The sequence below is a fragment of the Actinia tenebrosa genome, unplaced genomic scaffold, assembly GCF_029948245.1.
Source record: "Actinia tenebrosa isolate PJP-AT-01 unplaced genomic scaffold, QUT_ActTen_1.0 PGA_scaffold6__47_contigs__length_16458017, whole genome shotgun sequence".
In the NCBI taxonomy this organism is placed as follows: Eukaryota; Metazoa; Cnidaria; class Anthozoa; order Actiniaria; family Actiniidae; genus Actinia; species Actinia tenebrosa.
Genome location: NW_028292583.1, coordinates 9815978 through 9879883, shown reverse-complemented (window position 1 = coordinate 9879883; position 63906 = coordinate 9815978). Strand labels below are relative to the sequence as shown.

The 63906-nt window shown below is 38.1% G+C and overlaps 6 protein-coding genes and 1 long non-coding RNA gene across 9 annotated transcripts in view; 5 read left to right on the top strand and 2 right to left on the bottom strand.

Annotated features, from left to right (window-relative positions):
• Nucleotides 1–3554: 3554 nt before the first annotated feature.
• On the bottom strand, nt 3555–5552 carry LOC148906019 (lactadherin-like). Its single transcript, XM_089039528.1, has 5 exons — nt 5412–5552; nt 5068–5143; nt 4852–4954; nt 4145–4297; nt 3555–3725 (listed from the first exon to the last, which is right to left on the bottom strand). Exons 1-5 carry the CDS (start codon nt 5467–5469, stop codon nt 3645–3647), a joined length of 471 nt encoding a protein of 156 aa, XP_088895654.1. The 5' UTR covers nt 5470–5552; the 3' UTR covers nt 3555–3644.
• A 1874-nt stretch (nt 5553–7426) lies between these two features.
• Nucleotides 7427–24435, top strand: LOC148906018 (uncharacterized). Its single transcript, XM_089039491.1, has 21 exons — nt 7427–7580; nt 8218–8504; nt 8764–8872; nt 9648–9833; nt 10099–10221; nt 10925–11047; nt 11582–11704; nt 12133–12252; nt 12337–12471; nt 12698–12895; nt 13577–13777; nt 14454–14696; nt 15204–15320; nt 16103–16222; nt 16443–16622; nt 17740–17832; nt 22055–22207; nt 22507–22686; nt 23269–23400; nt 23538–23720; nt 24308–24435. The coding sequence occupies exons 1-21, from the start codon at nt 7520–7522 to the stop codon at nt 24322–24324; spliced, it is 3084 nt and encodes a 1027-aa protein (XP_088895617.1). The 5' UTR covers nt 7427–7519; the 3' UTR covers nt 24325–24435.
• Nucleotides 24436–25989: 1554 nt separating this feature from the next.
• Nucleotides 25990–59886, bottom strand: LOC116291847 (uncharacterized). Its single transcript, XR_004196615.2, has 3 exons — nt 59214–59886; nt 36795–36837; nt 25990–26147 (listed from the first exon to the last, which is right to left on the bottom strand). It is a non-coding gene; the product is annotated as an uncharacterized LOC116291847 (long non-coding RNA).
• Nucleotides 30904–49855, top strand: LOC116291845 (sushi, von Willebrand factor type A, EGF and pentraxin domain-containing protein 1). The gene is given in 18 exon segments (XM_031699058.2): nt 30904–31053; nt 36931–37063; nt 37591–37693; nt 41840–41924; nt 42567–42614; nt 42836–42955; nt 43466–43600; nt 43992–44051; nt 44054–44188; nt 44736–44936; nt 45131–45373; nt 46095–46334; nt 46543–46719; nt 46847–46927; nt 47180–47332; nt 47964–48131; nt 48612–48743; nt 49543–49855. Coding segments are annotated over 18 exon segments (2463 nt in total). The 5' UTR covers nt 30904–30989; the 3' UTR covers nt 49728–49855.
• On the top strand, nt 52392–53890 carry LOC116291846 (uncharacterized). 2 transcript variants are annotated; one of them, XM_089039492.1, is made up of 4 exons: nt 52393–52595; nt 52858–53163; nt 53240–53449; nt 53527–53890. In XM_089039492.1, the coding sequence occupies exons 1-4, from the start codon at nt 52476–52478 to the stop codon at nt 53785–53787; spliced, it is 897 nt and encodes a 298-aa protein (XP_088895618.1). In that variant the 5' UTR covers nt 52393–52475; the 3' UTR covers nt 53788–53890. The 2 variants fall into 2 exon arrangements, with proteins under 2 accessions (XP_088895619.1, XP_088895618.1); XM_089039493.1 differs by lacking the exon at nt 52858–53163 and having other exon boundaries at nt 52392–52595.
• Nucleotides 56604–58288, top strand: LOC116291848 (uncharacterized). Its single transcript, XM_031699063.2, has 4 exons — nt 56604–56772; nt 57227–57301; nt 57403–57483; nt 57878–58288. Exons 1-4 carry the CDS (start codon nt 56734–56736, stop codon nt 58082–58084), a joined length of 402 nt encoding a protein of 133 aa, XP_031554923.2. The 5' UTR covers nt 56604–56733; the 3' UTR covers nt 58085–58288.
• Nucleotides 59887–62213: 2327 nt separating the features above from the next.
• LOC116291857 (cell adhesion molecule Dscam1) overlaps nt 62214–63906 on the top strand; it is a 7346-nt gene continuing 5653 nt past the window's right edge. For both annotated transcript variants that reach the window (XM_031699074.2, XM_031699071.2), the window contains exon 1: nt 62214–62381. In XM_031699074.2, the coding sequence (XP_031554934.2) occupies nt 62318–62381 (64 nt within the window). In that variant the 5' untranslated portion in view covers nt 62214–62317. The remainder of the gene's footprint in view (nt 62382–63906) is intronic.

Sequence of the window (63906 nt, the reverse complement as noted above, 5' to 3'; positions counted from 1 at the left end):
TGTGCGCATAGGGATTTAAAAGAGCGTGAATATATATATATACACTGAAGACACGAAAACCACATAGAACTTACAGGGCAGCTTGTAAGCATTTGCAGCCGTTCATATGAGGCGTTCGCCTTGTACCCACCCTTGCAGTTACATTTGATATCGACCAGGCAAGGCAAATTGACCACACTCTGTTGATGGAAGACTCGCAAAGGGAGTCACCTTGTTGCATTGTTTTTATCTGTTAATTGGGCAATCAGAGCCATAATCACATATATCCTGACCATTTTTGCATTTACAGTGGCAAAACATATCAAGAACATTTTAGAAGAAAATGATAAACTTTTAAGGGAAAGCAACTACTGTAATGACATGTATTCAAAGAAATAAAGGTAAAAATTGTTTGATTTTGCTTTCACGTGTGAATGAAAGCATTAAAAAATCTTTATATTAATTTCCTAGATTCAATCTGACATGACGTCATTTTGTTGTCCCTTACCGATACATGAAAACTGATCTTGCCTTTCGATCCACTTAAGCATACGCTTGTAGCTGCCAATGTTGTTGGTTGCAAGTAGTTGAGGAGGATTAACACGGACCTCTCTGATTTGCGATCCGGACACTCGGACATTCATTGATATCTAAGACAGAAAAATAAAATATTGATAGGGAGAAAGTAACGAAGCCAATAGAACATGCCAAGCATGGGAACAAAACGATGGAATTTTGTTCATAAGAAGGAAAAGAAGCCTATTGTTTTATCCCCCCAGAAACAAATTTCTCTAGGAAAACAATGCAACAGGGGTTCTTTAGTGTGGGTCTTCTCATGTACAAACTAGCGCAACCGTGAATTAAAAAAGAAATGATACACTAGTGAATGACACATGGTCTGAAATAGGAAAAATAAAGACCAGACATGAGGCGGGTCTATTAATGTATATGAAATAAGAAAATAATAATTTTTCAAGATGGATGTTTTAAATATAGTCGTACGCTGCAACTATGGCGGTCAGCATCTTAGCGACAAACTCCTATTCTGCAAGAGCATGAATAGCTTCCGTCGTTATTGTTACAAATCTGACTGCAAGTAGATTTGTCTCCGTACATTCATTGATATCTGCAAATGAGCACAGTATAATGTTACTATAGATATGAAGACTGCACTCAGGAAGTAAAATCTTTCATTGCCGTTTATAAACCATCTTGTTCGCTCGCAATATACTATATAGCCACTATATCCTCTGTTCTTGTATGCAACAAGTTGCTATTATTTAAACTAATTCGCTAAACGGTGAATCAAATCAAGTTTTACTCACCTAAGCAACTGTATTTGTCCATCTGATTTGTTTTGAATCCGGTTTACATTTGCAGGAGTAACCGCCATCTTTATTGACCACACGTAGTACTTGGTCTTATGACAAATCGCGGATCCATCATTGCACTCGTTAATATCTTAACCAGAAAAAAATAATCCAATTTACTACACAGCTTTTTATGAAGATCGATAAAGATACTTTTGGGCGTCTTTTGCCGCTTTCTTTAACATACAGTCAATGTCATTAACGTTGTCCACCGAAAAAAGACATTTACACATTTACACATTTATACACATTTACACATTTAGACTAAAAGATATATCACGTGTTTCATTATGTATTCTTTGCCTCGTGTGCATCAGCCTGAACTTTTAAACGGTTAAAATTCAACTCGTGAATCGAAAATCCAGAATGCCCCCCGACCATTTTAGTGAGGATTTAAGATGGTGAATGGTATTTTAGTATTTGTTTTATGCCAGAACCTCGAGGAAACCACGTGATATTTTCTTTTTAGTCTAAATGTGTAAATGTCTAAATGTCTAAATGCATGTGGTAAATGTCTTTTTTTGGTGGACAACGTTAATGACATTGACTGTATGTTGCTGTTATTTTTATTAATCATTCAGCATGTTAATAATTCTTTCAAATACTTCACGGCTTGTGTATCCTAGTCATGCCAAATTTATAAATATTTTTAGCTACACAAGTCTAGGATTAATCGAAAACTGTTTCATATAATACACATTTTAACTAAGAAAAATTGCGCGCCACTTTAATATTTCAACGAAAAGAATAGTGAGCTCTAAAGACAAACGCGTATATAAGCGCTATTATCAATGTTTATCGCGCGCATGCTCCCTCGATGTTTCCGTGAAGTTCAACACCACTACTCAAGGCAAATTTTGGTGTTCTGAAAGAAAAGCAATTTATGCACTACAGTACTTGTTTTACCAATGCTTCGTGACATTGTAGCCACCTTTGATTAAAAATTTAAAAAACATGTTTCAGGAAACATTTTCTCCTTTAGCCAGGTCTTCACTGATGAAGCATTTTAGTTCTATTGTGTCTTACCTACGCCATGTAACGTTGTCAGAGGCAAACTTGAATCCTTGTGACACGCTACAAAAATCCACAAATGAGTTTGATTAATCTAAGTGAGACTTCTAGTTAAACTGTATTATCAAGGAAGCCCATAGGGGACATTGCTGCTAATAAAATGAGTTGCCTGCAAATTGAGAACTGCAAATTGAAAACTACCGGGAATTTTAAAATCTGTGACCGGCAAACTGTAATCATGACAAAGTGCACGAAGATTCTGTATTCTGTGCCGTATTCTGTGACGAGGGAAAGATAAATGACTACAAGCTCCTCTAGAACTGAGTCCCAATCGTTCAAACGGCTTATTGTTTGACATGCAGCAACACGTCTAACATGCAAGCAGTAACTTGTCTAACATGCAGCAACTTTTTTCATATTTGTAGCAACTCGTCGTCTACATTACTGCATCTTGCTTATGGTCCACGGTATGCTAAACATGCAACAACTGGTTTCTTATGGGCCAAAGTACATTATTACCAACCTGGTTCGTTGGTCGTAGGGGGACGTGTTGTTTGTACGTATACTGAATTCCAAAAACATCAAAGAATCGTTAGTCAAAGTTCTGACTCTGTCTGTTAAAACGTTTTCGTCCGAACACTTGATTGGAAAAAACAGTTACCTCCCGCGCTGTGGTTGGTTTTAAAGGATATTTTCAATTCCCGTGAGATAATGAATTCACATTTATGCCAATTCCACTCTAAAACATGACTACGATCTATAAATTATTGGTGTAGATTGCGAAAGTGAATCTGGACGTAGTGCAACTTCCCATTCTGATTTAATGTTCTCAATTGCACGAATGATGGGCATCATCTTTTGTCATCTTCTTTGCCACGATTTTTCTCACATCAATATAAAATGTCCGCCTATAAAAAGCTATTTGTTATATGTGAATTATAACCAAATAGACAATACGAACTAAGTCTTTATTTGGCTACTAGCAGGGGGTATCCAGCCAAAAATATAAGGGGGCTTGACTGAATTTAGGAACTTCTCATTTTACTTTAAATTCATTGCTTTGACCAAATAAAACTATTATGACTGAAGGGGGCTGTCCCTCCCTGGATCAGCCCCTGACTAAGAGTAAGTAAAACCATAACTGTAACTAAAATAAAAAATAAATGATCAACTTCCCTGGTTTTCAATGTAGTTAATAGTTTATATTACTTACAAAAGCATTCCAGTAGCTCAAACCTCATACATGGGTTTGCATAGTAGCTTGTTGGGTAAATACGAATGTACCTAGCGTTTATAGGATATGATGGATATGAAACGAAGGTCTGTCTTAACGATGCTATTCATGTCTGTGTTTCCACGGAACAGCTTCGTGCAAAAGAAATAAAATTATAAGCTGATATAGCTGATGAATGCTGGATAAATTGTGTGAATTTTTGGATTAAAGAGGGGGACAACGGAAATCCAAGGTACAGAGTACGAGCACTGTAAATATAGACGGGATAGGTGATAATGGAGAAAAGAAAGAGAAGAGAAGTGAGAAGATTATCAGAAGTTAAGGACTGAGTGGAAAGATAGATAAACGAATGAATAAAAGAAAATGGGATGAGAAGAGGGAAGTAGAGCATAACACGAAATAAGGAAGAATAAGATGTGGCTGAATGCAATGGGATAGGATGGAAGCTGGATGGGATGACTAAAATTAGGATAGGAATAATTATAAGTTTTGATATGGGATTGTCGAATTATACAAATAAAAACATAGCGGTTTTTCAGATCAAAGTTACCTTTGGTGTTGAAGTTCCTGGTTCTCTTACGGGAATAAAAATATTGGCACGTGTGCTGTAATACACCTTGAACTCTTTGACATACTGACTATGGGTAGTATTACGACCTTGGGTCAGGATGTAAGCAATTTTACGAACACTTCCCAAGTCAACCTAATAAAAATTGCAAGAAAACCAGGTATAAAATTCCCAATACCCAACTTAATTTCTGTTTTGTTTTGTTGTTGTTGTTGTTTGTTTGTTTGTTTGTTTGTTTGTTTTGTTTTGTTTTGTTTTTTTTTTTTTGCTTTTGCTTTGTTTTGTTTTGTTTTGTTTTTTTTATTTTATTCATCAAAATACTCCAGGTCTTGCCTTTTCTGCATTCTATTGGAGAATAACTCCAACTTCCTCGACCGTATTATCAAAATAAACTAATTTTGAATTTAAATTTCACACAATTGTTATATTATTACCATATTTTCCTCTACTAAGTGCTTTGGGAGTGGGTGTTTATTAGAAAAAGGTGGGGGAGAGGGGAGGGGGTTTGGGACCTGAAGGCTGGCAATAATTCATGGTCTTTGGAAACTTATAATTTTTATAATCATAATCTCGACAGGTGAAATGAGTTTCCAAGGCCCTTCAAGAGAAGGGACCACAACTCCCCTTAGGGGTGGGGGCTAGGGGCTTAGTAGAGGGTATACGGAAAATAACTTTGAATATTTTCTAACCTGCAAATTTGGATTTAGGACATCCTTTCTTGGGCACCATGCCCCAACTCCGCCAGTCTTGCCTTGATAATTATTCAAACGAGCCTCTTTAGCGGACTGGAAACTACCATTAATCAAGAAAAATCTCAATTATCAAATCCTTAATTTTTAATATTAATTGATATTAATTGATTAATTTTTAATATTAATTGATATTATTAATAAAGCTCAACGTACCGACTATATTGTGATGAGGCATTGAAGCTCTGATCAGGGATTCGCCCGTCTTCAATCCCGACGGGTTGGTCACAAACTGAAGATTAAGAATAAAAGATACAATAACCTTTAAGTCGCGTTAAAGATTTCCTAAAGAAATAAAACCTTAATATGAAGGAAATGTGTGCGTGGACAAGATAATTCAGAGAAAAATCTCTGAGACCAGATGAAAATTGAAACCACGACCTTCGGCTCAAGTCGGTCAAAACCTTAGTTTTAATTTTTATTGAAAAGACGTGTGACTAGTACTCACTTTCTATTGAAAATTTTAAAGTTTTAAGACAATTAACGCAATTCTGACTCACCTAAGGCACTGTGAGTAAAAGGAACCAAACATAACGCTATCAAAACCGTCCAATTCATCCTCACTCAGTCTTCAAGCTCTTGGGCCCTGTAACGTTTGGTGTTATCACTGATTGAATATAGCATATGAGTAAATACCAAGACGTTACAGTATTTGATTATCTTTAGCTTTTACTTGCGGTGAAATGCCTTCGACGTTGATATTTTTTCAGGAGATACAGCTGGATAAAGAAGACATGCAATGAAGACATGCAATGAACAAAAAATTCCAAACCCTCCCCTCTCTTCCTTCTTTTCAACGTCAAAATATTAATGTTGATTAATAAACTGATTTCAATTTTCTTTAATAGTATTTTTTTTATATATAATAACAATATAACCAAGGAAACTCTACTGAACTAAACTGAATTACACTAAAACAGCTAAAAAAAACCGTAGTGTATCCCAAGAAAATAAAGTGTTCATCCTCTAGATATGAAAGTACGTTACAATGATTGAGTGAATCTAATGATCTTCTGATATCTCGGAAGAAATCGACGCATGCATTAAAAAAAGGCATAAATGGGTGTGCTCGCGCGCCGTATTATTCTAATCGGGGTCATTTCTAAGCCTTCCTCGCTGTATTTCCCCTTTTGTTTGTCAATTGCTATTTTTTCGTAAAAACTTCTTGTAGGTGCAAGATGCAAAGTATATCTATTATATTTATGCACGGGATTTTGTTTTATTTTGCCTCATTACCTTTCGTTTTCAGTTTTCTAAGTCTCTTTGTTTCATTATTTTTCATTGTTTTTTCCATTTCATTGATTATTCAAATTTCCAGTATAAATTCACTAGAACTAATTACGTTTTTGTAGTCAGTCCAAGTCAAGTTTGGACCAGTTTGTTTTGTAAGTATTTTTCTAGTTTATTTCGCCAGTTCTTGAGTTTTTGATTTACTTTAGTTATTCTCTATATTTGACGTATATATTTATTTGTTGTAGAAACCGTATTTAAGGTATTAAAACTCCTGGTCACAACCCAATGTGTAATAGGTTTATGGCTGCGCCCACACTTCTTTTTTTATGATTGTATTTTTATCTGTGCAGTGAAAAAGATTAAATTTAATTAAATTTAAATTGAAGGTGGTACTGACTCCTTACTGTGTTCTATCAACTTATCCAAGTTAGAAAATGACGAGAATAAAAGACGGAATTTCTTCTCAGTGTTTACCTCCATGATTCGCTAATAATAATTAATAATAATTCGGTAATAGTAAGATTGGTTGGTTTTGTTGAAGGGTGTTTGGATCACAAAATTGGAAGCTATTTGATAAACCCTGAGGTGTTATATGGCTTGGGATTTAGTTAAAAGCAAATCTAAACTAATCTTATCATGCTCGAAACAACAAAATCCATTTCTAGCTAATGATTAATCGTATTTTACTGAGAAATAAGCTTTAAAACAATCAAGTTGTCGTTCTTCAGAACCTTATTTATTTGGCGGGAAATGAATTTCTTTTTTTTTTATTGGTTGTTTTTTTTTTTTATAATTTAACTATTTTATTGTGTATTTAAGTTCAGTAGTTTGTTGGTTAATGAGTTAACAATTCAGTTCTGAATTATTACAAAATTTCTCTCGTTAAAAGCGAATCAAATGCTTCAAATGTGCTTCATGTGTTGTGAGACATGATTACACGACTATGAGGGCTTAATCACATATTCTAGCCATTAGGTTCCTGATATACTAGGTTCTTAAAAGCGGCTTTTTAAGATTAATACACTCTAAGAATCGTATTAGCCAAGTATCTGAAGTACTGTACTGTATTCAACTCAACGTAGAAAAGATAGAGCCTAGTTATTTTGAGGCACCTTTTGATAAAGTCACACAAAGGTACATCAAGCGCTGTCATGTTTGACCAGCTTGACGAGCTGAACAAATTCTTTCATCATAACCCCAAACGTTTGTTGCTCATTTATTATACCGAATCAATATATGTATATCTTCGATGTTACAGCTGTCTCTGGGTCGTAATGAGCAATATCCTAGCTATTTTGTGTTCCACTTTCCTATAGCATTCAGGCTTTGTCATCAACCATTAAAAAGAATCTTCAAGAAAATCTTTTAAATCGGGATGTTGTGGTTTGCCTTAACTGCTGTGGTTCTGCTACAGTCGGGCGTACTGGGAGATAAAGGTATGTTATCTTAAATCTAACTTTAAAAAACTATTGCGGCTACCTTTGAAAAAATTTGAATAACGCTTAGCTTAGTTAACTCTTAACACATATCAGAGTTACGCTCTGTTGCCTTCAAACAATTGTTTCAAGTCGAGGCATTTGGGTCAATACATGCAATACGTGTAGAGAAACTGACCCAAATGCAACAATCGTTTGAAAGGAACTTCGTTAAATCATCAACAGCAGAAAAAAAATAGAAATAGATATCTGACTTCTTTTGCGAAATAATAGAACAAGATCAAAAGCAAAAAATCGGAAAACGATGCTTTTAAATGGTCATAACAATAAGTAGCTTGGTTTAACAAGTGGGACTGCCATTTTTTTTACTTAGTGAATCCCAATAAAATAAATTAACACACCGCCATTCTTTCTTAATGTTGCTGTTTGTACTTGCCTAATTCATAGAGGTATGCTTCTGCAGCCCGCTCTCCCAGGTCTAATTTCACTTGTTGTTTGGCGTACAACACATACCCTTTCCGCTCCCCCCTTGGACCATCTTCCTTATCACTAATTCTGTCTTACATACCCCATCCCACCCCACCTAAAGTAAAATTTAAAGTTAAAGTTAAACTTTTTCGATGTTCATCTTTATTAGATTGTAACCAGTCTCTCCTGACTAACAACGCCGTGACGTCATCATCTCAACTATCGGCCAACTTTTCTGCAAGTCATGCGCAAATGAGCTCAAAATCTGCCTGGTGCCCAACTCAGAATTTTTCAAGCAGCGAGTATTTGCAGATTGTCTTTTCGTCGTTTAAACGCATCACCAGGATCAAAATAGATGGGGAGGCAAACCCTGGTGTCAATCAGACGGCTCGACGCGTGACCAAGTACCTCCTTCAAGTTAGCAGCGATGGTGTTCAGTTCCAAAACTTTAAACAGGTTATATGCTTAGTATCTTTACCTCTTTTTTGTTGGATTTGTGGGAAGGGAATGCAATATATATTCTTGCAATACCGCATCTTCTATCGTAGGAGAGAGAGGGTAACTCAAAAATCACGAGTGAATAAATTATTTTTTATGTATTTTATATCTGATATTAGAATTTTATCATTGGCATGATTTATATTGTTTTTCTCGTTAATTATTGTGTTGGATAACGTTTATATGGCGTATACGAGTATTTTTATTTTTTCAACAGATATCACATTCAGACGTTGTTGTTCAATTGAATGCCTTTGCAGTTCGTCTAGTGCCTCGTTCTTTCAATGCATTTCCTTGTATGAGGGTCGAGATTTACGGATGTGAAGGTTAGCATTCATTCATTCATTCTTTCGAGGAGTACCACCACCATTCCTCCTTGCACATCTTTAAATTTAATCGTATTTTCGTGCGAAGGATGCATTCAAATGAGAAACCGTATCAGCTACGTTTTATAGGTTAATCTCTAATGCCAAGCTTTCGGCCATATTGGCCATTTCTTTCTTCATATTGCATTTATTTGATGAACCAAATGAAAAGATCTAGAACGCTAGGGTCTTTCTTTATAATGCATTTTTGTCATGTTTTGTTGTTTTTTCTTGGGAGTTTTCACATAGGGATAACCTCATAACTTCCTTTCAAGTCGCCTATTATTGTGCTTTGTTGTCTTATTTGTATCGCTTTTTGCTAGCCTCTGCTCTTACTTGTATTTTACTATTTGTCAATAATTTATTTGCGATTTGAATAAACTATGTATGTATGTATAATGGAAAAGATATTAAATGTGGAGGGCATAGTTTTGATGTAATCTATCCAGTTGGTTAACGATGATAGTATTTATAGTACCTAGATATAGCAGCTATGGTACCGTAGATATAGCAGCTATGGTACCTAAATATAGTATAGAGTTTGTATTCATCTAAAAGGTGTAGTCCAGCAATGCACACTAACTCTAAAACCATAGCTCGAAAATACTTCTTCAGGTTTCGAGCTTTTCTCACGACCAGTTTGAAAGGGACATGTTTTGACATCCGTTGTTCTTATCTGTTCAGCTTTGTCTGCACCCATCACAAAGCATCTTTTTGTTGTTGTTCCTTTTTCCAGCTCCAGCACCAGAGATATGCAAAGAGAAAAACGGCACCTGTTCACAGATCTGCAAAGATAATGAAAGGTATTGCTTCATGGGTGTGTGTTTCTTCAGATGTGTGACGGACTGGATGTGTACTAAGTACATCACCTGTAAATGCCATCCTGGGTACAAGTTGTTGAATGACAAACGAACATGCAAAGGTACACGATTTTACTCATGCTGTAGCTTTAATAAGTAGGCCATTCCCCAGTGTAAACCACTCGTATGTATTACGCCTTATAGTCTCTGGAAAACTCTTTACTCTTCTGTGTATTAAGTGAATAAAATCGTCCTTGCTTTACTGGCAAGGGTAGCATTTATACCCTGAGTCGTTAAACCCAAGTTATTAACTAATAACTAAGCATCATTTGAGCACAATATTTGAGAGCATCAGTTATATTTACATTGATTTCGCTCAAAATGTAGATATCAATGAATGTAAACGATACAATGGCGGGTGCGATGACTTTTGTGAGAACACCGTCGGTAGCTACATATGCTCTTGTAAAAGTGGATACAAGCTTGAAAGAGACAGACACGGGTGTAGCGGTAAGTGAAATTGAGAAAGAGGACATCGAACCAAAAAATGTGAACTATTGCATGGGAAGAACCTGGGAAGTTATATATTTTTTCGTAACTGAGCGAAGATGATATACTACACTTGTGTTGCTAGCAGAATTATACTATACTGCGTGGTAATTGTAGGGACTCACCGTGGAAAGTCACGGAAGCCATTTGTAATAAACTACTTGCCATACATCGGTTCATTGGCCAATGCATTCAACTAAGGCTGCAAAGTTTAATTTTTTGATCCTTTGAAATGAAAGTACTTTGCAGCTTGGTCTAATAAGCAGCAAATGTAACAGTATAGAGGCTTTGCACCATCACGTGATGGCAGCCATGACAGGAGGCAGGAACATTTGAATCTGTCTAATCTGATTTACATAAGAAAGAATTCAATTTCTCGGGGGAGGAAGACTCTATCTTTGTGCCTCCTGTCAAAGCCTCTACTTCAAGGAATGAAATGACACTTTTAATTAAAAAAAAGTTCTACGTTTCCCACGTCGAGCTTGTAAATGTATACTGAAAGATGACGTGGGAAACGTAGAAAGATGTTTATTATAAAAGTGTCATTTCATTCCTTTAAAAAACCTTGCTGCCTTTATTTAAGGTTTTATGTGTGACCAGTGAGCCGATGTATGGCAAAGAGTGAAGGTAGCTTCACTGATGGTGTGTTCTCATTTATATTCAGACATCAATGAATGTGATATCAATGATGGAGGTTGTAACCAAATTTGCGAAAATAATCAAGGAAGTTATAAGTGCAAGTGTTGGACTGGTTACAAAATGTCTGCTGACAACCATACATGCATTGGTAAGCGGTAAACTCTTTAAAACTCTTATCACATAAATTGGGGCGGCCTTGGTTGGCCGTTTACCTAGTTTCGATCCAACCAAGATATTTAATCTAGGATTTAGCAGAAACCCAGCAATAGTATTTAGGCATTCGTTAGGTAGACACGATGTCATATATATCCTCCATGCTCAGATGACTGCTACAATTTTTGTCCTTACATCGTCGTAGGAATTAAGGGATGATGCAAGCAACTTATTTCATTCGTGGTTGTTGGGGAGGGGAGGGGAGAGCAGCTATGTTGGTGTGGTTTTCGAGTGATTTCATTAAAAAATCTAAATGTCCTTTTTACATAATCTATTTTTTATATGACTACCTACCTACATTCACCTATTCGAACGTCACAGAGTGAAGGCTCATAGCTTGCACTCATTAACTGAATTTAATCTTTTTGAACAAAAGAAACTGAGAAAATATTGAATTTAACGAACAGAATACTACGAAGAAGTAACATAACACATACAAAGATGCAATCTTATGTTTTCGCTTTGTTAGATATCGATGAGTGTAAAGTTGACAACGGAGGCTGCAGTCATACGTGCATTAACCTGGCAGGAGGACGCAGATGCGCATGCCCAGTAGGATTTCAAGTCGATGCCTCGGGAAAGAATTGCGTCGGTAAGACTAAGGTCAAGCGTCGAACCTCAGATGAGCCGAACCTAAAGACATTAAAGAAGACCGCCTTTTTATCCATTGTTTCAATTAGGTTTGGCTCATGTGTCGTTTGACGTGGGCCTAAGAAGTTCATTAATATATATATAATGATACAGTTGTGATCAACATTATATCGTTATTATAAAATAGAAAGCTAAAGCAATAATCAATTTCTCTTGAAACAATGGATATAATGAAACCATGTAAGAAGTATAGGAATAATTTGTATAGGAGTAGATTTCGTTTGACTGTAGAAAAAAACATGTAAAGATGTCACTGTAAAAAATCGATGTTCGTGACATACGATTGTCATAGTCATACAAAAATCTGCCCCTAACTTTTATAAATTCGTTTTAAAACTTGAGTTACGACATTCTTTATGTCATCTGCAGATACCAATGAATGCTATTTGGCAAACGGTGGCTGCGAAACATTCTGTCATAACAACAATGGCAGCTACACTTGCAGTTGCCGCAGTGGCTTTGAGTTGTACGACAAGCTGAAATGTCGAGGTAGGAAAGACAAGTTTGCCTCACTTAAAATCGTAATGTATTCAGGAATGGTCATGTAACTGACTTTGCTCTATGTATTTTTAGATATTGATGAGTGCGCACGTAAAACAGACGACTGTGATGATCAATCTACAACCTGCTTTAACTATCAGGGAAGCTATGAATGTCGTTGCAAGAAAGGATTCAAATACATACCCAACAACAAAAGGCAGTGTGAACGTAAGTGGACTCGTTACTCCATGAATAAAGTCACCATTTTTATTTTATAGATATAGTCCCTTCGAAGTGTACTAGCTAGTCGTAAGTCAGAGGTTGTCGGTAGGCGAATATGATAGCGGCGACCATGAAAGGAGGTTTTTTCAGTCGCACCCTTGAACTTCGTGAACTCGTGTACATTATCAATACTATTCATCGATACTATTCAACTTTTTAAAATGTATTGCAGGCATGACATGCCCCCCATTAGTCGAGTCGCAAGGTACCTCGGTAAGTCCCAGTGAATGCTTGGTAAAAAATGGACGAAAAGTTGGAGACAAATGTACATTTAGCTGTAAGGCAGGTTACAACCTGCCAGATCCAAGCAAGAATACCATGACGTGTTTGGATACTACCAGCTGGGATATGCCCATCATAAGCTGTAGACGTGAGTACCGTCAGTATTGTTATATAGAAGTTGTACAAATCAATCCAAGGCTTACAAAAAACACCGTGGCACCTTAACTCTATCTTTACTTTCATATCCTTTATAGAAAACAATTGTCAAATCAGAATTGAGAAAGGGTGGGGATAGATCTCTCAATTTAGGTTGGGCTTGATGTTTGGGTTGTATCCATATTCATGCCTCTTCTCATGCGCAACAAACAAATATAGTGCTCTAGGAAATGACACCTTAAACCCTTCTCGAAATCATCTCGCTAACAGGAAAATACAGAAGAAGTGGCACAAATTCCATTGAGAAAAATCGTGTTTGCTTTTGAATATATTTTACTGTAAGTCTAGCTATACTCTACGTGTATCCAAACACAAAATGTTCAGGCTACTGTAAGTTCCACTCCCAACATAATTTTGAAAGGAATTTCATATTCATATATCATGCTGCTTGTAACATGAGTTGTAATTATCAAATTCAAGATTCAGAAATTTCATTCAGAAATTAACTAAGCAAAATTATTAAGTTTTCAAACTCTTAACCTACCTGAGGAGAATTGCCGGACAATCCCCTGTGTCCATGTTAAAGACAAGTTCGTCTTGTGCAGCGTACTAAGTCTCTTGGCCAGAGAACTCAAAGGACTCAATATCCTTCGTATTTTAAATATATTTACAGCAATACGATGTCCAAGTCTTACCCCGCCAGCCAATGGATACGTCTATCCACCTTTCTGTAGCACAACTGGTAACACGTTTGGACAATCTTGCTATTATCGGTGCAACAAAGGCTATTCCCTGAAAAATGGTCAGAATCCTAAGAGGGATTGTACAAACAGTGGTGCTTGGGACATCAGCACCCCAGCGACTTGTGCCAAAGGTTAGTAAAATTAGGTACCACACTTTGATATTTCCTACTTTAAGTGATAAAAAAAGGCCTTGAACATTGTTTTGAGGAGGAAAGAGTTGTATTTTTGTCTATTTTACCTGGGTCCCCGAGAAATGAAAAGGATTAGCCATCTCAAGATAGCAACGCCTTTCACCTAACCTATAGACATCCGAAAAAAAATATTTTTCAATAACGGGAAAGCGCTGATGGTGTAACTGTGAGAGAGCTCGCCTCCGTGTGACTCGTGTTCAATAGACCATTTCACGGATCCCGTTACTCAACCTCAGCCTCGTCAGCGTGTAATATATTCTTTAGAAATTGCCTACAACCTGTGAAATTTTTAAGTGTTTCAATTGTTTGTTGATGTGTAAATTCCTTTCATTACTGCGGACTGTAGTCAAATTCTAAAAAATAATTACACGCTGACGAGGCTGAGGTTGAGTTACGGGATCCGTGAAATGGCCTATTCCTATACTCAGTGTTGCATGTGAGTAGAGTTGTATGTTGGTTCTCTCCTGTGCTTCGAGGGTTTTTCTTGGGTCTTCTCCTTCTTTTGCAAAATTTGACTGTAAATTTCCATTGACGTTTAGTTGAAGAAGAGCCATTCTGTGGAAACACGGTTAAGGCCACTGTTATTATTAATTGTTTGACATCTTATTTCTTTCAGTATTTATTAAACCTTGGATCAACTGTCCACCTGACGTAGTCATGTCCCTGGACCCGAATGGTAACCAAGCTGACGTCACAGCCTTGCTTTTAAAGCCAAAGAGCAATGTTGGAGATGTTAAAATGTTCCCAGAAAAATACCGAACGAGCCTTGTGTTCCCAGCTGGTACAACTACGCTGACCTACAAAGCTACCAACAAAAATGGTGATGTTGCACAGTGCACTACAGATGTCATCATTGAAGGTATATGCTTCATAGCTCATCCCTCAAAAACGTATTCTGCACATCCATAAAATACGGTTTGCTAAAATGAAGTAAAATGAATAACTCGTAATAAGTACGAGAACGATGCGAGGTACTGGCATGGAACTATGACAAAAAGTAATGGCTAAGTTAAATTTTACTAAAGTAAAAGCCATCCTAGACTATGTTCGTTCAAACAAAACCTAGTTCGTATGGACCGAAAAGGCCAACTAACTTTTGTAGCAATTTGATGTCTCTAAGAAACGTTTTGTAACTACTCTATGTGCATATTTATTTGGTAAAATGGCTCCCCTATTGAGCTATGTTTAGCGACAAAAATCTTATTACGGTTAGCTTTTTTTTGCTAACTTCAAGTTTAAACTTACATTGAATGTGGAAAGTGTCTTAGCTGCTTTCTTATTTAGATTATAATGTCCATTTTAGTACATGTACTGTACATTACCAAACGGCATGATTATTAACCAATTACATTGTGTCCATCTTCAGACAAGACACCTCCGCGTGTTGTGTACTGCCCTAACAACATCTACGAGAGCTCCCCCGGAATAGATAAAGTGATCATATGGCGCGATCCTGAATTTGCAGACAACGTCAACGTCACAAGTATGAATCGACGACGATAGTTATCTTATTATTTTAAACTATGTATTACTATAAGGGCTTTCACGTGGCGATGCGTTCCTTAACAGTGATAGAGTAGAATTTCGCAAAAGCATGGTTACGACACGGGATTTACGACCTTTTCTGCATGCGTTGCATCAAGAGAATATGAACTAAGAGAAGGAATCCTACCCATATAGCCTTGTAACCATCATGTGCACAGTTTGATGCTATTTCTAGCTTGGAGACATTTTAAACGAAGAACCTGATTGGTTGATTTCTTGAGAGTAGGCGGCTTCCAGTCTTGTAGTAAACAAAGCCTGTGTTTTTGCCGCGGACGTAGCGAAATATGGCGCTTTTCGTGTCCTAAAACGAGGCATTAAAGGGAAGCATGATTATCGCGCGGGCATGGTAACGAGTTAAAAATAGCGTCAATGATTATAAAAATAGTATTGAAGTGTGCACATGATGGGACACGGGGATTCCTTCTCTTAGTTCATTTTCTCTTGGTTGCATATGATACATGATATATTTCACGGTCATACGATGTGGGATGTTTTTATACAGTGCACAGTTTACACTTTATAGCAAATGTTAATCCAATAATGAAGAGATGGAAAACACGTCCATTTGCTTTGCGTTCTCATAACGTGCGCGTGCGCAACCCAATTAGAAAGTAAGATTTATAACAGTTGTTCCTCGCCAGCCGATAGTGAGCAGCCGATAATAAGAACGTTGTAAGGATGAAGTCATTTATTGATTGCTCGCTTTAATTCTTCAATCAGGTGTCACCTCCGACAAGAAGCCCAATCAAAAGTTTGGCCTTGGGGAAACGTTGGTATTGTATGTTGCAAAAGACGCTGCAGGAAACACGGCTCAATGTAGCTTTTCAGTCACTGTTAAGAGTGAGTACTGATTAGAATCCAGTTTTGTTGACTGCGTTCCCCGAAAGGGAATATGGGTCAAATATTTTTGGTTAGCATTTTCCGAGCACGGACTGAATACAATATAGATTCAGCTGATGAACATTCCGCATCAGACAATGCAGGAAGTGTAACAAAGCAATAGGGTTATTCGGCTTTATCGACAATTGCTTTACAGTAAAGTCTTTCTTCATTTTTTTAGGATTGCAATGTCCCGTTGCTGAAGACCCTGACAATGGAAAACTAACGAACTGCATGAATTATGGCTCGACAAAATACTGTCGCATTACGTGTAACACAGGAAAACAAACCTTTATGTTCACATATGGAGCCACTTGTCAGCTACCTGAGGCTACATGGAATGAAATTCCAGCATGTGTTGGTAAGGAATGAGGGTCCCCCCTACGCTTACAAGTATTCAGTTTTGTCCAATAACAACTTATTCCTATAATTCTTATTCCAACATGTGTCGGTAAGGAATGAGATTCCCCCTACGCTTACAAGTATTCAGTTTTGTCCAATAACAACTTATTCCTATAATTCTTATTCCAACATGTGTTGGTAAGGAATGAGGGTCCCCCCTACGCTTACAAGTATTCAGTTTTGTCCAATAACAACTTATTCCTATAATTCTTATTCCAACATGTGTCGGTAAGGAATGAGATTCCCCCTACGCTTACAAGTATTTTTGTCCAATAACAACTTATTCCTATAATTCTTATTCCAACATGTGTCGGTAAGGAATGAGATTCCCCCTACGCTTAAAAGTATTTTTGTCCAATAACAACTTATTCCTATAATTCTTATTTCAACATGTGTTGGTAAGGAATGAGGGTCCCCCCTACGCTTACAAGTATTCAGTTTTGTCCAATAACAACTTATTCCTATAATTCTTATTCCAACATGTGTCGGTAAGGAATGAGATTCCCCCTACGCTTACAAGTATTTTTGTCCAATAACAACTTATTCCTATAATTCTTATTCCAACATGTGTCGGTAAGGAATGAGATTCCCCCCTACGCTTACAAGTATTCAGTTTTGTCCAATAACAACTTATTCCTATAATTCTTATTCCAACATGTGTCGGTAAGGAATGAGATTCCCCCTACGCTTACAAGTATTTTTGTCCAATAAAAACTTATTCCTATAATTCTTATTCCAACATGTGTCGGTTAGGAATAAGGGTCACCCTACTTTTACAAGTACTTTTTTATCCAATGATAACTCATAAATATAATTCTCAGTTAATACAGCATGTATTTTTGTCCGGCAGCGACAACTTATTTCTATAATTTCATTCAAGCATATTTTATCTTGAATCAATTTTTATTATTCAATACTTTAATTGCTACAAATTTCAATGAAGTAACTGCTTTTGTCCAGACGTAGCCATAGAAATCATAATCATAAAGATATAGTCCACTTACAGGAAATAAGTAAGGTCGAAGTTTTAAAAAAGAACTTCTCAAATGAAGATTTATTTTCTCATGTTATTTCAGATGCAACAAGAATTAACGCTAGTGATTCATGTCCTTCTGGCCAGATACATCAAAAGAGTTTAACTGGTTATCCAAACTTCATTAAATATTGTGGTATGTGGAACTTACATTCATTTCTATATGATTACATAACAAATCTAGCCATCAACTGTTTACGCACTGTTGTAGGTTTGTAATTTGAAATCCTTCTTCCTGATATGATGTGGCAATTTAACGTCTCCCTGACGTGTGGCATCCTTCTCCCTGACGTGTGGCATCCTTCTCCCTTAAGTGTGTCATCCTTCTCCCTGACGTGTGTCATCCTTCTCCCTGACGTGTGATATCCTTCTCCCTGAGGTGTGTCATCCTTCTCCCTGAGGTGTATCATCCTTCTCCCTGACGTGTGATATCCTTCTCCCTGAGGTGTGTCATCCTTCTCCCTGACGTGTGATATCCTTCTCCCTGAGGTGTGTCATCCTTCTCCCTGACGTGTGTCATCCTTCTCCCTGACGTGTGTCATCCTTCTCCCTGAGGTGTGTCACCCTTCTCCCTGAGGTGTGTCATCCTTCTCCCTGAGGTGTGTCACCCTTCTCCCTGAGGTGTGTCAACCTTCTCCCTGAGGTGTGTCACCCTTCTCCCTGAGGTGTGTCATCCTTCTCCCTGAGGTGTGTCATCCTTCTCCCTGAGGTGTGTCATCCTTCTCCCTGAGGTGTGTCATCCTTCTCCCTGATGTGTGTCACCCTTCTCCCTGAGGTGTGTCATCCTTCTCCCTGAGGTGTGTCATCCTTCTCCCTGAGGTGTGTCATCCTTCTCCCTTAGGTGTGTCATCCTTATCCTTGAGGTGTGTCACCCTTCTCCCTCAGGTGTGTCACCCTTCTCCCTCAGGTGTGTCACCCTTCTCCCTCAGGTGTGTCATCCTTCTCCCTGAGGTGTGTCACCCTTCTCCCAAAGGTGTGTCATCCTTCTCCCTGAGGTGTGCCATCCTTCTCCCTGAGGTGTGTCATCCTTCTCCCTGAGGTGTGTCATCCTTCTCCCTGACGTGTGTCATCCTTCTCCCTGACGTGTGTCATCCTTCTCCCTGAGGTGTGTCATCCTTCTCCCTGAGGTGTGTCACCCTTCTCCCTGAGGTGTGTCATCCTTCTCCCTGAGGTGTGTCATCCTTCTCCCTGAGGTGTGTCACCCTTCTCCCAAAGGTGTGTCATCCTTCTCCCTGAGGTGTGCCATCCTTCTCCCTGAGGTGTGTCACCCTTCTCCCTGAGGTGTGCCATCCTTCTCCCTGACGTGTGTCATCCTTCTCCCTGACGTGTGTCATCCTTCTCCCTGAGGTGTGTCACCCTTCTCCCTGAGGTGTGTCACCCTTCTCCCTGAGGTGTGTCATCCTTCTCCCTGAGGTGTGTCACCCTTCTCCCTGAGGTGTGTCACCCTTCTCCCTGAGGTGTGTCACCCTTCTCCCTGAGGTGTGTCATCCTTCTCCCTGAGGTGTGTCATCCTTCTCCCTGAGGTGTGTCATCCTTCTCCCTGAGGTGTGTCACCCTTCTCCCTGAGGTGTGTCGTCCTTCTCCCTGAGGTGTGTCATCCTTCTCCCTGAGGTGTGTCAGCCTTCTCCCTGAGGTGTGTCACCCTTCTCCCTGAGGTGTGTCACCCTTCTCCCTGAGGTGTGTCGTCCTTCTCCCTGAGGTGTGTCGTCCTTCTCCCCGAGGTGTGTCACCCTTCTCCCTGAGGTGTGTCATCCTTCTCCCTGAGGTGTGTCATCCTTCTCCCAAAGGTGTGTCATCCTTCTCCCTGAGGTGTGTCATCCTTCTCCCTGAGGTGTGTCATCCTTCTCCCTGACGTGTGATATCCTTCTCCCAAAGGTGTGTCATCCTTCTCCCTGAGGTGTGGCATCCTTCTCCCTGAGGTGTGTCGTCCTTCTCCCTGAGGTGTGTCACCCTTCTCACTGAGGTGTGTCATCCTTCTCCCTGAGGTGTGTCATCCTTCTCCCTGAGGTGTGTCATCCTTCTCCCTGACGTGTGATATCCTTCTCCCTGAGGTGTGTCATCCTTCTCCCTGACGTGTGATATCCTTCTCCCAAAGGTGTGGCATCCTTCTCCCTTAGGTGTGTCGTCCTTATCCTTGAGGTGTGTCACCCTTCTCCCTCAGGTGTGTCACCCTTCTCCCTCAGGTGTGTCATCCTTCTCCCTGAGGTGTGTCATCCTTCTCCCTGAGGTGTGTCACCCTTCTCCCAAAGGTGTGTCATCCTTCTCCCTGAGGTGTGCCATCCTTCTCCCTGAGGTGTGTCACCCTTCTCCCTGAGGTGTGCCATCCTTCTCCCTGACGTGTGTCATCCTTCTCCCTGACGTGTGTCATCCTTCTCCCTGAGGTGTGTCACCCTTCTCCCTGAGGTGTGTCACCCTTCTCCCTGAGGTGTGTCATCCTTCTCCCTGAGGTGTGTCACCCTTCTCCCTGAGGTGTGTCACCCTTCTCCCTGAGGTGTGTCACCCTTCTCCCTGAGGTGTGTCATCCTTCTCCCTGAGGTGTGTCATCCTTCTCCCTGAGGTGTGTCATCCTTCTCCCTGAGGTGTGTCACCCTTCTCCCTGAGGTGTGTCATCCTTCTCCCTGAGGTGTGTCGTCCTTCTCCCTGAGGTGTGTCACCCTTCTCCCTGAGGTGTGTCACCCTTCTCCCTGAGGTGTGTCATCCTTCTCCCTGAGGTGTGTCATCCTTCTCCCAAAGGTGTGTCATCCTTCTCCCTGAGGTGTGTCATCCTTCTCCCTGAGGTGTGTCATCCTTCTCCCTGACGTGTGATATCCTTCTCCCAAAGGTGTGTCATCCTTCTCCCTGAGGTGTGCCATCCTTCTCCCTGAGGTGTGTCGTCCTTCTCCCTGAGGTGTGTCACCCTTCTCACTGAGGTGTGTCACCCTTCTCCCTGAGGTGTGTCGTCCTTCTCCATGAGGTGTGTCACCCTTCTCCCTGAGGTGTGTCACCCTTCTCCCTGAGGTGTGTCATCCTTCTCCCTGAGGTGTGTCATCCTTCTCCCAAAGGTGTGTCATCCTTCTCCCTGAGGTGTGTCATCCTTCTCCCTGAGGTGTGTCATCCTTCTCCCTGACGTGTGATATCCTTCTCCCAAAGGTGTCTCATCCTTCTCCCTGAGGTTTGGCATCCTTCTCCCTGAGGTGTGTCGTCCTTCTCCCTGAGGTGTGTCACCCTTCTCACTGAGGTGTGTCATCCTTCTCCCTGAGGTGTGTCATCCTTCTCCCTGAGGTATGTCATCCTTCTCCCTGACGTGCGATATCCTTCTCCCAAAGGTGTGGCATCCTTCTCCCTGACGTGTGATATCCTTCTCCCAAAGGTGTGGCATCCTTCTCCCTGACGTGCGAAAATCGTTCTCCCTGACGTGTGGCATCCTTCTCCCTGACGTGTGTCATCCTTCTCCCTTAGGTGTGTCATCCTTCTCCCTGAGGTGTGTCATCCTTCTCCCTGAGGTGTGTCACCCTTCTCCCTGAGGTGTGTCACCCTTCTCCCTGAGGTGTGTCGTCCTTCTTCCTGAGGTGTGTCACCCTTCTCCCTGAGGTGTGTCACCCTTCTCCCTGAGGTGTGTCGTCCTTCTCCCTGAGGTGTGTCGTCCTTCTCCCTGAGGTGTGTCGTCCTTCTCCCTGAGGTGTGTCACCCTTCTCCCTGAGGTGTGTCATCCTTCTCCCTGAGGTGTGTCATCCTTCTCCCAAAGGTGTGGCATCCTTCTCCCTGAGGTGTGTCATCCTTCTCCCTGAGGTGTGTCATCCTTCTCCCTGACGTGTGATATCCTTATCCCAAAGGTGTGTCATCCTTCTCCCTGAGGTGTGTCATCCTTCTCCCTGAGGTGTGTCGTCCTTCTCCCTGAGGTGTGTCACCCTTCTCACTGAGGTGTGTCATCCTTCTCCCTGAGGTGTGTCATCCTTCTCCCTGAGGTGTGTCATCCTTCTCCCTGACGTGTGATATCCTTCTCCCAAAGGTGTGGCATCCTTCTCCCTGACGTGTGATATCCTTCTCCCAAAGGTGTGGCATCCTTCTCCCTGACGTGCGAAAATCGTTCTCCCTGACGTGTGGCATCCTTCTCCCTGACGTGTGGCATTCTTCTCCCTGACGTGTGGCATCCTTCTCCCTGACGTATGGCATTCTTCTCCCTGACGTGTGGCATCCTTCTCCCTGACGTGCGAAAATCCTTCTCCCTGAAGTGATATGCTTCTCCCTGAGGTGTGACAATCCTTCTCAGTCCCTGTTACAGCCCTTCTTCCCGGGTGCGGCTTTCTTTCTCCCTGGGTAGTGGTGTGTGTATGTGTAGAATTCCCTCCAAATTTATTTTGATGTTTCTATTTCTTCAGTAAGTTGTCCACGCGGATACAAGTATGATTCTAGCGCTAAAGACTGTATCAAGTGCCCTGTAGGATACACAAGTCTTGCAGAATCTAGTGCTCAGTGTACAAAATGCCCAGCAGGAAAGTCCACGGTGAAAGCGGGATCCAAAGATTGCATCGGTAAGATTTCTTCACATTTTGTCTTCAGGCATAAAAAGCTAGAGCAACGACTCACGTTAAGAAGTCGAAGCAACATCTTTAAATTATTCCTAGAACTAAAAAAACTGCCACTTCATACCTCAAATCCAAGATTCTTTTCAAGAGATGTCTGTTAGGTTGAGTAAATGGGTAAAAGTTGAGAGCCAAATTTTCTTGGAAAAAAGAAACCTATTTTAAAGGCCTTATATTAACGTTGTACTACAAGCCATAGGTTTCTAATCTTAGACAAAGTCTGAGATATTTTTGAATCTCCTTTATAGATCAATGTAAACCTGGCACATCGTCTGAGGATGGTTTTGACTTGCCTCTGAACCCCAATGGATGCTCGCAATGCTCGATGGGATACTACTCGGATATCTATGGAGCCAGCCAATGCAAGCAGTGTCCAGATAAACTAATGACCAAATTCAAGGGATCCAATTCAAAGGATGACTGTGGAAGTAAGAATGAATAGAGTTACATTCTCCCATAGGAAATCTAGAAATATTTCAATATCCGTATTATTCTTATCTCTACTAAGATATTAAAGTAAATACAAATAAATGTTTTCAGTGACTAAACAGACAAAACAAATGACTTCAATTAAAATGTGGAATCTACCTAGGTCAAGACATAGTATCGACTACGATGACATACTAACATACATTAAAGTATGAAATATTTGACAATTTATTCTCAAATGCATTACTAATACATATGCTTCAACAGCGAGTCAGAACATCGCGTATCAAACACTGATTTAGACTCAGTGATCAAGACCCGAATGATAGGCAATCAAAGTCCAGAGGAATATCCATGTGAAAATTTCGTATTTTCATTACACATATACCTTAAGATAACAGACTTGATTGATAATGATTTTTAATTTTAAAATTGTTGATAATTAATTAAAATTTTTAATAATTTGGTCACACGCTACTTTTAGCTAAAAACATACTCAACAAGGGGTCATAACCTTATGACCCCGGGTGCGTGGCACGATTGAATATTTGCTAATCATGTCGCCATGTCGTTGCTTCTAGTTGCGCCCACCGTAACCGAGTTTGGCCCAATGAATATCAATGTCGATGAGAACGATCGAGTAGAGTTCGTCTGCAAAGCAGGTGGTCCACCAACACCATCAATAAAAATAGTCAAAGCCAGACCTACACCCGGTAAGAAATTGATACCTTGATTTTTAGGATTCTATAAGCACCCAAGTAAGTTATTTAGCTACTCGACATGGCTCGTTTGAACGCTGTAATGAATTGAGCGTACATGGACCATCTAATATAACTTTTTATTTCTGTAGATGGCTTTGGCGGCCCGGTTAAGATTGAGTCTATAGTAGAAGGTGGCAAACAGATTGGTATTCGTTACATTATTCAAAAAGCATCAGAACACGACCAAGGCCTGTACTCCTGTGTGGCTACCAATGTTTTTGGAAAGAACACCAAGTTCCTGAACTTACAGGTTAACATCAACCTGGGATCAGGTACGACTATGTAGTATCAATTAGTAGGAATGGTTAGCTGATGGAATAGAGTGATCTTCATAAACCCGTGAAATAAATGTTAGTGTAATAATCATTAATACAAACTAGTAGGAGTTATTACCCATTAGACTTTAAACAACGAAGTAATAAAATACAGTCAATAAACTTTCACTGCAATACTTAGCTGTCTCATTAATAACCACTATTACACATTAATATGCGTTAATAGAGGTTAATAGCTAAATTATGAAAATCACTCTTATATTAAAGATTATATCTTTAATAGCATCTAAGAAATAATAAAAATGGAAACTACCTTTTCATTTCACAATTTTCTTTTCTTATTTCTTTCTTATTTTTACGTGTCACTTTCTTTGCTCATTTATTTACTTCATTCTTCGCTTCTTCCTTACTATTTTCTTTTCTTCCCTCTATCTTTTCCCTTTCTCTTTCTCTTCCTTTTTTTTATTTTTACCCTCTATTTTTTTTCTTCTAACAATCCTTGAGGATTTTGGTATTGTAAAAGTTGAAATATATTTAAAATGATAAACAGTAATATGCTAATATCTTTCCCTTTTAAATTTCAGGCCAAAGTGGAGTTTAAGCCAAGAAAATTTCAGAGTGATTATAAAATTAGATTACTGTTACTAAGCATCTGTAATGATATTGCTTGTGCTATAAATCAATAAAAATAAGGATATCATGTTCAGGATAATTTTGCAATATGCAAGTTTTAATTCCAAGCAAACTGCAATTATACCCTTGGGATTGGGGGCATTTCCACGCATTTTTCGAAAAAGGGTTAACATTTTGTCAAAAAAGCTTTATAAAAAGGACGAGGAACGCCTGGTCAATATCTTGATTTTTACACCAGCTCAAAATGTTTAATTTGGAGCTTAATCCGTTGGTGTAAAAGTGATGAAAATCACCAGGCGTTCCTCGCTCTCATTTGCATGACGGGTTTTGGTTTTCTCGGGTTTTTCGAAAGTTTTCCAAGTAAAACCTGTCATTGATAAGTTTCCCACGCTTTGGGGAGTTCCATGGGCTATACCCTTGGGATTGGGGGCGTTTCCACGCATTTTTCGAAAAAGGGTTAACATTTTGTCAAAAAAGCTTATATAAAAAGGACGAGGAACGCCTGGTCAATATCTTGATTTTTACACCAGCTCAAAATGTTTAATTTGGAGCTTAATCCGTTGGTGTAAAAGTGATGAAAATCACCAGGCGTTCCTCGCTCTCATTTGCATGACGGGTCTTGGTTTTTTCGAAAGTTTTCCAAGTAAAACCTGTCATTGATAAGTTTCCCACGCTTTGGGGAGTTCCATGGGCTATACCCTTGGGATTGGGGGCGTTTCCACGCATTTTTCGAAAAAGGGTTAACATTTTGTCAAAAAAGCTTATATAAAAAGGACGAGGAACGCCTGGTCAATATCTTGATTTTTACACCAGCTCAAAATGTTTAATTTGGAGCTTAATCCGTTGGTGTAAAAGTGATGAAAATCACCAGGCGTTCCTCGCTCTCATTTGCATGACGGGTTTTGGTTTTTTCGTGTTTTTCAAAAGTTTTCCAAGTAAAACCTGTCATTGATAAGTTTCCCACGCTTTGGGGAGTTCCATGGGCTATACCCTTGGGATTGGGGGCATTTCCACGCATTTTTCGAAAAAGGGTTAACATTTTGTCAAAAAAGCTTTATAAAAAGGACGAGGAACACCTGGTCAATATCTTGATTTTTACACCAGCTCAAAATGTTTAATTTGGAGCTTAATCCGTTGGTGTAAAAGTGATGAAAATCACCAGGCGTTCCTCGCTCTCATTTGCATGACGGGTTTTGGTTTTCTCGGGTTTTTCGAAAGTTTTCCAAGTAAAACCTGTCATTGATAAGTTTCCCACGCTTTGGGGAGTTCCATGGGCTATACCCTTGGGATTGGGGGTATTTCCAGGTGTGAAATCTTTCATCTATTTTATTTTTTCATACTTTGATCTTTTGGGGATTTCCATGGATTATGGCTTATATTTTTTGATGAGATGATATTCCTCCAAATCATTTTTATCGTTTTTCCCGCCTGTTTGAAACTTTTTGTTTTTTGCTGAAAAAAGATTTTTTCATTACTATGGTCAATCTATAAATAAAATCTTGTTTGGCCAGCTTCCAAATTGAAGTCCCCACAAGTAAAGTTATTGACAGAAATTCAAAATACCCCTTTCCAGCACCGCTGTTTAAACATAAGAAAGAGAAAGTCTTTTTTTTTTTTTTTTTTTTTTGTTGAAGCAAATTGAGAATTAGAAAACATATAAAAACGTTGCTACTAGACGGCATTTCTATACCAGCTTCAAGCTTTAGGCAGAGAAATTAAAGAAGATAGAAAGCTGGAGACATCATGAAGTTCTTGTTGGTAGCTGTTCTGGTACTGGCCTCTGTGGCTCACCTTAAAGCAGAAAAAGAAGATGAGAAATTACTGAGCATAATAGAAATGGACTAAGATGATGTTGATCATGAAATTGTTAAGTCATAACTAATTGTTAGTAATATAATACCTAGTCGTATGTAGATAACTATTTCTGAATTCCTGTATTGTTTGATATCTTTTTGATTGATTAACTTAACTGTTGTGGAAGTGTTTATACAACGTTATTTTGTGACCGATTGCGTTTAGTGTGCCTTTGGATCAAACTTCCTCCTAGTTTTTCTATTTTTCGTGGACTTTTTGCTAGTTTTTTTCTTTGCACTCCAGCCGAAACACATTTACACTTCTTGACATGATATGTTGTATAATTATCACCACGACCTGCGTCACCTCGTTTACGAAAAAACTGTGTGCGATTCAAGAACTACCCCTTCCGTTCACACTAACTAACCTTGTTTTGTTATAAATTTCTTTATCCTTCCTTGTTTGGCCGTCTTCTTTAAACAGAAGTAAAACTAGCTTTCTGAGGTAGTTTTGTTAAACAAGTTAGTTTAGTTATCAGTTTTCGAATTTCAATTATGAAAATGTTTTTTCTTCTTTGATTTTGCAGTCCTGCTTCCCATTTATGTGTAATACTTATATTACATAATGCTATATTTTAGCAGTAACTTGCACACTATATGTATAACTAAAACTGGCATGTTTCCATTCAATAGATGATGGTGGATGCTCATGATGCCTTACTATCACGCCCATCTGGAAGACCACACCCATCTGGAGGACCTCATCCAACTTCAATTTTGGTATGTAAGATATATTTATTGGAGATAATTTTATGTTCGACAACTGGTATACATTGTACTGAATCTCACTCGATCGATGAAAATGAAAATTAAAAGCATTAGAAATAGGTGTTAGCTTTTGATTCACATAAAAGGTGACACCACTAAACAAAACTGAACAAGATGACAAGGTTTTTTATATCCTTGCAGGGAAAGTGCCTTGAGGAGGCCGTCAAGTGTTTTCGCAATGCTGGAAAAGATAAAGAGGCAAGACGCCAATGTTACAGAGAATTTCAGAAACGTAAAAGACCGGACAGACCATCTCGACAACCGAAGGAAGAAGATGCAAGAAGACCACGCCTGTCTGGTAAACCACGTCCATCTGGCAGACCACATCCGTCCCGAAGACCACGTCCATCCAGGAGACCCCATCCATCCAGGAGACCCCATCCATCCAGGAGACCCCATCCATCCAGGATATCACGTCCATCCAGAAGACCACGTCCATCCAGGAGACCCGGTTCATCCAGGAGACCCCATCCATCCAGGAGACCACGTCCATCCCGTAGACCACGTCCATCCAGGAGACCCCGTCCATCCAGGAGACTACGTCCATCTAGGACACCACGTCCATCCAGGAGACCACGTCCATCCAGGAGACCACGTCCATCCCGTGGACCACGTCCATCAAGGAGGCCCAAACCAACTGAAGAACCACAGTAACAGACAAAAAATAAAGCGGGAACAGCAGGAAATAAAACTGACCAGTTACATCCGTTAGAGTACAGTACTTCCGTCAAGCTAGTAGATAAGAACTCTGCGTGTCAAAATTATAGACCCTAGTAAATATTGAATCCCACGATGCCTCATTTTCCGTGTTTGACGTCAAATTTATTTTTTTGAAATTTGTCTCTTTTTTAATGAAAATAAAAAGAATATATTAGAAAAATAAAGCATATCTAAGAGTCTAGGAAAGAAAAATCTTAAAAGCGAAAGGAGACAGCTAGAGAAGGATACAGCTCAAGTGCTTGACCAGCGACCAGAATGTTGAAACTATATCGGCTGTTTCCAATCACATCGAAACCTGCCGTATTTGTAATACCAACATTACCAGTATCCGTGAGGCAAGGGGGAAAAATTTTTGTCAGAATCAACAGATCAAAGAACCGACATCCAGTGAAAGGACCTTTGAAGCTAAGATCACATCCAGTAAAAGGACCTTTGAAGCTAAGATCACATCCAGTGAAAGGACCTTTGAAGCTAAGATCGCATCCAGTGAAAGGACCTTTCAAGCTAAGATCACATCCAGTGAAAGGACCTTTGGAAGCTTAGATCACATCCAGTGAAAGGACCTTTCAAGCTAAGATCACATCCAGTGAAAGGACCTTTCAAGCTAAGATCACATCCAGTGAAAGGACCTTTCAAGGTAAGATACCAGGGTCGTGACGAGGAATGTTTTTTTTTTGATTATTCCCAAATTCGTACACAAAATGTCGATCCATGATCCTCAAAACTCACGTATTTGGATCCCTAATCCCATGAATAATCCCTTGATCCCTGAATTTATATAAAAGGATACCAATCCCCAGCCCCAACCCTCTTCTGTGATCCCTGATTCGCTGATGTGATTCCTGATTCCACTTCGCTCGTCACGACCCTGAAGACCTGTATTTCGCATTTTTAACGAAGACACCTCCTTTTTATCCAATCGATTTAAAAAAATCTAGAGTGAGTGAGAACGAGCCAGTTATCTTATAAAAAGTATCGAAGAAAATCTTTTTAAATGGTCAGCCGTTGTTTTCGGAGAGAAACGTGTGAAACTATACTTACTTGGCACATTTCGAAACTTTTGGTGTCATTAATGAGGCGTTGAAATACGACGAAAGACACGTGTTTAAATATCAAATCCACAATACTGTCTAAAAGGCTTTAGAAAACTCATTAATAATTCATGACGAAAACACAATAGAAATCATGACCATGAAGGTGATTTTATATCGGATATAGATTCGTCTTCATTTGCATAAACTTTAACTTGGATTTTCTCTATCAAACTTGGTTCATTTCGTAAAGTATTCTGTACAATATGAAAACATACATCATCAGTTTTCTAAGTCGTTTAATAAACTCGCAGATCGTGTCTTATCGGGTCTAAAACCACTCGGCTACGCCTCGTGTTTTATACCCGATAAAACACTCTTGCTCGTTTATTAAACATTACATAGAAATACTGTGAAACTAACAATCTCTTTGAATGACACCTTGTGATAGACGTCTATGAATAGATTATAGTATTGAATTGACATTTTTTTTCCCCCAGGCTAACAAGGGTTATTATTTAACCACATGTCATGTTGTTACAAATTCTCAAAATCCTTCAAGCAAGGGCGCTAGGATTCTTTAGTTCAGTTAAGAGACTACAGATTATCCTTCATCAGTTGAATATGTGTGCGGTTATAAACGAAATCGTTTGAAACCCTGTACGCTACGAATTGTCAAATTGTACTTTCCGTATCATTGAATTTCGTCGTCGCTCCGTTATTTGAAGTAACTTCTTCCCTACTCGTCATTCCAGGGTTCATAAGTTGCTCACGGCTACGCCTCGAGTTTGTAAAATGTATACAACACGGTCACCCATGCTGTACATATTACTTAGAGAACTGAGCAAGTGTTTTTAGGACTAAAAAACGTGTTTTATATTTATTCAATAGAAAAAGTAAAAAAAAAAGTTAAGATCGATATTACAAACGTTAATTAATTAAGTGTGCAGTAAGTGGTTTAAGTAGTTTAAACTTTAATTTTTGGGTCGATATCAGTGTGATGTTAATCACCAACTGAAACACGAGAGCAAGACAATAAAAGTAAAATTACAAAAAAAGTAAAATTATTTTGTAGTCATGTCATCCTAATGATCGTATATTCTTTCTTGGGAAATCTACAGTTGACTTGAGGGTTTAATTTTGTTCATTCTGGCTTCAGTTTCATAAAATATTATCTTTGTATGAAAGAGAATTGTTTTTTTAAAAAAATTTCGTTGAGGATACTTGTCAGACTTTGATTTTCGTTCATGAGTATACACTAGTCAATATTGAAACCCTCTCTCCGAACTCCGAGACTGTGCTGGGACTTAAGATTCACATAGTAATCAATTTAGCACTTTCCCCCTCCGGTCTCCGGAGAAAAAATTGCTGTTAAAATTGTAAAATGCTAACGTTGAAAAATTATAATTCTGCCTGGCTTGATAAATGTAAAGCGTCTTTGATTATATCCGTATAGAAAGGACGCTATATAACCATAAATCATTATAAATCATCGTTATTTTTATACGACCCGAACAGCGTCTAAACATCTGGGTTTTAATTTTCCTCATAGTGTCATGTTGCAGGCGGGCATTAACGGCTATGAAAATAGATATTTAATCACCTTGGTAACCAGAAAAGAAAAAAGCAACAAGCGAACAAAGTAACGTTTATTAGTAGACGGCTAAAGTTCTTCAAATCTATAAAGATCTATATAAATTGATACAACTTTGCCAAGTGGCTGTTGAATATATACCTAGCGGTGTAGGGGAGAAGTCGCGATAATAGAGTTTTAGATTTACGTTCACGGCAAACGTGAAACGTCAGTTGACCATTTAAAAATTATTTTAAATAGCTTAAAAAGAATCGCAAAAAAGTCCAAGTAGTAGAAAAACAAAAGAATATTTGTCTTTGGTGAGAAGGTTTGTAAAAGGTAAAGTAAAATACAGGAAAACTATGAAAACATGGTCACGTTTGCCGTTTGCGGGGAGAAAAAAAGTCAATCTAAAACTCTCTAATGTGGACCTTCGAAACTAAAGTACTAAAACTTTAATAGGAAAGCTGTTAAAAAAACTGTTAGTCATTAACTTTTTTACTAATAATACCTTATTATTTACTAATAATACCTTATTGTTACGTAATCCCTCATGATCTGAGTCTTTATGCGTTGGCAACGCCGCTAGTATAAAGCAGCCGCGTCGTTACAGCAGATTGATCACTTGAATTTCTCGCCTGGTTGATCGAAGTTTTGGCTGAACTGAGCAAGCAAGACGAAGTTCAAGATGCAGTTCAAGGGAAGTGTAATTTTGCTTTTTCTCTTTGGCTGTTTTACTGTTGTCCATTCAAGTAAGTTTTAAGTGATTATTGATAAATTTGATCGTACGATTTTCTTATCTTAAATGACCGTATCAAATCCCTGTACTAGTCTTTTTTAAATAAAATATAGAAAATGCCAGTTTAGTTTTAAGATTGTGAATCGTGTAATTACGTCTTAAAACTGTATCCTGGTGTTTACTTAATTAAAACTAAGGTCAGGTCAGGGTAATGAACCGTAGTATCAACTCAGTTTACTCAACCCATTTGGTGTAGAAATATTTGACCATTTAAAAAAACACCAATTGTAAAGGTATACTTTATATGAAAGCTGAACGAAAGTCGAATCTTAAAAGTTGGCTTGCAAGACTCTTGCCCTTTAACAGAAAATTTTAAAGCGAGTTATTTACTAGGTATAGTTTCTGGAAGATCATGTTCGGCGTCAGGCGTTACCATTCTTCAGATTCTTAACAATAGGACGTTTGCATCAGCGTTATTTGACTTCCATTAGCATGAGATGCTTCGCAAATTTACTTTCTTATTAAAATTGGTATTTTCTCATGATAATAGCAAAACAGTTGGTGCTCTGAACAAAAAAAAAAGTGTGCAATGGATTTTTTGTAGTGGGAATCAAATGACGCCGTCATGCACAAGTCCGCTGTCGCAGTGATATGTGTATCCCCAAGTATTTTGTATCCCCGTACCCAGATCCCTAGTGATATGTGTATCCCCGTACCCAGATCCCTAGCGATACGTGTATCCCTGGTAGGGATACACATAACACTGGACAAGTATTCGATTACATAAATGAGAAAAAGAAATGCATGATCGATATTTTACCATCCATGCAATTGTGGAATTTTAGCCTGGAAAGGTAAGCAAGAGTTTGAGTTCCTACGCGATGGCCGGGCGCGGCACGGTATCGAAATCCGAGAAAAAACAAACTCCCCTTTGGACAACAAAATGATAGAAAGTTTTAATAATTCAAATATCAAGATAAAGAAGAAGAATAAAAACGTTTATAGTAACTATTGTGTTGAATTAGAAAGACTTAATACTTCTGAAAATGAAATATATAAGATTATTACATTCATATATATTTACCTCAATGCAAACAACCATGTGGCAACAAAATCAAAGCAAAATTACTAAGGCATATTAAGTCTCATATATTAAATGTGAAACTGATTTTATTTTATTTACAATACTGAGGCTTATTCTTATCCCTAGATTGAGAATGTATGTGTACTGTATACACGATATTGGATACAAGTTGGAACAATTATAAGCTTTTAATAAAGAACATGTAAAAGTAATGAAGAAGCTTAAGCCTAGCTCCAGTTACAATCATGAATTCATGCAGTTAATACATAACGCAAGAAGGAAAAGCAAGAATAACATGACATGTTTCATCTGAGATACGATGAATTATAAAGATCAACCCTGTGCACAGAAGCTGCACTTCCAGAGCATATTTTTTCTTCTGAAAACTCTGTCTGGTACTTGTTGGCATTCCTTGTGGTACCATTTTGCACAGCTTACGCACTCAACCATATCGTCTTTGCTTGAGTATGGAAGTCGGCAAGTACAGTATATTTGAATTTTCACAGTTTTCATTGGTCCAGTTGGAGAATTGCTTGAACTTGTGGAAACCGTGGGAAACATTTCCATGCTCTTATTTGTTAAACAATGCCACAGATGACTCCTGATATCTCTCCTCTTGAAGTTTAATGTTGACGGATCAACACCATTACATAAAGCAACTGCAAATGCAATTGAAAATACACCACAGTCAAAGCCATTGTTTTGCTGGGTTACTGGCTGCACTTGCAATATGATTTCATCAGAGGGAGTGTGTAGCAAGGAGGCAATCTGCTTTTTAGTGAACATTTTTATTCCATTGTATTTACTATCATAAATGTTTACAACATTTGGTTTTTCCAGGCCGATATTACTGGCACACAACCAGTGGTATGAATCAGTGTGAAGAATTTGTACAAATTCACCACATATCACATCAAATTGCACAACAATGCCTAGTGTTGTTGATTGCAGGCCCTGGATATGGGGATGTTTTTCTTTCAACAGATTTTGTGCTTTCCCAATGTGTATATCTGTCAAACATCCATTCTTTAAAATTGTTTCTCGATCACTGTCATCTATATGATATTCAGGATTTTTCATTTTGTGCTGTGACTCTTTGCTCATCTTTGTTACCCCTGTGATGATGCATTCCTCTTCCTCTGAAGTTTTAGTTCTTTTTGGCTTGGGGACATTGGTGGTGGTCTTGAGGTCTAGTGGCAGCTGACGCTTCTTTGGTTTTTTCTTTTTTTGACCAAACTTTAGATACTTAACAGTTTCACTGAGTGGGATACCTAAAACCTCTCTGGTCATACGTATGAAAGCCTCTGGAAAGAGAACTTTCAGTATGCACTCATTATTTGCAGCTGGAAAACTCAGACGCAGTTGGTCAAGCACAATATCGTGGTGTTCATCAGTGTACTTTCCAATATGGACATGGAATGGAAGGTCTTTATGTCGAAGCTCTGGTTTATCCTCACTTTTACCTGTCTGGTATAAGTCAAAACGCCAGTTTTTTCCATTGCCAGCCTCGATATCCTCAAGTTCCTTTTTTACTTTCATAAAAAGCTGGACTATATCACTTTCTTCTAGTGATTCAATTTTTTCATCCCATGAAGTGCCATCTGTTAGGGTGGAAATTTGACTGAACTTGGTGTCTGGTGGACTTGGGACTTGATGACTGGACTTAGTGGCTGGATTAGAGACTGGACTGGACTTAGTGGCTGGATTAGAGACTGGACTGGACTTAGTGGCTGGATTGGAGACTTGACTGGACTTAGTGGCTGGATTGGAGACTTGACTGGACTTAGTGGCTGGATTAGAGACTGGACTGGACTTAGTGGCTGGATTGGAGACTGGACTGGACTTAGTGGCTGGATTGGAGACTGGACTGGACTTAGTGGCTGGATTGGAGACTGGACTGGACTTAGTGGCTGGATTAGAGACTGGACTGGGTGTGGTAGTTGGTGGACTGGGGACTTGACTGGCCATGGTAGTTGGTGGACTGGGGACTTGACTGGCCATGGTAGTTGGTGGACTGGGGACTTGACTGGCCGTGGTAGTTGGTGGACAGGGGACTTGACTGGCCGTGGTAGTTGGTGGACTGGGGACTTGACTGGCCGTGGTAGCTGGTGGGCATGGGGTTATGTATGGCTTAAGCTGTTTAATGTTGATTTGATTTGCTATTTGCTTTCCATTACTATTAATGAGCCTACATACCCCTTTTTCAGTATTCAATTGCGAAACTATATAAGGCCCAAGCCATTGATCCTCCATCTTATGTCCCTTTTTTGTTTTTTGTATCATATTCCTCCTAAGCACCACATCCCCTGTTTTAAATGGACATTGCACTTTCCCTACCCTCTTCTGGTACTGTGCTTTTTGCTTTTCCTGGGCCACCTTTATATTGGTTTCTACCACAGGAAAAAGCTCTTCTTGCAGCTTGCAAATGGCTTCAATGTGTGAGGGAACTGCATCATTGCTATTTAATGTTTCAAGTATCTTATTGAGATCTGACTCTTGAAGATCCTTCTCTTGCTTTTCCACTTCCAATGGAAGCCTAGGATGTCTACCAAACATCATGTAAAAGGGACTGTATTTGGTGGTAGTAGACACATTGGTATTTATAGTAAATAGAGCACCTTCTACATACTCATCCCACATATCCTCTTTGTCATCCATTACTTTTCTCAATGTCCTGGAAAAAAAGTTGTGAGAAGAGTCTGTTTGATGATTTATCAGTCTAATTCGATCATATATTTGGATGTATTAGAAGACATGTTTGTTAAATATTGCACAGTTTATTTCATATTTTTTAGTACCTTTTAATGGACTGGTTTGTTCTTTCATCTAAACCATTTGATTGCGGATGATAAGGGGATGTTATTCTTTGTTTCACATTGAACTTGGAGAACAAGGATTCTGATACCTGAAAAGAATAAAAACATTTAAAATACATTGTGAAATTACAGATAATTTAACTTATAGGCCAATGTTTTGGTGCCTAGAGCAGTTGTTGGAAGGATGTGTGTGTGTGTGGAGAAATTTGGGAGGTAAGATGATAGACAAATAAATAGCAATAATATTAAACTTCATTTACAGATGGTGCCAATTTAGCTAGCATGGCTAATCATATATTGGGCCATATAAGAATAACCATGCTAAATTGGCACAATGTCATAGAAATGAAAATCATATTGGAACCCCTAATTAAAGTACAAACAATAAAAGTGTGCAAGATAAATTGTGCTTAATAATGCAAGATTCTATAATTGTTTTAATTAGCACTAATAAAATAGTACAAAGGATTGCTAATTTTAGTGTTTGTACTCTATGGGCCTGCGTTGTTCACAAAAAAAAAAAAAAAAAAAAACTCACTTGATTTACAAAATCTCTCCCTTGGTCAGAAATTATGTGTGCTGGAGCTCCATGTCTGCAGAAGGCAGAGTATAGGGCACGGGCCACACTGGAAGCACTTTTGTCTTGTAGGGGGTGTCCTTCAACATATTTCGTAAAGTAGTCGGTTAAGGTTAATAAGTATCTATTTCCCTTGTTCGATGTCTTTGTTGCTTGGATGAGATCAATTCCAACCAAGTACCATGCCTTCGAGACCACCTTTATAGGGTGCAGAACATCAAAGGTGGTTTTTGGTCCAGCAGAGGAATTACGCTGACAGCGATCACATTGCTGAATCTCAAGGAAATAGAGCACTTTTTTGAGAACCTTATAAATATAACAATGTTTAGGCTGCATTCATAATGCATGACGGGGGGAGGGGGGGGGGGGGGGAGGAGGGCAGGTGAAATTTGTTGGGTATCAGAAATTTTTTTAATGAGTTTTGGGGGGAATTCTGATTTTTTTTTGGAGACTGACATCCATAGTTTAGGAGGGATGTGACAATTTTTAGGCCTATTCTAGGAGGTTGCACATTTCCCCCCTTATTAGAAGGGGTATCATATATAATTTTCTTACTGTAAAAAATTCCTCAGCCCTCTCTGCCGTACATTATGAACGCAGCCTACAGTAGCAGTGGAATAAAGATTTGTGCCGATCCTGCTCAGTGGTTTCACCACGACGAAGTATTAACGAACCGAGAACAGAGGGAGCTCAACAGAGGAGGTGTCTAAAAGTGGGATTTATACATACCAGTTCGATTGTCTCCTTATAATAATTTGGCCAGTAGTAGCGATCCTTAATTTTTCTTACGGTGTTGTCCCTGCCAGCATGGCCAGCGAAATCAGATGAGTGGCATTCATTGAACACTCGCTGTTTCTCTTCTTCACGTATCACTATTCGTTTTTGTACTGAACCATCTTTCGCATTTTTGTCAAGATAGAACAGTATTTTGGACTGCTCTTCATATTCGTAATTCTTAGATGATCGTCGTAAAACAAGTTTTTCCTGCTTAGAATAATTTTGAGGATAAGTTTTATTTCTAAGATAATCTACAAGACTCGTATATTTTGAAGATTCCGTCTTTATTCTCCAGTTGATTGAGTTAATTTTCCCGCGAAATATCTTTCGCACTATGACATAAGGGGGAGGGGGTTGGGGGGATACAGATATCCCTGGACGGGATACACATATCACTAGGGATCTGGGTACGGGGATACATAATACTCGGGGATACACATATCACTGCGACACCGCTTCCTTTTCTCTCAACTGACAACAAACAAACTGAAACTACTCACTATTGTTCGTTGCTTTGGCAACTCGATCTTGTTTACTTTCAATCTGAAAAAAATGGCATCATAATCAAACTTTATTTTAATTTGAAGCATGTAAAAACTTGAAACCATCACTGCTATATTTCTCATTTTGATGCAGGATCTTATACGGTGTTGATTATTACTGGTTCGTCCGATACCAGCTCACGCGTGGAGATAAAATTCGTTGGTGACATTGGAACTTCCTCTGCACACATTCTTACCCCACGAGGAGGAACCTTTAAACGACTTAGGTACGAATCCTATCTGCTTGAATTTGTTCTGGCAGTGTTCTGGCAATACTTAATTAACGGTCATTCCACTCACACTCGTCGTACATGAGCTCATGGCCAGCGAAGCCACAAGCAGCCCAATCTCTTGTTCTGCTGTGTATTTGAATATTAACGGTAATATTTCGTAGCGTTTAAAGTTAGAACTTTTAAGAATAAAAACGACTTTCCTTGATAGCTTGTTGTATCTTCTGATGTCTCTCAAAATCAGCAAAACATACAAGCTATCAAGGAAAGCCTTTTTTTCCTTAAACGTACTAACTTTACACGAATACTACAACACAACAGAACAAGAGATTGGGTTGCCTGTGGCGAGGACTCTTCAGGCTTATTGCTTATGGTGAATATTTACCGATAATGAATTGTTAAATAAATCCACTCTTCTAGAATGATAACCCACATGTATAAGCCCCAACGATTATAAGCGATTACATTTTTACTATGTTTTTACGTTTCACTTGTTCAAAGTAAATCATTTTTCTTCGTTTCAGTAAATACGCGTTTCGCGGACTGAACGATCGTGATGTTGGCGAATTGAATGGCGTGGAAATCTACCTTCATTTTGGGTCGTCATCCTCATGGCCAATTAAAAAGGTACTTTACACTTAGTCCAATAAAGTTGAAAAGCTACAAAGCTGAGACCGAAAAGGATTATGGGTAGACAGGGTAAATTTTACGAGTTTCAACCGCTTGATAACTGTTGATGGACTTGCACATCTTAACAGTTACAGTCTCGCCTCTTGTGAACATCCTCAAGCTGCAATTCGTATCAAAACACGTTTTTACTTGTTTTAGATATGAAGAGTAGGTCTCTGTAAGACTCAAGCAAAGTGGGAAATGAAATTTTTTGACCACCCTTGAAATTTGGTGTGTGAGTAGGCCTTTATATGGGATTCACAAAAACAACAACAATTTGGTCACCAAATGTATTGTTGCCATGGAAACGGCCAGTGTTTTATAAGACCTTAATTTCCAATTTTTGGAATAAATTAAACCCACTCGAAGGTAAAATTCAATGCTGTGTTTCTCATACATGTTAAACTTAATTTCCTTAAAACTTTCGTCAATTATAAAGTATCTTTTCTAGTTTAGAAAAATACCAATTATTGTTAGTTTGTTATTTTGTACATGAAATATTCGTGCCTTCAAGTAACCGATGTATCAACTGTTTTAGCAACAAGATAAAATGGTCAAAATGTTTTTTGGTCGTTCTCCAAAAGTATTGCATTTCTAATATAGAGGCTTGGTGGGAAGTTTTCTGAAACATTGAAGTTACCAAATCGTGCAAAATCTCTGCGGGTACAATCATCTTTAGTCCTTGGATAGTCAAATTATAAGGCCTAAAATTCAAAATGTCCTAAATTCAACCATATCAAAGCTTCGAAAATTAGCACCAAAAAGATGCCAATACGCTAAACAAGTATTAGAGGTTGAAGGATAAAACCTAAATAACAAAATCCTAGCAAAAAAAAATAATGTCCTAGTCTGCAAACACGGTAAAAGAATTTTTTATTCAAAGTAAACAATGGGTTATTTGCAATTTTCGTCATTTTCAACCTACCTTTATCGTTTCATTGTGACTTTTGTGGCGCTCAACTTTCCAAATTTTCACAAGGAAATGTTTCTTGGAGACTCAATAAGCATTTAGAGAACTAACCTTGGTCGTAAAGAGCTAAAATCCAAGCAATAATTAAGTGGTTCTATAAAGGATTACAACAGAATACACAAGTCATCGAATTCTCGTTCGAAGCAATACAGCATTTATAGTTTCTTCGAGCTTCAAAATTCCTGCATTTCGTGACAGAATTACCTGTAAGCTGTTATTTAACATATATGCTGAACTTTTGAAGGCTACAAAGTAAAAAAATATGCTTATTTTGAGAATATTTGAAAGAAAGAATTCTTGATCTAAAGTTGTTGTTCTCATTTTCAACCGCTGACCGGAAGTTTGGAAAAATGAACGAGACAGATTTTGTGGTGACCAGACATCTTCAAACATTCGGCCTTAGCAAATGTACTCACTTAGTCAATGAATCCGATTTATTACTCTGCCGCGCAGGTAAGTATAATTACAGGTATTTCATGTTCAGCCATTCGTAAATGACTATAATTTGTGTTATGTCATTTATCGACCTTATTCTTTTCTACAATAATTAAAGGGGGACCATCACGAAAATCATCCAAATTTTAATTCTGCTGAAACCTTTACTAGAATAACCCTTACAGGTCTAATAATCACTGGTTAAAGTTTTTTTCTGATATTTGGGTGGGAAGTATTATATTTTACCAATTTTTATAGGAGTCTGTGACGTCATACACTCAACACTAAACATTGCTCCATACATTTCTTTGTAGTTTGTAGTCAAAATTTCCGCTAGTTTTATACTCAGTCTAACCACAAGTTCGAAAGTTAAGTTTTCAGCGGACCTTTGTGTTCAATAGAAAAAGAGTAAAACATGAAATTATTTACAAAGAAATGTATGGAGCGATGTTTGGTGTTGAGTGTATGACGTCACAGACACCTATGAAAATTCATAAAAATATAATACTTCCCATTGGAATATTAAAATAATAATTTAACCAGCGATTATTAAACCCTTAAAGATTATTCGATTGATGCTTTTGTCAAATTAAATTTCGGAGGATTTTCATGTTAGTCCCCCTTTAAACTTAATAATTTAGTTTCGAATTTCTATTTTGACAAGTTTATGTGAAAATAGTTGTAGGAACAAAGTTTTTAGTAGCGGAAGAGGAGGTATATCTTGTGATAAAGTATTTTAAAAAAACCAACAAGTTATTCGAAGCATGCATGCCGACTACCTTGACGATCTTTCACTTCTGTTTTCACTGCGCTCTTGTCAAGAATTTATTCTTCGCATGCTGGTATATAATTGCCGTGCAAGTCATGGGCGGATCCAGGATTTTTCCTATTGGGGGAGACACCATCCAGGATTTTCGTTTTAGGAGGGAGTGCACCCTTTGCTTACAAACTCAAACCCCAATAATGCAGTAGATAACAGCTCATCTAGGGATCTAGGGGGAAGGGAAACAAAATCCCCATGCACCCCTCCCCTAGATCTGCCGTTGCGAGTTAACCCCGCAACAGGATTTTTTGACATATCACTGAAAGATTCTAATAAATTTGTATATGCAACCACCATCGTGATAAGCTTGGAATTTACTGGAGAGGATGTCTCTCGAATTGTCAGGTCCAATCAGAGAAAATCATCAGTTTCCAAACTTCCGGTCAGCGAATTGTACACATAAGATTGAATGTTGTAATATGTGAGTTAAAATGGGTCATATTTGGCTGAACATGAAATACCTGTAATTATACTTACCTGCGCGGCAGAGTAATAAATCGGATTCATTGACTAAGTGAGTACATTTGCTAAGGCCGAATGTTTGAAGATGTCTGGTCACCACAAAATCTGTCTCGTTCATTTTTCCAAACTTCCGGTCAGCGGTTGAAAATGAGAACAACAACTTTAGATCAAGAATTCTTTCTTTCAAATATTCTCAAAATAAGCATATTTTTTTACTTTGTAGCCTTCAAAAGTTCAGCATATATGTTAAATAACAGCTTACAGGTAATTCTGTCACGAAATGCAGGAATTTTGAAGCTCGAAGAAACTATAAATGCTGTATTGCTTCGAACGAGAATTCGATGACTTGTGTATTCTGTTGTAATCCTTTATAGAACCACTTAATTATTGCTTGGATTTTAGCTCTTTACGACCAAGGTTAGTTCTCTAAATGCTTATTGAGTCTCCAAGAAACATTTCCTTGTGAAAATTTGGAAAGTTGAGCGCCACAAAAGTCACAATGAAACGATAAAGGTAGGTTGAAAATGACGAAAATTGCAAATAACCCATTGTTTACTTTGAATAAAAAATTCTTTTACCGTGTTTGCAGACTAGGACATTATTTTTTTTTGCTAGGATTTTGTTATTTAGGTTTTATCCTTCAACCTCTAATACTTGTTTAGCGTATTGGCATCTTTTTGGTGCTAATTTTCGAAGCTTTGATATGGTTGAATTTAGGACATTTTGAATTTTAGGCCTTATAATTTGACTATCCAAGGACTAAAGATGATTGTACCCGCAGAGATTTTGCACGATTTGGTAACTTCAATGTTTCAGAAAACTTCCCACCAAGCCTCTATATTAGAAATGCAATACTTTTGGAGAACGACCAAAAAACATTTTGACCATTTTATCTTGTTGCTAAAACAGTTGATACATCGGTTACTTGAAGGCACGAATATTTCATGTACAAAATAACAAACTAACAATAATTGGTATTTTTCTAAACTAGAAAAGATACTTTATAATTGACGAAAGTTTTAAGGAAATTAAGTTTAACATGTATGAGAAACACAGCATTGAATTTTACCTTCGAGTGGGTTTAATTTATTCCAAAAATTGGAAATTAAGGTCTTATAAAACACTGGCCGTTTCCATGGCAACAATACATTTGGTGACCAAATTGTTGTTGTTTTTGTGAATCCCATATAAAGGCCTACTCACACACCAAATTTCAAGGGTGGTCAAAAAATTTCATTTCCCACTTTGCTTGAGTCTTACAGAGACCTACTCTGAAAAGTGTCCTTATAATCGTCGGTGATCACAGCTGCGTAGCGGCGCTTTGGGGACTTCTCTTCCCTCCTTCCCAGTCCCTCTCCCCAAAGCGCCACTGCGCAGGCTATCTATAGGCTAATAACTTTATTTTCTGTAACAGGTACTAGTCGTTTCCAATGGTCGTCGTTATGTGTTTGTGAACTATCAAGGAGACATCTATCCAGGCAAATGGACCTACATTAGAGGCAAGTGCACTAAAAATAATGCCAACACGATGTCATTAGCCATTCCAAGGTTGAGGGGAAAACTGTGTCGAGTTGCGATAAGCCTGAAGCTTGATGACGTTTTAATCCCGACTCTATACCATAATAGTTTTTAAAATTCTTTCATATTAAAATTTTTGATTCTTTAGAGAATAAAGGAACAAAAGTCATAATTAAAGAACAAAAGCAGTGTGAAAAGGATTATGGTCTAGAGACGAGGATAAAACGTCATCTCGCTTCAGGCTTATTGAAGTGCATCGTGTGGCTGTTTTAGGGGAGGAAATAGACGCCATCTTGAAAATATGTTGTTGGATTTAGTCGGTGCTTTTGATTTATCAACGGTCGCTGCGTTTTGTCGTTTTTTTCTTAGTTTCTTTTTTCTTTTTCGTTCTTTTTAGAATGATTTACAGTGGAACTACTATAACTGGGGCCACATAGACAGCGAGAACCAAATAAATTGTAGAATAAAAACAATACATTCCAACTTTGGGTAGTGGAGCCAATCAAAAACCAGCAGAAAACAATTATTCGAGTACCCCAAGTTGGAATGTATTGTTTTCATTCTACATTTTAATTGGCTCGCTGTCTAAGTTTTATCTATGTTATATTTGTTTATGGTTTTAGCCAATTGTCCTTTTGGATTCAAGAAAGCTTCAGATGGAAGTTGCGTAGGTAAGATAATGCATGGTGAAATCAATTACTCTATCTGGTATATATTACAGTGGATCTAGGGATGGCGTTTGGCTGAGATGGAGCTTCGTATTGAAATAAAAAAAATTGCATGGAAAATACGAAAATACAATTAATTAAATCGTTGAGTCGAAAAAAGATTGAAATTTTAGAATATTTTCGTAGGAACAGCTTTTTCAATATTCTTATTGAATATCTTACAGATAACAACGAGTGCCTTCTGGCAAACGGTGGCTGTGAAACATTCTGCCATAACAACGTTGGCAGCTACACATGCAGTTGTCGCAGTGGCTTTGAGTTGTACAACAAGCTGAGATGTCGAGGTAGGAAAAGTTATTCAAATGGATGATATTTTCTGTGAACTGCGTGCTGATCCATAGATATATAAGCTCTTTATGGCTCCGACGAAAATTATTGTAGTACAACTGACGACGGCAGGAAATGAAACTAATTTACACTAGTGGGATAATTATTTAGTATATTATAAAATTATGAATAATTAATGAGAAAAACACAACAGAATTCGAATCAGTTACTCTTTATCAGTTACTTATTATATCTGAGATACAGAATCGTCGTCATTTAAATTCAACTTTAACCAAAATGCATTTCTCGGTCACACAAAAAAATAGGAGAACTCGAAATCATACTCCTAGACAATTGACATGCAATATATAATCTTCGCGTCTCATCTGTTTTGGCTTCACAACGGCTCGTCCCTGTAAATGCTCATACAAATCGGCCGCTCGTATTCACTTCAAGGATGAATATCGTACTGACGTATCTCGGGAAGGCGCGGCGATATAACTGACTTTGATCTGATGTATTTTTAGATATTGATGAGTGCGCACGTAAAACAGACGTCTGTGATGATCAATCTACAACCTGCTATAACTATCAGGGAATCTATGAATGTCGTTGCAAGAAAGGATTCAAATACATACCCAACAACAAAAGACGGTGTGAACGTAAGTGGACTCGTTACTCAATGGATAAAGCCACCTTTAGAGCTTATATCATATATTTAGTCTCTCCATTTCTAATGTTCATTGTGTCGGCATCTTTCGAAAACAAAGTGTACTCATCGGTGCGATCGCGGCGCAAGTCAACGGTTAATAAGAAAATAAAGAGCAACCATGAAAGAAAATTTTTTTCAAATGTAGATTTTGAGTTTATGATATCAAAGTATTTATCGCCTCAAGATGGTAAATCGGTTCAGTTAAAGTGATATTAATGAATACGAAGAGCAAACGAGTGAGATGTGAGACGTTCATAAAGTGTGAACAGTGCGAGCTCTTTTAACAAGTTAACTGTTCATCGATACTATGCCGTAAAATAACTTTTTAAAATGTATTGCAGTTATTACATGCCACCCAGTATTCGAGTCGCAAGGTACTTTGGTAAGTCCCAGTGAATGCTTGGTAAAAATGGAAGGAAAGTTGGAGACAAATGTACATTTAGCTGTAAAGCAGGATACTTCCTGCCAGATCCAAGCAAGAATACCATGACGTGTTTGGATACTTCCGGCTGGGATATGGCCCTAATTTACTGTAGACGTGAGTACCTTTGGTATTGTTTCATTCATTTTTTGATATCGTCAAATAGTCACTGCATGACTCAGTTGAAAATGTGAATCCCGAGGGAATGTGAATCTTTGCATCGTAAAACCAAGTACTTATTAACATCTTTGAACGTAAAGTCTTTGGTCTTATCTTTCTTATATCGGTATAAGAGGGGTTAAGAAATCGATTACGGTTGATATACCTTGTGCGCAATGATAGCATCTTTGATCTGGCCATGCCACTAACCAAGCCTTTTCTTTATTTAATTATTTAATTGGAAAAAGCGAGATTAATAAATCCTTATCTAGTAACGTATTCAGAAGAGTGAAGGTAGCGCATCTTTGGTCCAAGGCAAGCCATTGAACAAGGCTTGTCATAAGGACTACCCATATCCGTAGCGTATTGCCGTCCGGTACAACAATCTGGCCTTTGCCTGAAAGCTTGCACTATAGGCGCTTTTTTCCAGATACTCTTCAGATATGGCTGAAGAGGTCAAAGAAAGAAATATCAATACCTTTTGTGTTTTGTTGTATGTTTTCAGCAAAAAGATGTCCAAGTCTTACCCCACCAGCCAATGGATACGTCTATCCACCATTCTGTAGCACTACTGGCAACACCTTTAAGCAATCTTGCTATTATCAGTGCAACAAAGGCTATACCCTGAAAAATGATCAGAATTCTGAAATAGTTTGTACAAAAAGTGGTGCTTGGAGTAACAGCACTCCAGCGACTTGTGTCAAAGGTTAGAAAAGTAATGATGCATTCTTCAATCACTTTTCCTGGCTTGTCGTGATCAAGATCACGAAAAGTAGCTTTGTTAAACGAAAACATTTTGGCGATCTAGAGGTCTATTTACCCGGACGAGAAGGGATGCTGGAACTGGAAAAAGAGGTTGTAAAAAGAAAATAATCGAGTCTTTCATTGCGTTTCTTTCAGTATTTGTTAAACCTTGGATCAACTGTCCAACATCAGTCATGGTTACATTAGCCCCGAACGCTTCTCATGCTGACGTCACAGCCTTGCTTTCAAAGCCAAGGAGCAATGTTGATGACGTTAAAATGTTTCCAGAAAAATATCGAACGAGTCTTGTGTTCCCAGCTGGTACAACTAAGCTGACCTACAAAGCTACCAACAAAAATGGTGACTTTGCACAGTGCACTACAAATATCATCATTGAAGGTATAAACTCCCCTAGAGTCAACTCCCCATAAAGCACGCTACGCCACCCGTGCTTCCCCCTTTAGGGAAGCACGGGTGGCTTAGCGGTAAGAGCGCTTGCCTCTCACCAATGCGACCCGGGCTCGAGTCCTGCCGGGCTCCATGTCGTATGTGAGTAGACTTGCCTGATGGTTTTCTCCCTGTGCTTCGAGGGTTTTCCGGTTTTTCCTTCCTCCGTAAAAATCAAGTTCTAAATTCCAATTGGAATCTAGTGGAAGAAGAGCCACTCAGTGGAATCCACTGTTAATCCCATAATCATCATCATCATCATCATCATCATCATTATTATATGTATTTTAAATAAAGCTAAACATCATCGCAAAACGTTTCTGAGGGGGAGAAACAAACGCTAAAGATAAAAGCTATCTACTTGATCATGAGTCTCCTAAATTAAGATTCGGACCCACGAATCTAGCACGACTTCTTGAGGGCAAAAAGAAGGTTTTCAAGAAACATTATCACTGAGTCAGTGATCTCACATTTCCTGATACATGCTGAAAGGGACGGGGGCAAACTACCATAGATGCATGCCACTTTCTTTGTCAATGTCTGTGACTGTTTTAAAAAATTGAAAACTGGCAGTGAGTACTGAAGAGAGTTTGAGCGGTCCTACTACATTCGTTTTTAAACGATGCTTGATACATTGATTAAAGCCATGATTATTCATACTATATCATTTCAGATAAAGAACCTCCAAAGGTTGTCTACTGTCCACCAAATATTTACAAAGTTGTTAATGGACAAAGTACACAGGTGTCATGGACTCTTCCCAAGTTCTCTGATAACGTCGGAGTAACTAAAGTAACTTCAACTCACAATCCGGGCGACACTTTCAAGGTTGGTCCTCAATGGATTGTCTATTACACCGCAAGCGATGCTGCTGGAAACAGGATTCAGTGTATATTTGATGTCGCGGTCAAAAGTAAGTCGCTTTAGTGTTTGTACACAAGTATAGCCACGTTGTCATTCCGACAGATGACTTTCGTTAAATAGCACCCTAGATGCTGTCTCCGTCTAATAAAAGATGATGCCAGGACAGATACGAATATTAGTGCCTCTTCCTTTCAACCTTGATTGGAGAAAAACTTCCATATTAAAGCTTATTGAAGTTATTTTCATTTTATTTGCAGAGGCCGTTTGTCCAAACCCTCCAGCACCAGATGGGGGTACGATAAGCGTTCATGAGTTCAACGGCTATAAATATGCCACTATCAAGTGTAACTCAGGCAAACAACTGTTCATTGGAATGCCGACAATCAATTGTCACAAAGACACTCTCAAATGGGATCCAGTACCTGATTGTGTTGGTATGACCTTACGATGAATTTAGAAAATGAGCCTTGGTTTATGGGTTAAACTGTTGTAAATTAATTAGAGGCAAAATGAAGCAAAACTGACTGTTTCTTTTCCACCAATATTGTTTTGTTGGGATAGATTCTGTACCAATGCCTTCCTCTGGTATCTGTGATCAAGGCTATGTCAAAAAAGGAGGAATACATAGTCAAAATATCTGTGGTAAGTTTTATTAAGTCTTGACTAATTTGTTACCCAAGAGACACAAGACATATCTTATTCTATAAACCTCTTTCAAATCAGCCGACCAACCAAAAGAACCTGTTGAACTTAAACAAATTGCAATAGCGCGAACTTTGTTCGAATTCCAAACCCTGAGTGTCACTTATCGAATGGAAAGACCAAGGCCTGATCGATTTTGATGCTTCGATTGCTTACTAATAAATCGTCATTGATTTTTTTAATGAATTTCAGTAAAGTGTCCTCGTGGCTACGCATATGATACTGTCGCGAAAAACTGCACCAAGTGTCCCAAAGGACAGTACAGTGATAGAGAAAGCAGCTTATCATGTACCCCATGTCCACTTAACCAAGGAACATTAACAGACGGTGCTAAGGCGTGTTTGCGTAAGTATCAGCCAAAAATTAAAGGGTGATGCTATCTGTCCATCTGTATCCAGTCAAGACTTAGTAGTTTTAAAGTAATAAAAAAACACCTATCTAAGTACTAAGCTCGCTGAGCTTGATGACTCAGTCTCTTTAAAGCCGTTTTCCCCCACACACTGTGCCATGGTTTTAGAAATAAAAACACAATGGTCGCGAAAAAAATGTACCAGATAGACTAGTATATTTTAACCTTAAAAGCAATGAGCGATGCACATAGTGCTGTAGATACGGTCTGTAAAAGGCTGCCTAGTCTCTGCCATGATGCCTTTGGTCTGTTTAATAAGTACAGGTTACGGGCGTTTAGTTTCCGCCTTAATTGCCATGATGTCCGAAGACCTTACGACGTCTCAGTTTGTTTGGATGTCTTGGGTCATAGCAAAGTTCATGTATTTTGGAATTAATTAGCTATTTTGCTTAGTAGACATGATTTCGATCCTATGGATTCATATCTGTCAAAGGAAATTTTTCCTTTCCCAAATTATTGTAGAAATGGAAGTCTTCTTTGGAACTTCAATAAAGATCCGTGCAAACGAGGAAAAAGCTTTACGAACAAACATAGGTGAAAAGCTTATAAACTTTCTTAATTTTACAGATAAATGTTCTCCAGGTCAAGCATCAGCAAATGGATTTGAAAATTATCAATGCCAATTTTGCAGAAAAGGATTTTACGAGGATCGTTATGGATCTACTGCATGCAAAGCTTGTCCGAGTGGACTCTCGACTCTTTCGGTTGGAGCAAGTCATCTGAACGACTGCGGAGGTTAATTAAGTTCTGTTCACATTGTACATATCATAATATAATGTTTACTACAACGAACACTGTCAGTAATGAAGCCTGGAAAACTTCGCAGATCTGATAACAAGACTTGGTGTTTTGCTCTCTATAATGAAAATTGGGAATGAGGGAAACGGAATGAAAAAGTGTTGAAAGTGTACGATAGGGGTATCTGGTTGAAGATGTGATAGGGATAAGGAATAAGAAGGGGGAAAAGGAAATAAAGAAGGAATGAAAGGAGCTAAGAGAGAGAGAAAAGACAAGACAAAGGTTAAGGAGGTAATCAAGAGAATTAGAGGAGGTACTAAAGTGGTAGTCGTTTGATCAAGAGAAAGTGATGGTTGTAAACATGAATACAGATATTCCTTCTCTTAAATCATTTTCTCTTCAGTGCTCTACTTGCACTAGAATGGAGGGAAAGTAGTACAGATAAGGTGTATTGATAATATCAATTGTATCCTACAGTACGACCAAGTTTCACTGAGTTTGTAGTTCAACCCAATAATGTGACTGAGGGAAACCAAGTCGACATCATCTGCAAAGGAACTGGTGTACTTGCACCGTCGTTTAGCATCAAGAAGGTTGTGCCTACACTAGGTCAGTATAGACGTTTGTGATACCAGTTGACAAGAAAACCTAAAGATGATAAAGCAATAATTCTTCTCCACTATTAAAAACATTGTTAGAATTGACAAGTGGCGATTAAAACTTTAAGGATGGCTCTTGCCGGCTTTGTCTTGTTTTTAATTTTCATATAGTAAAAAAAGTTACATAAAAATTATTTTAGAAATTTAAGTTAAGTTGTCGCTGGTGCCCTCAATTGTAATATAAGATACTCTTAGTCCAACTACAGCGGCAACAAAAGCAGCAGAAGCCGGTATCAACAACGAAAAACGAGGTCAAAGACTACGGAACAACGACTGAGCAGCAATGAGTAACAGATATTATAGTCAGTACACTCTATTGCCTTAACACAGTTGCTGCATTTGGGTCAGTTTCTATACACATTGTACATGTGCTGAAATAAATGAAACGACTTGAAACAACTGTTTGAAGGCGCAATATAGCGCAACTCTAATATCTGCTATTACAAGGAAAAAATCTAAGATCTATTTATTTATCAAGCTATTTTAATATAAAATATTTTCCAGGTTACGTTTAATCGATGAAGTTAAAAGCACTGATAATGTTTACAAAAGTGTTTTGAAATTTCGAGGCATGGAAGGATCCAGAAAGTTTTGAGAGGTGTTCCAAACGTATACCGATCAAATCTTTTCATCCTTCACTCCCCGCGCCCCTCCCCTGGAGGTATTAGACTAGCTACTAATCCTCGCTCGATCAAATTGACCACAGGCCACTGCTCGCAGTCTAAACTTGTACTTTTGCTTTTAACCAGACGGAATTGGTGGACCAGTGATGAAGTCGATGATCCTTGACGATTCTCGTAAAGTCCTTGGTTTACGCTACACAATCACTAAAACAACCGTACATGATGCTGGCTCCTATGAGTGTGAGATACAAAACAAGTTTGGCAAAAGTGAGAACTATGTCTCTCTTCGTGTGAAGCTTAATACATCCTAGGATCGAGTATGATCGAGTTCAGGACTTTTCTATAAATGATATATCCCAGTATATATTTATAGTAGCCGTGATCTGGACGAAATGTTTCTCAGTGAACTTAAACATAATAAACAATCTGGACTATATCAGGAGTGTGTTGTCATTATATCATTTTCCATGACTGCAAATTCTTGCATTGTGCATTTTATCAAACCACAATAAATAGTTCATAACACAACATGACAGAAGTAACAAAAATTATAGTACTTCATGTTTACATGTTTCCAAAATTAGAAAGCCTTCTTCGTCGTAGAGTTGGAAAGCCTTTACAAAGAATCCTCATATTCATTAATAATTTATGAGCAAACCAGCCAATAAATGGGCTATTTTTTGGGTCGTATGATGTTACTTGAAACCTGGTAAATTCCTATGAAAGGACTGAATTAATTTTGTTCAAATCCTTGGACAGGATCAAAATTAGTTCAGTTCAGGGACATATTTGTCCCTTAAGTCTTTCAATCCTAAACAAATAACCTCCCGAAACATTAATGAGTATGAAAATTCATTTCAAATCGGACTGGACGGGATTTCAAGTCCTTGCAATTAGTTCCAGTCCCCCGCTGTGCCTGGGACTGCAACTAATTACGGGGACTTGAAATCCCGTCCAGTCTTCATTGTCGGTTTTGAAATATTACTTGAAGATTTGCCGATGAGCACTTCCAATAACTAAATACACCCCCCTCCTAACAAATCTCAAATACACCCCCCAAACACACCGGCACAAGTTCATGTTTAAGTTCCACGTCAACTTTGATATTGAAAACAAACCATAGCAGTAATTTAATAATATTTTGAAATTACAGCTGTTCCTGGCTGTATTTTTTATAATTTTCTCTTTTGTGCTAATTTAAGAAAAACATTTCAATATTCCGAATAAACATTTCAATAATAGCAAAGATTCTAATATATTCTTTGGGATGGAACAGTAAACGTGGGTAAAGTAAACAGAATATGGAATATTCCTTTTTTTTTTATTTAAACGACTATTTTTTTTCAAATTTCTATAGAACCTTTTTCGTTTTATCGCCATTTAAATCGAGAACTAGGTTACAACATGACTGTTGAGGCACTAAAAGTACAATAACGCTGACTGCTTTATGGTTTCCAAACTGTCCCCAGTTGCTCAAACATGAGGGTTTTTGAGTGTTTTATTGTCCTTGTCGAGAGCTACTTTTTGTTGCTAAGGTTACAACGTGACTGTTGAACCACTGAAAAGTACAAACGCGACTAATATACGGCTTCCAAACTGTCTCCAGGTGTTCAAACATGGTTGCTTGACAAATAATGACTTGCAGATTGTTTTCAAAACTTAAAAACTATTATGATGTAAAAATTAAACAAAGCTGAAGTTTGTGATGGTTTTGAAATTAATTTCTGGTCTTCTACAACCCAGTTTTCTTTTATCCAGGGAGCGTACCACTTTCAAGCAGTCCCGATTTTATAAAAAGGAAAGAAAAAAAAAAAAAAAATGTAAACTTAATCTGTAAACGAATGAAAGAGAAATTTTATTTTTTGAGTTTTTAATTATTATTATTATTATTATTTTTAACTAGACCTCGCCTGCAATATAGTACGAGTAGGCTGGCACCCAAAACAGCATGGCCGATTGCAATGGACCCAAGAGAAGAAAAGAAAAATTCGAAAAAGAAATATTAGAAAAGGAAAAAAAACTACAGTATTAATAAACCAAGTCATTATCTAAAAGTTTAGTTTTCCTAAGCTGTGTAATTTTTAGTGCAAATATTTTGATCCAATTTACATAAAGTAAGGGAAGGGGAGAGCAAACATGACCTCCTAAAGTTGATGTTTCTGCTTCATTGATAATTCATTAATTTATATGATTTATTTATTACTTTGTCATGAAAAGTTTAAGCTGGAAAGGGGTCGTAATCGTGATTTTTTTCCTTGTTGGATAACATAAAAACCTCGATGCCACTACACATTACGTTCTAAAATAGTCTAGTTCTAAAATAGTTCTAACCAAAAAAGCCTATGTGTAAAGTTAGCTGACGAACCCTCATATTTTGACTATACCCTGAAACAGCCCCTTGGCCGATCTAAATCAGGGCCACGACTGCACTGATTAAACCCTGAAGCAACATCTTGGCTGATCCATTTCAGGATACGACTAATTTGCAGAATTTATGTTTTGTTGAGGGAGGAAAACCGGAGAACACGGAGAAAATTCTTGAATCAAACGAAAGAACTAACAATTTCTACCTAATTACATGTGATGCGGAGTCCTGGAAACGAATCCGAGACCCATAGTGAGACCCATAGTGAGAGGCGACCATACTTGCGCTATGCCACCCGGAATTTCGCTGCTTTTCTTTTGAAAAAGCCAAGATACCCCCCACCCCCCTCTCCATAACACCAGCTCTTGTACTATTTGTCCTATTACAAGCACTGCTATCCTTTATTTTTATTGTTCAAACTTGTGTACAAACTGAACAAATACAATTTCAACAAATGACTGAGTTTACCTTTTTTCTTATTTAAAGTTCTAAGATAAACAAAATTAGTCCTCTAGTCCTGCTGTTTACACATAAGCAGGAGTTCTTTTGTAACACAAGAATATTTAATATAACCTAAGCTGCTACGTGTTCACTTGAAATAAGAGGATATAAGAACAGCAGTTGGCAGCATTTCTACACAAGCCTCAAGCATCAGGTTTAGAGAAACTAAAGAAGATAGAAAGCTGAAGACATCATGAAGTTCTTGTTGGTGGCTGTTCTGGTGCTGGCCTCTGTGGCTCACCTTAAGGCAGAAAAAGAAGATGAGAAATTACTGGCATTGATGGAAATGGACGAAGATGCTGCTCTTGATATGGTATGTCGAAAGTTGTAGAAATTAATTCACCTACAATATACTTATCAGAGTTGTAATTCTTTAAAACACTATCTTTTCTCTGTAATCACCTCACTCTCCGAGAGGTTTTCTCTCTTTTTTCCCTTCTCTTTCCTTTCCTTTTTTAATTATCCTTTTTTACTTTATTTTAATGGCTATTATTGTATTAAAGATGTTGTAGTGAATTGAGTTTATAAGTTGTAGATATTGTCAAAAATGTAACGCATAAAATTTGATTCTCAAGATCTTGTCAGACAATGAAGAAGATGCATTAAGACCAACATGGCGACCATTTCCATCAATGCGACCATTTCCATCATGGCGACCATTTCCATCAATGAGACCATTTCCATCATGGCGACCATTTCCATCAATGCGACCATTTCCATCAATGCGACCATTTCCATCATGGCGACCATTTCCATCAATGCGACCATTTCCTTCATGGCGACCATTTCCATCAATGCGACCATTTCCAACATGGCGACATTTTCCATCGCGTAGACCACGCCCATCGCGAAGACCACGCCCAACACCTCCAGCCTTTGTGGTAAATATTCTTTCTAATTTCTGCGAGGTTGATCGTAACACTTTTCTTAGACCTGTTCTTTTTTGTCTGTGAACAGGTCGAGTGTTTAAGAGAATTTAAGAAGTGCATGAACGAATCTGGAAACGATCTCAGGAAAAAGTTCAAGTGTGGCCTAAACTTGGGAAAATGTATTAGAGACAACAGGCCTACCAGACCCCCAACAGATGAAAGAGATGCCAGGAGACCACGTCCATCTGGTAGACCACGCCCATCGCGAAGACCACGCCCAACACCTCCATCCTTTGTGGTAAATATTCTTTTCTAATTTCTGCGAGGTTGATCGTATCACTTTTTTTAGACCTGTTCTTTTTTGTCTGTGAACAGGTCGAGTGTTTAAGAGAATTTAAGAAGTGCATTAGCGAATCTGGAGACGATCTTGGCAAAAAATTCAAGTGTGGCCTAAACTTGGGAAAATGCATTAGAGACAACAGGCCTACCAGACCCCGTCCATCTGGCAGACCCCGTCCTTCTCGAAGGCCCCGTCCATCTGGCAGACCCCACCCTTCTCGAAGGCCCCGTCCATCTGGCAGACCCCACCCTTCTCGAAGGCCCCGTCCATCTAGAAGACCACGCCCAACCTTCTGAATAAATTAAAGCTTAAAGAAGAAATTGATTTAATCAAATACGATTGTAGTATTGTACTACTGAACACATGTAATAGAACTGAAATAAAATGAAGAGCATTGAATCAGCTTCAGAGTGGTATTTCCTTAAAACAACAGGCTTACCCGGTACAAACGAAAGAATGAATGTTGGCAGAGTAGTGTGAATCCAGAACGCCTTAGGTTATGAGGGGTTGGGGTGGATATTAAATTGTTTTGAAATTCAATGGCGTTATAACTTGCTCCTGCTTTATTATTGACGTTATAACCGGCAGTAAATTAACCAGAACTAATTAATTGCTTAAAGATAAAGGGAAGGGGGAGGAAGAAAAAACTAACTTACTTTAAGACCCATTGCCACTTACCGTGATGCACCGCGGTCACAGATGAATTTCGTGGTCCATGAAATTCAAAGATTCATATATTGAATAATAACGTCATATTAAATCCTTTTTCGAAATAGCACTAAGGCACAATAATTATCCTATTACATTATTTTACGGCTTTAGGGACTATTTAAGAGTTAATTCAAAAGGTTAGAATTGTTTTTTCAGTGGTGACACGATTCAAAATGTAAACAAATTGTGATGCATCACGGTAAGTGGCAATGGGTCTTTAACTATAAAATGCTATATATTTAGTGATAAACCAGTTTCGCATTCGATGCATACCGCTGTTTTTGAAGACTACAGATTTATATAAACAGGCTTAGCCTCGTTTATAAGCCAGCTATTCACAGATAGCAATAAAAGTCCGTGGGATTTAAAAAAATGATATTGTTCAAATTCCACATTCTTTACATTACATTTGACTTTTGCAAGTGATGGCTAACCCTGTACAAATGAGCCTAGTCATAAAACACAGCGTATTTACCGAATGACTAGAAAAGGGACTAGTAGAAATATAAGTTCTTTTAATAAATGAGTCTTTATTCAAAAAGGATTTGATAATTTACAATAAACACATAATCTGCAAAGACTAATCAAGGCAGGTTATTGTGATTTCATTTGTTTGAATTTCTTTTTTGAAACAAAGTTTTGACGAATTTCTTAAATTTTCTGGAATTTTATTCCACAAGTTAAAGCATACACGTGAGAAGAACGATTTTCAGTGTTTTTCAAGTCTTGAAAATTTGCAATACAATTTTTTAGATGTACGGGATCTTTTATTATACGAGTTAATTTAATCTAGATATCAACGTCAAACATTAGATGTAAATTACGCATAAATGATTGTCGTACGTACCAGTTTTAAAAATTACAACTTGTTGAGAATGACGTGGATTCATCTTTTGTTAAATGGTACCAAAATGGCCGCGATGACATAACGTGCAAACGAAGAATTCTTTTCCTGCCGTCGGACGCGTCTCAGAAAGTAAAAACGGGTTGGGAATGTTGCATTGTGTGCCTGTGCCAGTTTTTGTATCCGTGCGATAACTTCCACAACGCTGGGGGCGACACATCTAAAAGAATGCAATGCATTTCAGGCCTGGACGATTGTCTCAAGTTGTTCAAGAAGTCCATTTGATTTCATATTCAGTGTTATACACTCAATTGAAGTTGTCGGGTTCAGAAACATAGAACATAAAAGCAGAGACCGAAATGGCACATGGGAAATGACATAATTATATTATAATTTATTCATTTGCGCCATACATGCAGTCGGTTTAGAATGCCAAAAGCATATTCACCATTTCCCATACATCGGTTCACTGGTCAAACACAAAGCATTCAGTCGAGGTTGCAAGGTTCAAATTTGAATAATCCTTTGAAAGTACCTTGGCGCCTCGCTTGAGCGCTTTGTGTTTGACCAGTGAACCGATGTACGGAAAATGGTGAATTAAAAACAGTGGATGATGCCACGGGTCGCCGGTCACAGCGTGCATCTAATTAACGTACTTCCCATTTGCCATTTCGGTCTCAGCTTCTATGTTCTATGTTTCTGAACCCGATATCGATTTTTCAATTGAGTGTAAACTGGGCAATGTTGTAATGACAAAATGAAATAAAATAAACGCATCAGTTTTTCTCAAAAGAGCAAGAAAGAATCCGAGAAATCATTCTTAAACGTTTGCTTCCTATAAATATATATTCTTGTGTTTCACTGTATTTTAGTGTTAAGTTTTGGTAGCATCGTAGTGTCCGTTTCCGAACACACAAGTGGGAAATTTTTCGAGGATTTTGGTTCTCCTCACTTAGAAAAAACTCAGCCACAAAGTGAATTCTCTTGGATGTTTTCCAATTTTTTTCGTATTTAAAACGATGCTTCATTACAGTATGCACAGAAATATCATTATAGTATTATATATGCTATCGTAGGATACGACTACTAGCCTAATGAATTTGCATATGGAAATTGGAATTTGAATAGATTCCCCATGATAATTCCCGTACACCACGATAATACAGAATTTTTCTATGATCTGGACTGCTTGTTAACATTTTCGCATGCTTTAAAAGTGTGACGCATCTTAATGGACGTACCCTCTTGGGTTTTAATCCTGGATTGCACGTTACATCATCGTATAAATGTTGGTGGTAGTGATCAATGAAAATCCTCATTAGCTACTGTTGTTAGTACCACCTAGTGCCCCCTCCAAAGGCGTCTTTTAACTCTCTTGGGAATGCTTGCAGCCCTTGCAAAATCATGCATTTTTTAAGTGCACGTGCCGGTGAGATGGTTACATCACCACTTTGTGGGAATCAAAAGAAATGAAGTCATTCATGTTTGAAAATCAACACCAAAAAAGTACATAAAGGACTGCATGCAGTACAAGACTTAAAAGAGAAGCTAGGAGTGGCACAATTGAGGAGCAGATTCAGAGAAACTATATTGCCATGAAGTACTTCTTGGGTTTGTTGATGTTGCTTGCTCTTATAGCAGAACTAAAAGCACGGGAGCAATTGGACGAAGAAATGACAGAACTGAGATGTTTGAAGAACAAAACAGTGATCTCCGGTCTTATTTGGTAAATATGAAAGACCTTTTAAATTCTGGTTTTACTAAAATATAGCGTACTCGAGATGATGGTTATACAAAGCCCATCCAGCAGATAACCTTTATCAATAGATTTGGAAGCACGAAGCTCGACTGGAAGTTATCCATTGGATGAAGTTATGGATAACTATTTGCTAGATAGCGCTTTTATCTGCGATATAGTGCTTATCCGGTGGATAACTTAATATTCGGGCTTCGTACAACCGGCTAAAGTAGGACATTATTTGATTATCGACCGAACGACAACTTAATTTTTACGTTCTTCAGAAAGATCAAGTTTGAAACGTAACTAATTCAGTCTTGCTATAAGTAACAGATGAAAAATCAAATGAGCAATACACATCTTAGCCAATTTACCGCAATGATTAAGGCCATTTCGTAAATTTTACTGCTGTATTTTAAAATTGTATTTTTGTTTTCTACAGAAATGTGCTCAGGGCGATTGCAACGAAGACTTAAATGATGAAGGATTGAGTCCCTACAGCGATCTCTTTGACGCCGTAAGTACAATATATCTCATAGGCTTCATGATGTTATGTTCCATATCAAACCACGTGTTACACTCTTGTATTTATTTATTTATTCATGTATTTTTCTACAGAAATGTGCTGAAGGCGATTGCAATGAAGACTTAAGTGAAAGATTGAGTGATGAATCTTTACCTACGGAACTCTTGGGCGCCGTAAGTATACAATTTAGATCTTTAGCGTAGTGTTTTCCCATTTCAGATCACGTGTCTATTCTTGGGAATAAAATTCTTTGAGTTGCCTCCATATTCATGTGTCATCTCATGCACAACCATCTGTTAAACAACGTCCAAAGTAAAGAGGTTTATATTCATATTGCCCCGCACCAAACCCAACGTCTCGATCAAATCTCTATTCCTGGGGGGATGTCCTGTCTAACTGGCAATCGGCTCCTTTGATACACTTGTTTAGGGCATGTCTCTTACTTTTACTCGAATGTTTTTTAGAATTATGTCATTAAAATAGGGGGAACCAACATAGCGCTAGATAGGAAGAAAGAAAGGTATGACAAGTGCCATATTAACAAGAAGGTATCAAAATTTCTTTCAGCGTCCCTCGGTCAGACCATCCAAGAGGCCATTTTCACGTCCTTCGGGCAGGCCATTTTCACGTCCTTCGGGCAGGCCATTTTCACGTCCTTCGGGCAGGCCATCGAACAGGCGACGTCCATCGGGCAGGCCATCGAACAGGCGACGTCCATCGGGCAGGCCATCGAACAGGCGACGTCCATCGGGCAGACCATTCAAAATGTTATAACGCATTTTGAGGTCAGGTTGAACCATATAGATATACTCTTTAAAAATACATGATATAAGATGTGGAAGAAAATTCTACTGGCCATGAAATTCGATTAACTTGGAAAAATTTCGAAAAGAAGATAAATAAAAGCATGCATTCACAATGATATTCGTGTTTTGAATTTTGTCTGAAATAGCATGGGCTACCATTACTACCGTCCCAGATTTCACTTGACAACACTATCAACTTTTTTATCAGGGTTTTGCATTCTAGTAAGGGGCATTTTCTTTTAGTCTACACCATGTCCAACATATCGGTAGCATGTGCGCATTACATTATTCTTACAGAAAAATGAATTGGGCCGGTTTATTGGATTAAAAGCTAAAAACTGTCCAGGGTTCTCTTTTTTTCAACTTAGTAAGTAATCTACAGTACCTATTTAACGAATGAACTTCGAATAAATGAAGTCGTTTTTTGTAAATCAAAAATTACAGAGGATCTGCACAGTAGCTACTAGGCCCAGAGAGAGACAGGGATACTGGGTAAGTTGATTCACCAGTACGCTAAACACACCAACACTTAATACTGATATGCGATCTCTAACCTTGACGTGAAGGAAATAACGCCAATCTCTGATTTCACTTACAGCTATTTACAGACCAAATAAAAATATACCAAAATGTGCGTAATCCGCCTAATGCTGCAAAGCGAGGGAGGAATTGTAACACATCACTCAGGCCCGGAAATACGTCACAGCTAAAAAGCTTATTGGTACCATATGAGAATCAAGAATGTAAATGATTCTTGATGGATATCCTCGATTCGGGGCGTTGCGTGAGGAAACTAATAGCAGCTTCGTAGGAGACTAGGATTCTTCTCTCGGGTGTCTTTCTTTTTTCTCCCTAAACCTAGCACGCTAAATAGTCCGGTTTCCAATTCTCTGTAGCTCAGGGTTGGCTTAATTTTGTGTCAAAATGTCAAAGTTTTGTATCGTTGAAGTTTTGCATTCAATTACTCAATTTACCGCTGGTATTTGTGAATATTTAGAAATTGAAATTAGGATAACCCTGAGTAAATGAGTCTTAAGGAACACTACGTTATTTTATTGAAGTTCGAAAATAGTTTATTCCAGTTTAATGTGAGTTACCTGTGCCCTGACTTTCATCGGTCCAGAGACTGTTAAGGTATCAGGCAAAAAGATAGGCTTGCGGGAACAATAAGCCAAGAAACGGGGGTGACAAATCTTCACAAAAGCGATTATCTTCTAAAGTCGAATCTTGGTTTCCTTGTATGAACGACATAAATCGTTACTTCCCCCGACTGACCCAGCATGATTCAGGAGTCATTGATTTATGAGATCATGTGAGTGCGGGGATGCTTGACCTCGTTCAGATTTCCGATTATGCTTTGTATGTTTACTGATTTTTTATGACAAAGAGATGTAAACGAGGTAATACCTTGAATCGGAGGTATTTTCTTTAATTTTAGCACAAAAGGTACAACAAAAAGGGTTTGTTTACCTCTGTCACCAAGGTAATGAGATGGCAGCTACCTTCGAGACATAGCAGTCATATTGATTTCATAACCAAAACGCGTTAACTCGAAACCTTTTGTTTGCACCCAATAAACCTGACCTCAACGACGTCAAACAAAAAACCACCTCAATCGAACGTGTAGACGTGTAGGCACTTTGAGACAATTCTGGGTGCGTCTATTTTCCATTCAAGAAACAAAGAAAGCACTTCTGGCGAAAAACGCTGATATCCGGAACAAATAGAAAATAATATTTAACAAACAAGTTACTTAAGTTGATGACAGTTCGCTTATTTCCTAGGAAATATTTCAGAGATCTAGTTTTACAAGAGCCGGCAAGTAAAAGAAAAATAGACTTTTTAAAATAGCTACAGTATTTACCAACAAACTGTCACATCTTTTAGAATTCCATTTTCGAATGTTTATTCTAGGAATCAAAATAGAATAGCTTTACATTCTATATATAGTCAAAGCGGAATTGATAGAAAAAATGGCTGACCAGAAGGCATAAAATGATAGGAAAACGTTGTATCATATCTTAGTAGAATCGATTCTGTTACTTTAGAGTTTTCCAAACGAATAGATCTGTTCTGACCCGTTTTGAGATGCGTGCATAATAAGCGCATAATATAGTGAAAATGACACATAACTTAGAGGCCAACATGTATTCATAATAGAATGTGTGGTCAATCAAGGTTCAATATTATCCCATTTTTTCCGGGAAAGAAAGCACAATATGGATTTGATGTAAACCGTTCTGACGCAATAAGTATTAATAATCTCTAATTGTGTTGACATTCCATTGGTAGCAGAGCGGCCGCGAAAAGAAAAACGTGACGAAGAGCCTTCAGGATATCCTGTCGACAAGCATATGCATGAACTTTACTACAAGGATCAATGATTTTGTTAGCATGATTTCATAATTTAATAAACATCCATAGAATGAAACATTTCTAGTGTCTAACTTTCGCCGACCTCAAAATACGACATACCTATACAACAATAGTTTTTTTTTTGATATAAAAGTATTATAGATTGTTATTGATGATTAATTAATATTTCCTATAAAATTTCTCTAGACACGAAAGTTAGCTAAAGTTCAATAAAGGAGTTAAGCGATGTCAAGTCTAACCACGACGTCATTGCAATGATGACAAATAGACATGTTCTCGAAGCCTCGTAGAGTGTTATTTACTCACACTCCAGACATGATTTGCCCTAGGATGATAAGCCACTTATATTTATAATCATCTTAACTTAACGTGGGTTTGGTATGTAAGAAATTGGTCAATGGAAAAAAAAAGTCAATGGAAAAAAGTGTACAAAGACGTACGTACTTCATAATATCAGCTGATTTTCATAATGAAATAGATGTTATTGCATTTAGCATTATCGCACTCTACTTCTGCTTTCTATTAGGTCAGTAATCTGACTAACACACTCTAATAAATACACTTTGTTTAACGTGTCAATGAAAGCCAATTTAAAAAGTTTTGTTAAAACAAGTTTCAATTTAAGTTTTAAAAAGTATTTTGTTCCAAAGGAGTTAAAATAAAATGCTTAACTATTCAGAAAACTTTATCAAAAAATTTATAACAGTGGCCAAAGTTAGACCATGTTCAAAGGTGAAACTTTCAGCTGAAACTTGTATGGAACGGAGCTTCCATGTCTGGATGTTTGTTACACGTCGCAATTCCTTTTGAAATTTGTCGAACATCAAAAAAGATTTCAGTCCTTAAGAAAAGGGACTTTTCAGTTTGACCAACAATTTGGGATTTAGTGCACTTTTCTATTCCTCACGAATTCTTATTAGAGTGCATACCATATATCCGTTCAAAACTATGTAAGAAATTTTCACGAATTAGTAAGTTCAGACCTCAGTAGACCGGTCGTAGAACAATAAAACTTTGCCGACTAATTTGTACAATTTCGTTTGTTAACTTTTTCACGGATATATGATATCTGGTCTCTTTGGGAGAAAGTGAAAATGTGCTAAAAACACAGTGGATGGGGTATGTAACAGTGAGTTAAACGACGCGAAATTGAAATTTAAAGAAAGATAAATTTTGCAAAATAGCGTATTTACTCGAATAAGCGCCTCCCCCGAATAAGCGCCTCGCACCTAATGGGACGCTTCTTCTCGTTATAGTATACTAATACCAGTACTGTTGTAGTAATATAGCATTGATATCAAAAGAAAAGCATACTTTGACAGTTGTGTACGCGTTCCCTCCCATTGAATAAGCGCCTCCCTCGAATAAGCGCCTCCCCCGAATAAGCGCCCCGTTCTAGACGTGAAAAATGTAATAAGCGCCGGGGTGCTTATTCGAGTAAATACGGTAGGTACATTATTTATCCATAAATAAAAACCAATGAATCAGCAAAACCAAATTTCAGTTTGAAGCCGGCTAATTTTAATTCAGTACACGATTAGCCTATGTACACGATCGAAACGAAGTAAACACTACTTCCGGCGGAAAACGATTGACATAACGATCGAATAGGAAATAGCTAGAGTCTGATGAAGTCCTTAGACGTGGACGTGTTCAGGTATGAAGTACGTCACGATACATGATACTGTCTATAAGTAGGACGTCAGAGAGGGTTTATACCTAGAGTATATATGCAGGCATAAGTATTGCCAGTGAACTGAATCTAAGGAAAGTACCCGATTTCCTATCGAAGACAAGAGGAAATTTTTTCTTATCAAACAAGAAAATGACTTTAATGAAACTTGTGGTGATTTTGGCGTCGCTTTTCGCGCTTTTGAACATAGCCAGTGGTAAGTAAGATTGTAGGTCAATTTTGTTGAGTTTTGCAGCAAGGTCAGACAATTTAAAAAAAACCTTAACTTTGGTAGCTCTAGAAGGCAACGTTCACTGCACTTGCATTGAATATGCACGAGTCCTGTTTTTTTGAGAAAATCGTAAGAAATTCCTAGCCTTATCGAGTATATTGTTCAAACACTCGACTCGCTTACATTGTTATACTGAAAAACTTCAAAATCTAAGTTAATATTCTGGTACGTGCTTGATCTGACACGGGTCTTTTAGGCCTCGTTACATAATCTAAAGTTCTTTTTTGTTGAAATTTTATAAACGATTCTTTGCTGGACAGTCATGATTTGTAACTGATATCAAGCAGTGATGCTGTGACTTTGTTTGTTTGATTATTCTTCAAAATCAAGTTTTCTTTGTGTTCTAATTAAATATACTAACATCGTCTATTGTTAGGATATATTTGTTCAAATTAACAATTGATTTATGGACCTAAAAAGATAGACCAGCTTTCTAGGGCGCAGCGTTTTTACAATCTTTTCCGTGATTGCTGAAGGTTTGACGATTGCTCATACTTCGTAATGAAGCTAATGGAACAGATACATTTATTGAGGGGCGGGCGGGGGGATAAATACATTAGTTAAGGGGCGAAGGGAGGGTATACTTTTGAACTGAACGGATTTGGCAGGCTTTGCTGTAATAAAGTGCAACAATTATAGGACTAATATTCTCATGGAATTTTAAAAAGGGTCTTTAAATAGACAACCGGGTCATTAGACAAGCAAGGATGACGGAAAATATAGTCGACCTGAGGTTTATACTGTTTGTTCAGAGCATTCCCTCTCCTCTTGCTCCCCCCGTTCGACCGGAAATGTATCCGCCCACAAAATTTAATACCCGTTTCTGTTTACCACTGAGCTAGAGAAAGAAATTGATATAGCGAATAAATTTTGTACATAATGACATCCAGATGTACTAATAAGATCGATTCATTCGTTTGGTCGTTTATCAAGCTAAGGCAGAGCTTTTCGAGTCTTTATTTAACTCTGGAATTTATGACATGTTTATGGAGTTTGTATAGTTAAAAAGATAAAGAGATTTATCTTGTCAAACATCATTTTGTGACGTACATTACAAATATCAAGAACTGTCAGAAATGATATTAAAGAACAATACTTATAGCAAGAGTGCTGCAAACGAAGCTAATGGATAGTAAATAGTTTCTGGCTGCTAGAATTATTTTTTTTAAACTGGAAAAATAAAGTTTTTATCTATAAAGTTGATTCTTGTCGTGCGTTTCAAAGCCGTTGATCTTGTTCGACCTTGTTGAACTTAGTTGATTAGGGATTCCTAATCTAACCTTAACCATGTTTTGATTCAACGACAGGGGAATCATTGCTTCGTTAAAACTTTTTTTGCCCATCGCTTTTTGCTCTCGAAGAAAACCGTCGTCCCCCGAATGGAATATTTTATATTTTTTTATAGTAAAACATTTTTGCAGATCTTTGAGTGAACTTGATTTATTATCTA

Coding starts and splice junctions, on each gene's coding strand:
- LOC148906019 (XM_089039528.1), bottom strand. CDS start 5,469: ATGAATTGGACGGTTTTGATAGCGTTATGTTTGGTTCCTTTTACTCAC. Junction 5,144..5,411: donor TTTTACTCACAGTGCCTTAG/GTGAGTCAGAAT, acceptor CTTAATCTTCAG/TTTGTGACCAACCCGTCGGG. Junction 3,726..4,144: donor CAGGAACTTCAACACCAAAG/GTAACTTTGATC, acceptor TTTTGCACGAAG/CTGTTCCGTGGAAACACAGA.
- LOC148906018 (XM_089039491.1), top strand. CDS start 7,520: ATGTTGTGGTTTGCCTTAACTGCTGTGGTTCTGCTACAGTCGGGCGTA. Junction 12,472..12,697: donor CAACAAAAGGCAGTGTGAAC/GTAAGTGGACTC, acceptor AATGTATTGCAG/GCATGACATGCCCCCCATTA. Junction 14,697..15,203: donor TACAGATGTCATCATTGAAG/GTATATGCTTCA, acceptor GTCCATCTTCAG/ACAAGACACCTCCGCGTGTT.
- LOC116291846 (XM_089039492.1), top strand. CDS start 52,476: ATGAAGTTCTTGTTGGTGGCTGTTCTGGTGCTGGCCTCTGTGGCTCAC. Junction 53,164..53,239: donor CAACACCTCCAGCCTTTGTG/GTAAATATTCTT, acceptor GTCTGTGAACAG/GTCGAGTGTTTAAGAGAATT. Junction 53,450..53,526: donor CAACACCTCCATCCTTTGTG/GTAAATATTCTT, acceptor GTCTGTGAACAG/GTCGAGTGTTTAAGAGAATT.
- LOC116291848 (XM_031699063.2), top strand. CDS start 56,734: ATGTTTGAAGAACAAAACAGTGATCTCCGGTCTTATTTG. Junction 56,773..57,226: donor GTGATCTCCGGTCTTATTTG/GTAAATATGAAA, acceptor TGTTTTCTACAG/AAATGTGCTCAGGGCGATTG. Junction 57,484..57,877: donor CTACGGAACTCTTGGGCGCC/GTAAGTATACAA, acceptor AATTTCTTTCAG/CGTCCCTCGGTCAGACCATC.